The sequence below is a fragment of the Micromys minutus genome, assembly GCF_963924665.1.
Source record: "Micromys minutus genome assembly, chromosome: 19".
NCBI classification, from domain to species: domain Eukaryota; kingdom Metazoa; phylum Chordata; class Mammalia; order Rodentia; family Muridae; genus Micromys; species Micromys minutus.
Window position 1 is genome coordinate 29,224,940 of NC_137954.1, and position 72,089 is coordinate 29,297,028.

The 72,089-nt window shown below is 41.7% G+C and overlaps 1 protein-coding gene across 1 annotated transcript; it reads right to left on the bottom strand.

Annotated features, from left to right (window-relative positions):
• Positions 1-32,550: 32,550 nt before the first annotated feature.
• AP1S3 (adaptor related protein complex 1 subunit sigma 3) lies at positions 32,551-48,480 on the bottom strand (the record flags this gene model as incomplete). Its single annotated transcript, XM_080933248.1, has 5 exons — positions 32,551-32,586; positions 37,150-37,287; positions 46,687-46,795; positions 48,089-48,267; positions 48,457-48,480. The coding sequence occupies 5 exons, from the start codon at positions 48,478-48,480 to the stop codon at positions 32,551-32,553; spliced, it is 486 nt and encodes a 161-aa protein (XP_080789374.1).
• Between the last annotated feature and the right edge of the window lie 23,609 nt (positions 48,481-72,089).

Here is a 72,089-nt window from a genome sequence, read left to right on the forward strand (position 1 = left end):
TGCAGCTGCATCTCTTCCCTGCCAATTTCCAAGAACATCCTGCTTGATCAGGCCCCAGGCAAAAGGCCTTTCCACCTGCAGTCTCAAACCTCTTCTAAAACAACAGAACTGATCCCGGAATTAATACAGTTCTGTACAATAGTTAATCAACAGGCAGACTCTCAGCAGACCCCGTGGTTAACAGCATGACCCTTGCCCTACTTACTGAGGGCAGTATTTGTGCTAGGGATGACCCACGAGAACTATTGTCTCATAACCACTCTATGAAACAGGAACATTATGTTTGTTTGTTCATTTTTATTGTATATTTTTGTTATTTACATTTCAAATGTTATCCCCTTTCCTAGTTTTCCCTCTGGAAACCCCCTCTCACATCACCCCTCTCCCTGCCTCTATGAGAGTATTCCCCCACCCACCCACTCCCTTGAATCTCCCTGCCCTGGTATTCTCCTACACTGGGGTACTGAGCTTTTACAGGTCCTTGGATCTTTCCTCTCCTTGATGTTGATAAGGCCAACCTTTGCTACATGTGCAGCTAGAACCATGGGTCCCTCCATATGCACTCATTGGTTAGTGGTTTAGTCCCTGGGAGCTCTGGATGGTCTGGTTGGTTGATATTGTTGGTCTTCCTATAGGGTTGACAATCTTTTCATCTCCTTCAGCTTCTTTTGTAACTCCTCCATTGGGGACCCCATTCTCAGTCCAATGGTTGGTTGAAAGCATCTGACTCTGTATCTGTCAGGCTGTGGCAGAGCCTCTCGGGAGACAGCTATATCAAGTACCTAACAGCATGCACTTCTTGGCATCCACAATATCGTCTGAGTTTGGTGACTATGTATGGGATGAATCCTCAGGTGGGGCAGTCTCTGGATGGCCTTTCCTTTAGTCTCTACTCCACACTTTGTCTCTGTATTTTCTCCTATAATTATCTTGTTCCCCTTTTAAAGTAGTACTGAAGCATCTACTCTTTGATCTTCCAACTTCTTCAGCTTCATGTGATCTGTGGATTGTATATTGGGTATTCTGAGATTTTGGACTAATATCTATTTGTCAGTGAGTGCATTACATGTGTGTTCTTTTGTGACTGTGTTACCTCACTCAAGATGATATATTCTAGTTCCCTCCATTTGTGTAAGAATTTCATAGAGTTAAAGGAATCTGCAGATTCAATGCAATTCCCATCAAAATTCCAACTCAATTCTTCATAGAGTTTGAAAGAACAATTTGCAAATTCATCTGAAATAACAAAGAAACCTAGAATAGCGAAATCTATTCTCAACAATAAGAAAATTTCTGGGGGAATCATCATCCCTGAACTTATAGTACAGAGATAGGCAAGTAGAACAATGGAATAGAATTGAAGACCAAGAAATAAACCCACATACCTATGGTCACTTGATCTTTGAAAAAGGAGCTAAAAACATTCAATGAAAAAAGAACATCCTCTTCAATAAATGGTGTTGGTTCAACTGGCAGTCAGCGTGCAGAATACAAATCAATCCTTTGTTATCTCCTTGTAAAAAGCTCAAGTCCAAGTGGATCAAAGACCTCCACATAAAACCAGGTACACTGAAACTATTAGAAAGTGGAGAAGAACTTAGAACACATTGGCACAGGGGAAATTTTCCTGAACAGAACACCAATGGCCTATACTCTAAGATCAAGAATCAATAAATGGGACCTCATGAAATTGCAAAGCTTACCTCATGAATTTCAAAGGTTACAGACACTGTCAAGAAGACAAAATGGCAGCCAGAAGATTGGGAAAAGATCTTTACCAATCCTACATCTGATAGATGGCTAGTATCCAATATATACAAAGAACTCAAGAAGTTGAACTCTAGAGAATCAGATAATCCTATTTTTAAAATAGAGTTAAACAAAGATTTCTCAACTGAGAAATATCAAATGACTGAGAAACACCTAGAGAAATGCTCAACATCCCTAGTCATCAGAAAAATGCAAATCAAAACAATCCTGAGATTCCACCTCAAGCCAGTCAGAATGTCTAAGTTCAAAAATTCAGGTGACAGTAGATGCTGGCGAGGATGTGGAGAAAGAGGAACACTCCTCTACTTTGGTTGGGTTGTAAGCTGGTACAACCACTCTGGAAACCAGTTTGGCAGTTCCTCAAAAAATTGGACATAGTAGTACCTTAAAACCCAGCTATTCCACGCCTGGGTATATACCCCAAAGATGCTCCAACATGTAACAAGGATGCATGTTCCACCTTGCTTATAGCAGCCTTATTTATAACAGTCAGAAGCTGAAAAGAACCCAGATGTCCTTCAACAGAAGAATGGATACAGAAAGTGTGGTACATTTACACAATGGAATACTACTCGGCTATTAGAAACAAAGACTTCATGAAATTCTTAGGCAAATGGATGGAACTAGAGACTATCATCCTGAGTGAGGTAACCAAGTCACAAAAGAACACATATAGTATGTACTCACTGATAAGCAGATACTAGCCCCAGAAAGCTCTGAATACCCAAGAAACAATTCACAGACATAATGAAGCTCAAAAAGAAGGAAGTCCAAAATGGGGATGTCTCAGTCCTTCTTAGAAGGGAGAACAAAACACTCATAGGAAGAAATGCAAGGTCAAATAAAGGAAAAGGGATTGAAGAAAAGATTATTCAGAGGCTGCCTCACCCAGGGACCCACCACATATGCAGCCACCAAATCCAAGCACTATAGCTGATACCAAGAAGTACTTACTGGCAGAAACCAGATAGAGATGCCTCCTCAGGAACTATGTAAGAGTCATATAGATAGATACAGCTGAGCATGCTTGAAGCTAACCATCAAACTGAACACAAAGCCCCAATGAAGGTGCTAGAGAAAGGACTGAAGGAGACAAAAGGAGTTGCAACCTCTGGGAAGAGCAACATTATCAACCAACCAAACCCTCCAAAACTCCAATGGACTAAAACACCAACCTTTGAGCACACATTGAGAGACCTATTTATCCAGTTGCATATGTAGCTAAAGATACCAGTGTCTAGCATCAATGCGAGAAGAGGTTTTTGGTCCAAAGAGAGCAAGTTTTCCCAATGCAGGGGAATGCCAAGGCAATGGGGTGGAGAGGGTGAATAGGAGATGAGCACACCTTTGTGAAGACAAATGGAGTAGGAGGGGGAATGAGACTGGGGTGAGGGAAACAGATACCATCTCAAATTTAAATTCAGACTATCTAATAAAAAAATGAGAAAAATTATTTAAAAAGAAATTTCATGAAGTCATTGTTTTAATAGCTGAGTAGTATTCCATTATGTAAATGTACCACATTTTTTGTATCCATTCCTCTGTTGAAGGACATCTGGGTCCTTTCTAGCTTCTGGCTATTATAAGTAAGGCTGCTATGAACATAGCGGAGCATGTGTCCTTGTTATATGTTGGAGCACCTTTTAGGTATATGCTCAGGAGTGGTAAAGCTGGGTCCTCAGGTAGTAAGTACTATGTCCAATTTTCTGAGGAACCATTAGATTGATTCCCAGAGTGGTTGTGCCAGCTTGCAATCCCACCAACAGTGGAGGAGTGTTCCTTCTTCTCCACATCTTTGCCAGCATTTGCTGTCCCCTGGGTTTTTGAACTAAGCCATTCTCACTGGTGTGAGGTGGAATCTCAGGGTTCCCCCATTTTTAATAGGGTTATATGATTCTCTGGAGCCTAACTTCTTGAGTTCTTAAATGTATTGGACATTAGCCCTCTATCAGATGTAGGATTGGTACCTAAACACAAAGACCCCAACAAAGAAAGAGAACTTCAAACAATCTCCTTTATATACATCAATGCAAAAATACTCAATAAAATTCTTGCAAACTGAATCTAAGAACACATCAAAATGATCACCCATCATGATCAAGTAGGATCATGATCAAGTAAGCTTCATTCCAGGGATACAGGAATGGTTCAATATACAGAAACCCATCAATGTAATCCATTATATAAACAAACTCAAAGAAAAAAAAAACACACGATCATCTCATTAGATGCTGAGAAAGCATTTGATAAAATTCAAAACCCCTTCATGTTAAAAGTCTTGGAAAGATCAGTAATTCAAGGCCTATACCTAAACATAGTAAAAGCAATATACAGCAAACCAGTAACCAACATCAAACTAAATGGAGAAGAACTTGAAGCAATCTCATTAAAATCAGGGAGTAGACATGACTGCCCACTCTCTCCCTACCTGCTCAATATACTACCGGAAGTCATAAACAGAGCAATTAGACTACAAAATGAGGTCAAAGGGATACAAATAGAAAAGGAAGAAGTCAAAATACCACTGTTTGCAGATGATATGATAGTATACTTAAGTGACCCCAAAAATTACACCAGAGAACTCCTACAGCTGATAAACAACTTCAGCAAAATAGCTGGATAGAAAATTAACTCAAACAAACCAGTAGCCTTCCTCTACTCAAATGATAAACAGGATGACAAAGAAATTAGGAAGTCAACACCCTTTACAATAGTCACAAACAATAGAAAATACCTTGGTGTGACTCTAACCAACAAGTGACAAGAACTTCAAGTCTCTGAAGAAAAACAAGTGAAGACGATCTCAGAAGATGGAAAGATCTCCCATGCTCATGCATTGGCAAGATTAATATAGTAAAAATATCCATCTTGCAAAAAGCAATCTACACATTCAATGCAACCTCCATCAAAATTCCAACTCAATTCTTCTTAGAGTTAGAAAGAGCAGATGAATTTGAAAATTTATTTGGAATAACAAAAAAAAAAAAAAAAAAAAAGGAGAGCGGAAATTATTCTCAACAATAAAAGAGCTGCTGGGGGAATCACGATCCCCAACCTCAAACTGTATTAAAGAACAATCATTATAAAACTGTATGGTAGTGGTACAAAGACAGGAAGGTAAATCAGTCAAATAGAATTGTAAACCCAGAAATGAACCCACACACCTATGGTCACTTGATCTTTGACAAAGGAGCTAAAACTATCTAGTGGAGGAGAAAAAAGCATTTTCAACAAATGGTGCTGGTTCTGCTGGAGGTCATTATGTAGAAGAATGCAAATTGATCCATTTTTATCACCTTGTACAAAGCTCAAATCCAAGAAGATAAAGGACCTCCACATAAAACCCAATACACTGAAACTAATCGAAGAGGAAGTGGGGAAGAGCCTTGAACACATAGGCAAAGGAAATGTTTCTGCTTTAAGATCAAGAATTGACAAATGGGACCTCATAAAATTGCAAGCTTCTGTAAGGCAAAGGACACTGTCAATAGGACAAAACGGCAACCAAAAGATTGGGAGACAGGGACTTTTTTACTGCCATGGTTTTACCAGAGAACATAGAGATTAAACACATTCTCCATGGTTGCATACCTAGAATTTCCCAAAGCTGGGCTTTGAATAAAGAAGTCTATGCCTGCATGATTTGGTGCTCCTCTTGAAACAGACAAAGCCTTTGCTCACATAGAACTTACTTGGAATAAAGCAGGGAGATTTTTTTTTTAATAATTAACAAGAAAATGAATAAACTGGATAATTTCAGTATGTCACTAATTTTACAAAGGAATTAATTAGTGTTATTATACATAAGGATAGGGAGAAGGAGAGGGAGGCAGAAGGATCTTTGCTTTACAGAGGGTATCCAGAAATGGCTTCCCAGGGAAAGATCTCAGAGACGACGTCTAAAGATAGAAAAAAGACAGATCCATGGAAAAGAGGAAGAGGGAGACTGCCAACAGAGAAATGGCCACTGCAAAGATAGACGGGTTCTAAGGTCGGATGAGATGGGCAAGCATAGTGAAAGAACTGAAAGCAACATGACTTCAGATAGGTTTTCTAGTTCCATTTCTATTGCTGGGATAAAATTCTCTGATTTTAGGGAAGAAATCAACTTGGGGGAGAAAGGGTTTATTTTACCTTAAATTCTAGGTTAGAGTTCATCATTTCATGAAATCACAGTGACAAGAACTTGAGGCAACTAGCCACAGAGAAATGAATGCACATATTTCTTTGCTTATGCTCAGTTCACTGTCTCTACTCTTAATACAGTTTAGCTTCCGTACTTAGTGAATGGCACCACCCACAGTAGGCTGGGTCTTTCCATATTGATTAACTTAGAACAGTCTCCCTACAAACATGTCCATAGACCAACCCAAGGTAGACAATCTCTCATTGGGACTCTTCTCTGTGGATTTCAGGTTGTGTTATATAGACAGTTATAGTTAACAATCACAAAGGTAATGTTAAATTGGAGGCCAGACTGGTAAAGATCTGCATGTCAATGTGATATACTGGAAAACCAGGAGTCCCCCTCCTTACTATACACACATACACACACACACACACACACACACACACACACTGTTTTTTTTTTTTTTTTTTTGTTTCAGCAGTGTAAAAAGTTTGATTCGTATTGCCAGAAGTTTACCTAAATTTTTCAGGTTTGGAAATATACATTGTTCAATTAGACATGAAAGAAGATAGATCAAACCCCCTTCAGAATCCCATGAGAAACATTCGTGGTTTATACCAGGGTGTTTGCAGTGGGCCTAGAGAAGGAAATAGATCCAGACCTTAACCCTTCCTAATAAATGTGATTGGATGAGAAGACCAGAAGAATCCTGAATTACTCCTAGAACTTTTGGGCTTAGATAACTACAAATGGCGGTTGGTCCTAAAAGAGGAATAAAGTTTTTGTTTGTTTTGGTTTAGTTCTGTTTTGTTTGGGGTTTTGTTGTTGTTGTTGTTATTGTTGCAGGAATGATTATGAGGTTTGGTCTGAATATATTTGACCACCAAGTAAAGACATAAAATACAAGCTTGTCTATGTGAGGTTGTGCCTAGGGTTAGAGAGAGTAAACATGCATCATGAACTGAACGTGTAGATGAGATACAAAGCCAGGAAGATAGAGGGAGAAAACATGGAGGATCGCCAGACCTCAGTGGTTAAACTGTCCATGCCCAGGATGGAGCTCAGATTTCCTGTCCATCAGTAATCACATAGCATAATGAAAGCTGCACCTGTTGGAAGACCCTAAACCTAATTAGCATTCCTTGTTCCTCTTCATCTTGCTTGCTCTCTGCTGCTGACAGGTAGGGAGATATTTCCATTCTTTTGCCTAACAAGTTCTCAGCAGCTGTTAACTGAATCGGTGAGGTCTTCCTGAAGAAACATGGACAATAATTCTTAGATCATAGTTCGACTTTCCTCCCTTTGACTTTCAGATAAGTCTTTGCAGATAAAGGTCCTCAGTGATTTCCTTTCGAAGGTGCTAGATGGCCGGTGACCTGAGATGTGACTAACCTCTTTATCAGATCAGTCCGAGGTGACATTCTGTGGCAGCACGGAGGAGTAAACAGGCACAAAGCCGTCTCTACCAGCCACATAATCATTTTGGAAAATTCAGTTTCTGCACGGAGATTTACAAAAGCCCAGCGGACCCTTTTGTCATCTAACCTAAGTATTTGCCGGGTGCCCTTAGGGTGCCTAATACTGGATGCTACTGCTTTTGTGAGCAAGCCAGCAGGTCCTCAGCCATGAAAATAGAAATTTAATCACTTGCTCATCCAAGCATTTCCCTTCTGCTTTTGCAATATGCTTTTGTGTGTGTGTGTGTGTGTGTGTGTGTGTGTGTGTGTGTGTGTGTGTGTGTGTGTGAATGACTAACCAAATGCTACAAAGAGCTTTCAGGTCCAGGCTAAAGATGCAGGGAGGAGATATGACTCATCCCTTTGACGTCAGAGCCTCCTTCCTTTCAGAAGAGGAGGAGGGAAAGAGTGGCAAAGGCCCGACAGAATAGAGAATGACCCAGATGTCCTCCTGAGACGTCCTGTGGGTCAGAACTGCTTCCTCCTCCCCCGCCTGGCAAATATGATTACTACTCAAAGTTTAAGCTGTGAAACTTCGATTTCACTGTCGAGCTAACTGGAAAACTCGGAACAGAAGTCTTCCTTTCTATCAGGTAATATGCTGGGTCTTTGTTAGGAATTCATTTCCCTGGAAATTTTTGTGAAGTGTCTCACATTGTTTTGGGACTTGAGGCAGAGTCTGTTTGGGGTCCTGGATCATACACAGCACATGCTGGGAAGCCTCAGTAATGCTCACTTGTATCTTGCAGCTCTGAGGCTGGGAAAATCCAAAGTCAACCTGGCAGATAGATAGCTATCTTCTTCCACATCTGAAAAACAGAACAATCAAGCATCCTGGCCTCAGTCTTTTTCATCTCTCATTCACTTACTTATAGACCGGTTGAGTTTTGAAAGAATCTCATGTCACAAGGCTAGGCTCAAACTTTCTAGTAGAGAGTGACATTAAACTCCTGATCCTCCCACCTCCTCCTCCCAAGTGTTGGGATTACAGCACGGGCCACCAAGTTTTAACTCTTCCTTTTCTTATGAAAACACAGAGCATCTCACCCCATTCAAACTGAGCTTGTAACCTGGCCGACCGTCACACTGGAGGCAGGGTTTCAACACATGCATTTGAGGCAAGAAGGAAAGAACAGAAACATTCGTCCCATAGCAACTGGCATACAAAACCTCAACTATGACTGAAGGATTCATGACCTAAAAGCCTCAGGGAGAGTAAACGGGGAGACTTCAGACAAGTGATAACACCCCTGAGCTCTGTGGATCAAGGAGGCTTCTGCAAAGAGGATGAGAATACCAACTTCCGTTGGCATCTACCTACCTAGCACTTTGAGACTGCAGTGTCACTGACCTCCAGATGGAACCTTTCTTCCCAAAAGTCCCCTTCATCAACACTATAAAACCCTCAACCTTCCTGTGCCACAGGTCTCCTCTCTGCTCCCTCAGGGAGACTAGTGACCTTCATTTTTCTGATTAAAGACAGTCTGCTTCCAGAGGGGCTGGTTTCTTTTATTTCTGTGTTACCTCCATCCATCCCATCTAATAGTGACCCTTTTCAGTCTCTTTTTTTCATCCCAGGATTTCTTGGAGTCTTATCAAGTTACACATAAGCCATGTTCACTGTTCACTTTGGCATTATCATGTCGTAGAGGTTCAGATGTACCAAAGTAGTTCAGGATGACCCAACAATGCTCTAGCACAGCCACAAGTAAACAGTGAAACAGTATGTTCAAGGAAATATTTGATTAATCCTATTCTATGCCCCCTCTTCTTTCTAAGGAGACTAGATATCTAATGAACAGATGAAAGCTGAACTATTTTTGACTCCTAATGGAGTTCACCTCAGAAGTCTCAGTTCAAGTCATAAATCGAGCTACTTCAGTACCCAGCAGCCAATGAACTGACTTTATTGTCAATGAGTACTTATCACTCTTTGTGTGTGTGTGTGTGTGTGTGTGCATGTGTGTGTCTTTGTGTGTGCACTATTGAGAGCAACAAACTTTATCATTCCTTTAATATTTTGCTTTCCTTCTTTTACTTAGAAGTAAAGATAGATAGATGATAGATAGATAGATAGATAGATAGATAGATGATAGATAGATAGATAGATAGATAGATAGATAGATAGATAGATAGATAGATATAGATAGATAGATAGAAATAGAGATATTCCGTGACAACAGTTCTAAACTGATCTAATTTCAATACAAAATGCTCCCCACATACTCACTATTCAATGTTTGGTCCCCAGTTTGTAGAAACTTCAAGAGGTAATGCCTAGTTAGAGGAAGGAGGTCACTTAGGGGGACGTGTGTATCTTTAAAAGTATACCATATCCCTCTACACTTGCTTCCTGGTTGCCATAGGGGGATCAGTTTTCTCCTCCATGACCACTCATATCCTGCTTTGCCACAGCCAGAAACAGATAACTGTGCCCTGAAACTGTGGGTCAAAATGAAGTGTTTCTCTTTGAAAGTCTTGCCAGATATTTTGTGACAAGAACACAAAGCTTTGACCAACACAACTCGTCATTTATTCCGTGGTTCTTGAGACTAGTACGTGTTATTGGTCCTTTACTCTTGCCTTTCCTCCTTTCCTCAGAAGGCCATGACCATGCCCTGCTCTGAAGGATTACTACTAAGAGCATGTCAGCCTGGCTGAACTTGCATTACAGTTTCTGAACTGCAGATGAGTCTTACTTTATAGGGTTATAGTCCAGTAAACCAGCCATCGCCCAGAATATCATGAGTTGAACACGTATTAGTAAGGCTAACAGTTGTACTCTGTAGGGTGCTAATTGCTTATCCTCATTATCATGTGGCTGGGAGCTGAGGCACACTGCTCTTGTTCAACATAAGGCCAGTCTCCTGTGCCACATACTGCTAGCTCAGAAGAAGGTCTGTTTTTTAAAACGTTGCATCTACTGAATGTATCCTGTTTTCAAACAAGTTAAAAAACAATCACAAACTGAACCACTGTAAGTCAAGGAGTTTCTCTGTTAATTGTGTGAATAAATCAATTCCGGCACTGAGATAGGTAAGATAAGCTGCTTGTGTCTTTCAGATGCTCTTAACATATTACATACACACTACCTATGTCCTCATAGGTCTGATTAATCGGACGGTAACCCTGGCCCAAATTAGTCTTCAAAGTACCATATTCCCAACCAAGTGCACAGGCACCTTCCCAGTTCTTCTAGTTAAGATGAGAGGAGGGCTTGACCCACAAGCCATTACACCAGCCCAGGATGCTTCCTGCCTAGGATGTAAGTCTATAAGGAAAGCAAATCGGAATGAGAAACAGACAGAAAATGTCCAACAAATACTGAATAAGAGTAAAGTATATATGATTGGCTTTAGAAATGAGATCCTCTGGACCCATGGTTCCAGCTGCACATGTAGCAGAGGATGGCCTTGTTGGGTATCAGTGGGAGGAGAAGCCCTTGGTCCTGCAAAGTAGAGGAATGTCAGGGTGGGGAGGTGAGATAAGGTGGGTGGGTGGGTGAACACCTTCATAGAAGCAGGAGGAGGGGTGACAGGACAAGGGATATGGACGGGAATCTGGGAAAGGGGATAACATTTGCAATGTAAATAAAATATATCCAATAAAACCAGAAAAAAAGAAAAAAGGGGGAAAAAAGAAATGGGTTTCTCTTTTCCTAGTGGATAAATCTCTGAATACAGGATTTCTTTCTCTCTTCCTTTTTTTTTTTTTCTTGTTTGTTTTTTGTGCTTTTTCTTTGCTTGTATAGATTTTATGTGACTCTATATCTTCTCAGTTTCTTTTCCTTAAGTGGCAGTTCTTGCTGTCCTCTTACTGTTTGTTTGTCTTTTCCCTCTTCTGGAGACTCCTTCATGGACACTGCCTGTTTTCATCTTGAAGAAAATCTCCACTATCATCCTGATGCTGGGTCTCCCTCCAAATCTTCTAAATATTCAGCTTGGAATCTACTGAATCTGAGTGTGTTTAAATAAAAAAAAAAAAAAAAAAAAAAAAAAAAGAGGCAGGTCAGGCCTGGTGGTGAGGGCCTGCATTCAGAGGACTGAGGCAGGAGGACTGAAAGGCCTGTGTTAAGGAGTTCAAAGCCAACCTGAGCAACTAAGTGAAAGTCTGTAAAATGAAAAATGAAAAGTAAACATGAGTCACCACTACTCCTAAGTAGTAGAGGATTTGCTATGCAAGGCACAGGGGGTCTATGTGGCAGTTTCTGGAGTTTACACTAAAAACATTCAAACTCCTGGCATCTACTAGACAAAAAAAGTAAGAGTAAGCTCATAAACAATTACTCCAGATCAGGAATAGGCATGTTTATTGTAACAAAATATTATTAAACACAGATGAAGAGTTAGGGTTAATTTTAATTTTTTATTATATATCGATGAACTAATTAAATTACTTTGGCCCCTGGTCCAGTGTATAGTGGACCCCAAGTATCATGGCCTCTCAGCTCCAGTAATAACCAACAGAGTTTTTACCAGTCTACGGCTTGTATTTACTTCCCTATTCCATTCCCAAAATAAAGTCAAATGAGTTCCACAAGATAATGTGAACTTCCCGATGGCCTTTTGGCCTGGGATGAACCTTCATTAGCTACCCCCACCATGTGTCCAGTATTCTTTCTCCCTGCGGTCTTTTCTCTCATGCTTATCGTTTTAGGGTCTATAAACTCTCCCCCAATTCCTGGATCTCCTCAGAGGCCCAGGCCAACCTCTAAAAGATCACTGTTCTGCCTTCTGGAGCTCAACAAAGAAGAGCTCAGTCTCTTTTCTTTCTTCTTTTAGAGTGATTTGCTTCCTGCCTTTACAGCCTCTGTGACACATCTGTACCTCCCTAGCCCCTTTAGCCCTCTGTCCTGTTCACCTTTTATGTTAAATTCTGTCTGCTAGAACGCTGAACATCTGTGTGGTGGCCCCATCTTGACCGACAATGAGGTAGAATTCTCTCAGCCTCTGGCTCACCTGTAGTTTTGTTATCTAAGGCATGAGAAGTATTTGCCATTTCCTGCTCACCCAAGTCTGTGCAGCCACAATGTCATGAAAGCTGAGGGCTCATGTGTTGTTCTTCAGAATTCAGCAAAATCAAGAGTTCTGCCATTATATTGTGACAGAAAGCAGATGACACAGCCCTGAGCCTACACCTTGAAGGTATGCTCTTGGGCCCCTAAGGCAAAAAGCAAACTGCCTCTGGCTGTCCTTGCAGATTAGAATAGCAACAGCTGCTTTTGTGAGGCTGGCTACTTTATGCTAAGTGCTGAGAACTTGGGTAGCCAGAACCACATCTGGATAGGGGTTAATATAGTAGTCTTTATCTGATTACTCCTTTGATAATTCACAAGCAGGCTCTACCTGGACTTTTTTTTACCTCTCTACGAGGCCAATGGGCAAGATAGGTGTGGACTCCAAATTTCACTGTGATCTAAATCTTCTAAAAATTTGCTTTTAGAATTAGCTTGAATATAGTATTAAAATTATAACTCAAGCCTTTCTGGAGTGGGATTGACAGATAATGAAAAGTTCTTTTCCTGTAGTTGGCTTTGTTTTGTTTTGTTTCAATTTCGAACTCTATCCGATAAACTTTTGCTTGGTTTTCAGTTTGAATCAATCTCATTTTTAAATCCTTTTATACTTGAGTCTTTTCCACTTGATAGCTACTCAATAATTCTCCTTCTTAGGTATTTCCCAAAGCCAACTCCAAGTACCGGTGATTTAAGTGAGGATGATGATATTGTGGGAATTAATTGCATTTGCGTTACAACTCTGGCTGGAGAGATGGCTGGGTGGCTCAGAGCACTTCCTCCGCTCTCAGAGATGCCGAGTTTAGTTCCCAGCACCCACGCCAGACAGACCACAACTTCCTGTGACGTAAGCTCTAGTGGATCCAATGGCCTCTTTTGGTCTCCAAGGATGCCAATACGCATGGGACATACGCTCACATATACATCTAAATCAAAATAAGTCCTAAATGTTTTCAGGAGATACAAAGCAGCTATAATAGAGCAGTGAAAGAATTCAATAAATAGTAGCCATATTGATAATAACTGACAAAACATAGCTTCCACTAGCCTCTACTGAGTGGCGCTGTAAGCCAGACAGCGTGCTAATGACAGCAGTCATTACCAAGCAGTAAAATATAGCCCCTCCTCTCACCAGGTAGAGGTAACTAATGCGAGCGAGGTCCTAGTTTCAACTCCTTTAATTCCACGCACTCCCAGCCATGTACCAGGAGAATGGCAAGAGTGGGTAGTTATGGATGATGTATGAGTTCATTAGTTAACTCGTTCCTGCAGCGATTTCAGACTTTCCTACCCAGAAAACCACAGCGCAGATTACATCGTAACTCCGGGATCCCCATCTCTTCCTAAAACTGGACAAAAAAGCTTTAGACTTTTCCTGGGCAACCTAATCTTGCTTTTAATATTTGTCCAGCGGAGCAGGGACCGACTTCCGGTTTGACGCGGATGGTAATGTCACTCTCACATGATCTCATTACAGTCCAGAGGCTATTACCTTTGCTCATTGAAGTTTCAACTTCCAATTTATAAAAGGCAGGGGAAATAAAAGGAAGAAGGGGGGAAATAAAAAGCGAATAAGGAAAAGCACAAATCAAATCCCCCCCTAAACATGCTCTGCTGCGCAAGCGCAGGTAGAGGCACTTTGAGACTTTAAATCAAGATTTTTTTGTTAAGAAGCTGGTCCTTGCTCTGGTCTTCTGAATACAATGAGATCAAAGAAGCCAAATTAAACAGGATGGGCTGAAATGCGAGCTAGATAAGGAAGAATGAGATAAACGTCTGACCGAGGCTCCTATAAATTGCCTGGAGCTCTTGAAACTATATTTAGCCTTTCAAATTCAAGTTCACACCATAAACGCAGAAACTGCAAGGAGCCGGATATAACCTGTGAGCAGGCTGCTGGGGTACTAAGTCACATATCAACGTCAGTCCAGCTCACTTCTCTGCGTCAGTCCCTCTCCAGGGACAATTTTAAATCCTTTAAGAACAGACAGCCAGCTAACTAAATGTAAACATTTTGATTTACATAAAATAGAGCCTTATAAACAGAACAAATGAGCATATATTTATCTTATTCTCCACTTGGGAGTTTTTCTCTGTGTTTCCATCATTAGCGGGGGTTGGGGTGGGGGGGTGTCCATTCCAGAATGGACCAACTCTCCTGAATATGTGCTCACACCTTCAGAAACTGTCTAGTCACCTTGTACTAATCTGTGGGAATAAAACGATGCTCAAGACAAAGCCTCTGACTTAAAGTCTAGCCTGCACTATTGTGATGCTATGGTGTGCTTACAGACAGGACCCTAACATGGCGGTCCTCTGAGAGGCCCAACAAACAGCTGACTAATGAATGGTAAGATATCCGCACACTTCTGATTGGTTCATACCTCAAGGGAAAGAGAGTTGCCTTATAGGGACTTTTTCCTTATCTGTTGTAAGCTCCCAGCCAGATGTCAAGACAGTTACTGATTGGCTCTGCCATTTCTGCATTTTTTTCCCAAGAAGCCTGGGTTGTCCTTCTGGGAAATTGAAGCTTAAGGCCAACATGGCTGTTTGTTATAAAATGGAGTGAGTTAGGTCCTCTCAGTTCCTTAGGATTGCATGGGCTTAGCCCAAGTAGCTAGAAGCTCTGTCCTAACATACTTTCCAGTCTCAGCCCCATGTCCCCAGAGCAGTCCTGTGCAGGGCCATCCACTGGGTGTTGGCTGTTTCTGAATGCCACAGCTGTGTTCTTCTGTCCTCCTTCCCACATTCCAGCTTCCAGCCTAAGTACATTCTTGGCTAGACCAGGACTGTGCACATGTCCGTTTTTGCAAACATCATGAGCCAAGAATCCAGCCTTTTCCTTGGCTGCTTCTTTGGCAAGCTCCCCAACCCATTTGTCATGAACATCAGTCTCCTGGAGCCATTTGCTTCTCTGTCGCATAGACACCTCAGAAAAGGGTTTGCTGTCAATGTATCAGTTCAGTCACTTGAGAGCCAGTAAATGAGTGTATGTGTTTGGCTGACGCTTACTGGACACTTTCCATTTCTTATGTGGTGAACCAAGCTCATATGGGATTTTCTTATTTCAACTACCAGAAAAATATAACAGAAAAGAGATTTATTAATTACAAAAACCAATAAACTTTGAAATTGGCAAAACCCAAAGTCCTACACAGAATTCAGAGTTGGGAATTGTATCTTGGGCTTTGGCATGACAATGAGAAATCCCAGTTTAATTCCAATGCTGAACTAGGAATCAAGGTGTACGCACCAGTTACAACTTAATCATTTTCTCTCAGAAAGTCACTCACTGGGTTTGGGTGGGGGTTAGGTTGGTTGTGTGTGTGTGTGTGTGTGTGTGTGTGTGTGTGTGTGTGTGTGTGTGATTTTAAAATAAAGACATTGGAGTAGAGGCTTAGAAAATGAATATGTGTGTAAAGTACTTGAAGGCATGAAGACCTGAGTTCAATATTCTAAGCCCATGTAATAAGGCCAGACATGGTGTCACACCTTACAGTCCCAACCCTAGAGAAATGGGAATAGAAGTATTCCAGGGTTCACTGGCTGCCTGCTTAGTGTCCCTGGCCAATGAAAGACCTTCTTTAAAAGGAAATAGACAAGGTCTCTAAGGATAACACCCAAGTCTATCCCCTAGTTTCCAAATACACACATGCACATGCACACACTAGTATACACATACACACATAAAAATTAAAGCATTTGATTACTGCATGGTCTTACTTAAAATCTTTTCAACTAAAATACTCCCCAGTCTTTGTGTTTGTTTTTTAAACTCAGTGCAGATGAAGGACTCGCCCTTTTCAGAAGTGTTTCCAATGAAAGGATTCAGACTCTACCAGCATGGTTATCCTTTGGGTTAGCCTTGGGTGTTTGCATTCCCTGTTTTCAGGTCCAGCTTTCATCTCTCATCTTTCAAAGTACTCTAATCTCCCTGAGGACAGTTCCCACTCAGCCATGCAGATGACAGGGTAAAAGGTCTCACCTTGGTACCGATGTGAGATTCTGAAACATCTCTATACACTAAGAGGCACCTTCATCTACTTTCTCCCTGCAATGGCAAAGGATGACTAAGTAACTGCTACCAGAGTCATTCACACTGAATCTGGGAACTTCATGACACAAGACCTTAGGAATGAAATCTTGCAATGCCTTGGCCGACCTGGCAGTTGTACTTCTGAGGCAGTGGGAACCAGCATTGTATAACTCTGAACAGGCAGCAGTTTGGTGATGGTTTGTAAATGCCCATCCCAGGTAGTGACACTGTTAGAAAGTGTGGCCCTGTTGGAGTAGGTGTGTCACTGGCTTTAAGAACCTCATCCTAAATTGCCTAGAAGCCATTCTTCCACTAGCAACCTTCAGATAAAGATATAGATCTCTAAGCTCTCTGACTGCACCATGCCGGCCTAGATGCCGCCATGTTCCCACCTCGATGATAATGGACTGAACCTCTGATCCTGTAAATCAGCCGCAAGTAAATATTGTCCTTTATAAGATTTGCCTTGGTCGTGGTGTCTGTTCACAGCAGTAAGACCCTAACTAAGACAAGCTCTAAACCCAGCATTCAATGTAGAGTGAATTCTGCAAACTTGATGATAGATGCTCTGGAGATGCCCTGGCTCCAGCTTTTCCAGGGTACCGTTCTTCATTCTCACCAATGTGCTAAATGCTCAGTCTGTCCGATGTTTGTTTTTTTCTTAATCTTCTTTTGCCCTCGTTTCCTTTTCCTGCCTTTCCTTTTTCTCTTTCCTTTCTTTCTGTTGTCCTCTTAAAATAGGTGATGACCAACAAAAGGTGCTAAAAGGCAAATAAGTTTATGGCCCTTAACTTCTTGTCCATTGAAAATATGTCACGCATCCTCACCTGCCTCCTTTCTTTGTATTGTCTCAACAGCTTTATCTTGAAATGCCCGGTGAGGCCACAAAGATAGGAGGTCCCTATCACTGACGAAATCTAAAAGTACTAGGATTCAAGATGGCCACAGAGATGACAAGCAAAATCAACAAGCAATTGTTACTTAAAAAAAAACTTTTACAAGCCTCTACTTAAAAATTACCAGACTTCAAGGTCATATAGCTGAAAGCTATGTTATTGGCTTCTTACTAGTGTTAATAACCACTCTAATATGCAGGTTGCTATAACTGTGCAAATAGATTCACAGAAACTTAAAGACCATATTTGCTGGAAGCACTGACCCTACTGTAAGTTTTATAGATGTCTGCTGGAAGACGTCAGTGACATCGAAGGCACAGTGTCTCGATCTTCATACAGTGTTTGTTCCTGCCATAACCTGAGCCCCTCTCTGCTCAGCACTGTATGTAAGATATGGCTACCCCTTAGAAGGTGTTTTTTTTCTAAGACATTTGGGAAATCGGTGAACACTTGGTGTGAGTTAACACAATTCCATTGTGTTAACAAGGTGAGCTTGGCCTATTGTCTGTTAGAGCTCATAATGATTCTGCTGTTGTAGTCCATGCTCTCTCAGCATGTCAAGTATCCAAAGTCCTTCGGTAATACCATCAGGCCCAGGCACAAGGCTAAGAAGATTATGGAAGAGGGTGCCAATGACAGGATAGGTTCAGCTTCTGTCGACACAAGTAGTGAAAGTCCTTTTACAGGATGGGCAATGCCAACAGCAGATGAAATGCATCAGTCTCTAGGACCAGCAACTCCCCATCAACCCACCAAATCCAAATCCAGAGTACTTGCACATTAAGAAAGGCATCTCTCGAAACTAGGCCCATGGTCAACAACTAATTACCAAACTTACAATCAACTAAAAGCCTACTGCCTGCCTTGTTGAGCACATAATCCCCCCCCATCTCTCCTTCTCTCCCTCCATTTCTCTCTCTTTGTATTAAATTTGTGACTTGAAATCAATAAGCCTATATAGTAACTACTCTGGCTTGTATTACATGCCAAATATTCCTGGAGTCAGAAAATATTTTTTTCACTTATTCATCTGAACACTAATCTCTGGAATTGCTCTCAAATTCAGTTTCCAATTCACCTGTGGAAACTTTTCTCATGAAATTAATACCACCTTTACTTGAAAGCCTTTCAGTCAAGTGAACCATCTACCATATTTGGCAGGCTTGGCTTCAGGAGACTTTCAAATACCTGAGTACTTGCCAGGGATCTGAGGTCAGAAGGGTTTGGAAGAATTTTTTTCTCTTAATGCCTGTGGGACCTTAGTCCAGTCAGTCAATTGCTGGGCCTCCATTTCCCTAGTGGTAACATAGGGATGGCGCTTATTAGCTTATAGAGTGAGGTCTCCGATACAGCAGGCATTTCAGAGTGGAAGCTCAGATTTCATCCAATCATGACACGGCTGTATAGTGTGGTGTTCCTGAGGTATGTTGGGGATTTAGTTTAATGCATGCACTATGGGTTCCCAAAACTACATGAGAATCCCACATGTGAGGAAATGAGGAACCCCCAGCTGATTCTGACTGGTAAATATCATTGCTGGTGGCTAATGGCTGGGCAAAGCGACAGAGGCAGGACTTTAGGATTCATGGGCAAGAGTACTGAGGAGAAGGCAGGATCGCCATGCCTAAAAGAATAAGATCTGGGCTTGAGAGCTGCAGGAAGAGAGACATACCAAGCATGTAAGAGATGGGGAAGAGCGACCCCAGCGTGTCCTCCTAATTGGGTCTAGGATAGCAAAGATGGAATACAGATTTTAATAAGTAATAATTCGGGAGTATCAGAGGGGGGTGTTAGCAAAGTGGAAGTTTGGGAGTGGCCCAGCCATTGAGCTGATTAAGGCATATTAAATATGTGTGTGTGTGTGTGTGTGTGTGTGTGTGTGACTTTCATCAAGAATCAAGAGCATTGGGGCAGGTATTGAGGAACTCAAAACACCAATGATGGGGAGATTAGAGCGGATTAATCAACTACTGCTATAGAGACATGTCTGAAAAAGAAATTCTGGCATACGGCTGCACAACAGCAGCAGCACCAGTAAGCACAGATCTTTCCAGTACAAGACCACCACTTCATATGGAATCATGTTTGGCACAAAGTGGCTGCTTAGTTCTCCTCTGTTCAACCTCATCCAAGATCTAGTGTCTTTTTTCTTCTCACCATGCCTCATCATCCAGAAAGAGGTGAAGAGAACAATGACTTTATACTCATTTCTGCAGAACTAACTTTGACCTGAACTGTCCTGTCCTAAGCTCGTTGCTTTGTTAAAACTTCAGCGAGTCTTGTCAGGCAGTATGATTCATCCCCAGTGAGATCCTACTATAGGCGACATGCCTGAATAAGCAAAGAGATGAATGGATGGATGAATGAATGAATAAGTGAGTGAATAAATGAATGGTCTCTCCATCTTCCTTGGGCTTTCTACTCTGATTGTCTGAATATAGTACCACTTAGCCTTTAACTTATGGCAATTCTATCCAGCTATAATTCTAGTTAAGTTTAATTTCTCTGTTTAATTTCGATAATCTCATCTCCTATAATCATGAACTTGATTAACTTTTTGAAGCTGTTTTAAGAACTCCATTTTGCATATTGCCAGGTGTGCCACCAATAAAAAAGGAAAGGGGTAGGTTCAGCACTGTAATGACAGGGAGGTTTGTTCCCTGCACATGATTTCTAGAGGTTTTGTCCTTCTATTATTAGAGAAAAATAAGGAAGAGAAAGAAACAAAAAGGGAAAAGAGGAGGAGAGAGCAGAGGAGGAATTGGGTTGCATTAATACAAACCAAACCTTGTCTGAAAACCATAGATCTTCTAACTTGAAGAAAAAGACTTCCTGGAGAATTTTCATGCTTCCCCTTCAGTTTAAGAAAAGGATCCAAAATTGTAGATGTAAACCAATTCAGCATAATAAATATAAGTTTGTAACAACTATAGATTTACTCATTTATTCATGCATGCATTAAAAAAAATCTGCCTCTAGTCTGCAACCCCATGGGAAGAACAAAATTATCAACTAACCAACCACCACAGTTCCCAGGGACTAAAACACTAACCAATGAGTTCACATGGACAGACCCATGGCTCCAGGTGCATATACAGCAAAGACAGCATTCTCTGGCATCGATGGGAGGAGAGGCCTTTGGTCCAGCAAAGGCTTATTTTCCCAGTGTAGGCACTGAGGTGGGAGAGGGTGGTTGGGAGAAGGAGCAGCTTCACGGAGGCAATGGAGAGTGGAAGGGGGGATGGGATTGGGGGAAAGGGGATAACATCTGAAATATAAATACAGAGAATATCCAATGTAAGGGTAGCTAGCCTGACTTCAACAACATGTAAGGTATGCTTCTATAAAACATGTGACACGCTGCTAACGTGTGCAGCTTTTATGTTGCTGAGTACGTTCGAACTGGTGAATCTACGGAGTAAGGAAGTGAGTAGTTCATTCCACATCTACGCCAGGCATTTGGAGTTTGAACATGTCTGTGAGTCTGAGTGTCTGTAAGGCGTCAGGGAAGGGTGAGACACCGACTGAGATCCACAGGACTTTACCACAGTCTCCCCTGGGCATCACTTTATTGGTGGAGAAACAGCCTCTTGCATGACAAAGAGCACACAGCCAGTTGTCCTCCTAGATGGTTAGCTCGCTCTCACTTGTTAAATGATTATTACAGTGCTAGGAAGCTCACCCTTCGTCATGGCATCCTAAGGATTTCCCTCATCTGAGATCCTTCCCCTTAGGCAAAATCACAAGTCAGAGATTAACTGCACAAGGATGTAGAGAGTAGGAATTTCTTCCTCCTCCACTTTTGCACCCCATTCGTCTCTTTCCTCGTTTATTTGCCCTTTAAAAATGCACGAGTACTCTTACCTTCCAAGATAGCCATATAAAAACACCCCACAGGTTAGACTGGGCACTCGGGCCACAGTGGCTGGCCTGAGTTAAACTGTCAGCATCCCTGGCTAGCAGCCATGATCATTTTAATGTTTTCACATATACCAGCATGCTCTTCTTCAGCAGCACATGCTGTTTACCTGCCACCCCATAATAACTATTAGCTCTTGTTTTTACCTAATTGCTCTTTTAATTTTGTTAATGGCATGCATACATATATGCATATGTATATACACACAGATATGTGTTACTGTCAGTCAGGCATACGTTACATTCACATAATCTTGAAAACATGGAGGTAACTTTGGGTCAACACACACACACACACACACACACACACACACACACACACAACCTGAAGTATACTAATTCAAATGTTGGCTGATAGTCTTTATCTCAGCCCAGTCGTTTCTAGCTCCCCACATGGTCCCTGTGTGTTCGAAGCTATTGCACTCAAATTTCAGAGCATCTTCCCAGACTCTCCCATAAATCCTTCTCCTCTTGGTCTCCCTAGTTATTTGCATTCATATACCATAGTGCTGAACAATAGTGTCTGACTATGGTTGGGTGAGGGAGCACCCAAGGCAACCTTGAGTCTCTGGAATTCACAAAGGAGCTCAGAAGACACTGAAGCTGTGGGAGTGAGCGCCAAACACTGCAACGGAAGGGTAGAGCTCAGAATCAGTAAAGGGCACCAGAGTGGAGGGCGGAGTCCTGGAGAAACCAGTCCCAGGGTTCTAAACATCACTGTTCTGTCAACAGCATCCTATGATGGTGCGTCTAATACACCAACGATGACACACTAACCCGAATGTTCTATTGCCTTTGACTCTAAAACTCAATCATGAAACAGTGTCCTGCAGGAGCTCACAACGACTGGTCAGCACTCACACCTCCTTCACAAGTGTCACTCTAAATTGTTGTTTTCCAGGAACAAACAAGACGACGAAATGGAGGATCAAGTAAACGGAATTTTTACATTTACTGATATGAAACTTTATCTCTTTTACTATTGTCCATATTTCCTCAATTGCTCAACTGCTATAAATGTGAAACAGGGAAAACAAAGAAAAAGACCACACCTTTCTTGTCCCTTATGAACGATGGCTTAGCTCCATCTAGTGTAATCAGGAAGTCCCATCATTCCCATGGCAACCACCACGCTGAGCTACACTCAAGCTTCCTGTTTACAAACGTGCTTCCCCAGGCTTTGCAGGCTTCTCACTTGCATTTGTACAGATCACACAGGGGGTCCAAAGAGAAAGCCAACACTTTGGTGTAACAGAAAGCCCAAGGAAGACTGGTGAGGAAGAGCAATTACACACCACCACTGCCCACTCTGTGAAGCAGAAAACAATAATACAAAACGAGGCCCCATTTTAAACCAACGCTATCCCTGTAACAATTGTGTTAAACTCGTAATCTATGGAAAAAGCTAAAAACACAGAAAGTGCTTTGATAGATGTGTGTTGTGGATTTTTAAGAGTTTATTCTTCCACATATAACCAGACAGCATCAGGGTCTCAACCATCTTGAGAACAAACGTTAACAATGGGTTTGCCACCAGCATGAATGGATTTCTATAAACAGCACTGAATTAAAGCTGACCTGAAAATGTGAGATTCTAGAGTCAATATGCTTCCTTTTGTTCACAAGATAAACAAATAAATAAAATAAAAATCCTTAAGGTTCACTTTTAGTTTTGATCACGTCACAAAATAAACAAATAAAATAAAAATTAAAGGTCTTAAGGTGTCACCATTGTGTTCCATGTAGTTTTGATCACTTCATCATGGGGCACTCAACATTCCCCTGTCACTCAGTGCTCGCTTATTAACCCTTACTGTGCCAGGACCTGCCAGAGGTAGTACAGTTCTTTTGCAATAGGCAAGGGGGGGAGACAGAGAGACATGAGAGAGACAGAGACAGACAGAGAGAGAGAGAGAGAGAGAGAGAGAGAGAGAGAGAGATAGACAGACAGACAGAAAGAGAGAGAGACAAAGAGAGAGAAAGGAGAGATCCTGTACAACAGAGGCAAAGCATCTCCTGAAGTTGTGAGATCCTATCAGGCTTTGGAAATACAATACTGTTTTACTGTTTCAAAGCTAAGATTAAAAGATAATGTGAAGCCTCTTGACCAAAACTGAACAAGACCTTGTTTGCTGTCTTCACAATCATGCTGTGCTTCTTTAAAGATGGCCAAGCCTGCGGCCAGGCAGTGGTAGTGCATGCCCTTAACCCCAGCACTTGGTAGGCAGAGGCAAACAGATCTTAGTGCTCAAGGGCAACCTAGTCTACAAAGTGAGTATCAGGACATCCAGGGCTACACAGAGAAACCTGTCTCAAAAAATAAATAAGTAAAAATAAAAACTAAAAAAGTTCAAACCTGAGAGTGCTAAGGAAAACTTACTTGCTATTCACAGACCATTTGTCAAAGATCACTCTTCATTTCTCATCCCCTTTCTTCTATACTGATACACACACACAATCAAAACCATCTTGATCACGGTGCATGCTCTGTCTTGTCAACAATACATAAGATAAACAGTAAAGCCAAAGCCATTAAAGGAGACATATAGTTAAAAGGACTTTTAGAAGGAGCAGCAAGAACAGACCGAGGAGATTAATGAAGACAGTGGCATTTAAGTTGTTTATTTAAGAATCTGGATATAGAAGGGCTGGCAAGATGTCTCCGTGTAGAAGGGTGCTTGCTGATAAACCTCATAACCTAGTTTTGATACCAGGAATGCAAATGGTAGAAAGAACCAACTCCCACAAGTTGTTCTCTGATCTTCACACATGTCCTGTGGCATCTATAAGAGGACACACAGAAATAAATAATGTGTGTGTGTGTGTGTAAAAGAGGAATATATACCCCAGGCAGAGGAGGGAAAGATTGTGTGTGTGTGTGTGTGTGTGTGTGTGTGTGTGTGTAAAAGAGGAATACATACCCCAGGCAGAGGAGGAAAAGATTATGTGTGTGTGTGTGTGTGTGTGTGTGTGTGTGTGTTTGTATGTGAGGAAAAGTGGAATACATACCCCAGGCAGAGGAGGGAAAGATTGTGTGTGTGTGTGTGTGTGTATGTGTGTGTATGTGTGTGTGTGTATGTGTGTGTGTATGTGTGTGTGTGTGTGTGTGTGTGTGTGTGTGTGAGGAAAAGTGGAATACATACCCCAGGCAGAGGAGGGAAAGATTTAGAACCCATGTGACTAGAAGTAGTCAGACCGAGGACACTGCAGGAAGGCAGAGGTCCCGGGCTGTGCACGCAAACTGTGGACACAGGCAGGCACAGCACTGGGAACACAGGACACAGCCCCATGGTCTCTCAGTTCCACCATCTCAAAATTGCCAATCGTTACCATTTTCCAAACGTCATAAAGTTACATCTAATTTTTATGAGAAACAACACAATCTTTACATAATCATAAACAAACAAAGAACACTGTACGCAGGCTCAGGGTGTCCCTAGAATGCAAATTTTATCTCAATAAGACATTCGTAGTATACAAATGACACCATAATTCTGTTTTTGCTAATACACAATGCTATCTTTATCTTAGAAGCTGTCTTGGTTCTGTCTGGATTGCTGCTGCCAAAATCCTGACAGAAACAACTTGATACAGGAAAGAACTTGGCTCATGGTTTCAGTCCATCACGACAGGAAAAGACCAGCAGCTTGTGAGGATCACCTTGACTGGGACGTGTTATAAGGATCCTCATGGACATGATCTGCTATGCAGAGAGAACAGGACCAGAAGCAAGCAGTAGGTTATAACCTTTAGAGGCCAACTCCTAAGTTCCTGTGTTACCCCCAGTTCACGGGAGCCCCAGAAGACCACCAGAAATTATGGCCCCGGTGTAATATACAAAGAAAGTTTTTATTATGCAAGCCCCAACCTGGTTCGCTGTCCTCGCTGCGCAGGTTAGGAGAGCGAGCCTCAAGTTGAGGGGTTTGAGGTATTTATAGGAAGATACATAGACTGGTCCTCTGGACCCCTGGCGTTACATGATTGGGTAGGGGAAAGGAAGTGGGGTCCTTCAAACCCGATAGCGTTTGTTCAGTCAGGGAGGCAGAATTGTGCAGCTGGATAAATACCTTTCTGACCTGGGAAGAAAGAACTTATTGGAGCTATCGGAGACCAACGTGTTTTTAAAACGCAATCACAGCTGTCTGGAATACAATTAATTGTCTCTTTCCCATGGCTCAAGAGTGGGCTTTATCACACAACGATACCAACTCTTGCCTCCTTCAAAGGTCGGCGCCATCTGTACCTGGAGAGTGACGAAAGGATCACAATATCCTGGCACCAGATTGGGCTCTCTTTGGCCGAAAGCATTGCTCTGGCTCTGCTCAGGGGCCACAAAGTGCTGGATTTGATGCACAGACTTGGGGGGCAGGTTTCCTGTGTTTCTTCACCTGCAGCTAGGCCCTACCTCTTCAAGAATCCAGGGTCCCAAACAGTGCGGATCATTTTACATTCCAACCTTAACCGTGACTGCCTCTGCAATCATGAGATAAACAGTTGGGTGTGTTCACTGTAACAGGTCTTACAATGTCTATGTCCTAAGAAGGCGCTTGACATCCCAGTCCTGATAACTCTGCTGGTAACAGCATTCGTGCGTTTAGGGCAGGCTTAGAGTCAAAGTAGCTGGAGTTCAGAGAGTTCAATGGCTTCAGATAGTTGAAGTCGCCTCTTGAGTCCCTTTCTATTGCTTAAGATAGATCAATTGACCGGCTTTTCTGACAACATAGTTTTAAGCTCTTGACATGGCTCTGCTTTCTCTATATCATGGACTCTTTTGTTTTTGTTTTTAAGATTTATTTATTATATAAATACTCTGTAGCTGTCTTCAAAGAGGACGTCAGTTGTGAGACACCATGTGGTTGCTGGGATTTGAACTCAGGACCTCTGAAAGAGCAGTCATTGCTGTAAACCACTAAGTCATCTCTCTAGCCCCCAGTCATGGACCATTTTTCCTTCAGCTATAACAGGGGGAAACTGAATACAAAAGGCCTCATATCAGAGTTTTAGGACCAGGCCAGCACCGGGAACATTACTTTGACCTACATTCTTTTGGTCATTGTTATACCCACAAATAAGAGCATCAGGAAGTGATCTTGCACATGAGCACCAGTCTCTCCATCATTTTCAAGCTTTGCTGTTAGCATCCAATACTGACTCCTCAGCTCAAAACCAAATGTGAAGTTTTCAGCCATGGTTAGCTCTAAACAAAGCTAAACCGACACCTTAGCTAAGTGTGGTAAGCAGTCAGACTGTTATTTCAGACTCTCTTCCGGTCCCAGGAAAAACACATTTCCTTCCCAAACCATTGCAAACTTCCACCTGCAGAATTCAGAACACAAGAACAAGGCAGCGCACTTCGTGCCTGTATTCCAGGAGTGGCTTCTCTGCTCCTGTACCGATGCCAGTCATTCAGAGGCCACTCAATATACTTGACCGGGATCAGTCAAAAGAATGGAAATCATGCTCGGAAAGCCATTAGCTTGTATTGCACACCCGGAAAAACAGACTTACCAAATACCTTCTTATGGTAATGTCTTTGATCAAAAGGAGGGTTAATTAAACAAATGGTTAGCACCTGGCAACCCCATCAAAGCCTGAATACTCCTGTTCTCATTTCCTTTCCTCTGGTGCATAATGAGTACTTAGTCTGGCTCACCTTGTCATCCCATCACACTCCCATAATCCACCTCTCTAAAGAGCAAGTACGTGCGTCCCCGTCAGTGACAGGACTAACTCTACTCTATAGAGAACTTCTACATTCATACAAACAGGGCTCAGAATCTTACTGATCACACAGCCTAGCCTGGGTGCTATAGCTTACTTGCTTTCAGAGATGGGTTTTGGGGAACCATTTGTGTATCCACAGAGTTAAAAATTTAAGCTTTATTTCCTATTGTATGAAAATTCATAAAACTTAAAATTATATTTAATGGTGTTTGGATGGTGTCCTCAGAAATATTCTTACCATCTGCACTTATACATTCTGACTCAGTGAGAAGAAGGCTAGGCTGACTCCAGGACAGGCTTCAAATGGGCAGTTTAGGATATTAGGCCTAAGAACTGGACAAGTCCAGGCAAGTCAGCTATTAGAAAAAAATCCCAGGCTTCTGGCAGCTCGTCAGAAACTGCCCTGCCCTCAGAAGCTGCCTGGCCACCTGACTTGAGGCAAAAACAATAGGTCAGCAAGAATTTTCAGACCTCCCCAGCAACAGTTTCCAGACCTCAACGTCCAACCCCCAAGATCAGGTAATGGAATGTCCCTAGAGATGGAGGAAGATAATAGGTCACCTATCCTGGAATCCCCTAGTGTGCTTTAAATCAGGCCTGCTAGTTCACGTGGTTGTCTCTCTATCTTGGTAATGGGAGACCCCAGCATGCTGGGCTTCTGCCGAATAAAACACTCTTTGCATTCAAATACTATTTGAGTCTGGGTGTCACTCCTAGGAGAGTCATGGATTCTTACAACAGAATTTTAAATACATACTTGAGGAATACAGTGTCTCATTTCTATTGCTGTAATAAAACACAATGACTAAAAGCAATTTAGGGAGAAAACAGCATAGTCAGGGCAGAAGTTCAAGGCAGGAACCTAGAAGCAGGAACTGGAGCAGGGACCATAGAGAGACACTGCCTACTGACTTACTCATACCACCAAAGGACACCTGCCCAAGGTAGCACCGCCCTTAGTGGGCTGGGCCTTCCTTTAGCAATTGAAAAGTAAGAAAAGCTCTCATAGACTTTACTTACAGATGATCTGATAGAGGCATTTTCTCAGCTCAAGTTCCTCTTCATAGATTGTGTCATAGCTTGTGTAAAGCTGACAAGACACCAACCAGGACAATGGATGATGAGGACTAAGTGTCTCGCAGGAAGCATCCCCTGAAGTCACCAACTAACCAGGTCTTTACTTTATGATTTATTGTGCTTTGGTTTGCTGCATGAGTAAAAGATTTCTGCTTCCTTCAAACTATGCTTTTATTACTTCAGTAATTTTTTCAATTAATAATCTAAAATTGTTTTCTTTGTTGGTATTATTATTACCTGTGATTACTGCTCCAAGTTGAACATGCAACTGGTTTTAGTCCTTTTTTTCTCATTAATTTTCCTCAGCTTGTTCATTTTTCCATCATCTTGATCTCAGCCTTTAATCTTACAATTACTCAAAAATCAACTAAATGATACTGAGCATCGTTTCTTCAAAATGCCTATTTGTAATAATATAAAAATGTAATTTCATTAAGTCAATTCATTTCAAAAGATAAATTCTCCCAAAATGTATTTAATCCCACATAATTAAAACTAACATTTATAGTTTAAGACCTTTATGGAAGCTCATTTCCTTTAACCAAAATTAATATTTCAAGCATTCAAATTTAAGCTGCATTAATTGAAAATTTATCACACTTTCAATTCTCAGTTTATTTGATTCCACTCTAATGAATGCAAATGATCTAACTTTTGCTTTAATTTTTTCCTTTTAAATAATTTATTATTTGATGATTTTGGTGTATTTATCATATTCTATCTCATGCCCCAGCTCCTCCCAGATCTTTCCTCCTCTCTACTCATCCGATTTTATGTTCTTTCCCTCTCTTAAAAAAATAAAGGAAGAAAAGAAAAAGAAAAAAATAAAAACCCCACTGAAAAATGTGGATTCTGATTTGTTCTGGACAACTATTCCTAAGCATGGGTCTGCCCTGGGCTGTGGCTGATATATCCAATGTCACTGCCTTGAAGAACACGATGGAGTCATAAATATTTGTCAAATTAATTGACTTCTTACTTAAGAAAGACAGATGCTCCCAGAACATTTAAAAATTATCTAGTAATGTTACAAAACACACTAGAAAGAAAATCAGTAAATGGACACCTAGAACTGATGTCAGGGTGGGAATAGCATATGCTATAGACAGACACCCCAGATCCAAGAGGACCCCAATTCTCTGTGAATTCATTCCTAGAGAACTTACGAAAAGTCCTGCTGCATACCAAATAGTTTATCAAAACCTGACTCTCAGGTAGGTGTCCTATTTTAGGCTTATAATCTCAACAGTTTGGCAGCAGCAGCAGGAGGGTCACAAGCTGGAAGCCACCTTGGACTACACAGTGAGATCCTGTGTCAGAAAAAAAAAAAAACGAGAGTGAATATGCTGGCTAGTTTCTTGTCATGGAGACAGAAATTTGAATCACCTTGGGAGAGGGGATCTCAGTTGAGAAATTGCATGAGAATGACCTGGCAACCAATCTGCGGGGCGCTGACTGATGACTGTCGTGGGTGGTGTCACCCTGGACAGGCAGTCGAGACTTAAAGAAGCAAGAATAGCAAGCACTGGGAGCAGCTAGTGAGCAGCATCTGGTATGGTCCCTGTTTTAGCTCCTGCCTCCAGTTTCCTGCCGTGAGTTCCTGCCATGAGTCTTCATGGTGAACGACATCATACGCTGAAATAAACCCTTTCTTCCCCAAAGTGCTTTTGGTCATGGTGTATCATCACAGCAATAGGAAGCTAATTAAGTCAGAGAGTGGGGAGGAGAGGAAAAGAGGGGGAAGGAAGGAGATAGGAGAAGGCACTGAGTGAGGGAGGGGAGGGAAGAAGGGAAATAGGAAAGGTGTTAGAAGGGAGAAAAGAATGCGAAGGGAGGAGGAGAGAGTGAATGGGGAAAGGGAGAAAGAGGCCACTTTAATAAAACCCTAGATGTTATTAGATGCTTCTGGTTTTAACTGTGACAAAACAGATTGCTGTTGTTCAATATGAAGGCACATTGTCTATGTGCCATTTTATCAAACCTTTGTAATAAGTCAAGAAAGGGTTGAAACAAAGTAATGGCCATCCATTCAGAAATTGTTGGAAGCTTGTCATTGGCTCCCGTTCCATACCCCAGAACATCTGAATGTATTGTATTAAAAACTGCAGGAACCACGTGGAGAAATACAACAGCATCTATCAATATGTTTATTGATGAAGCCTTGGAGAGGTGAAATTCAATGCCATTCATCAGTGATATTTTATAGGATTGGTAACAAGCATCTCGGAAAAATTTTCAGGTTTTAAAGCATGGCGTATTTGCTGAAAGCTCTACTACTATGTTAAGAGACATCAGGATGAGACGATTCCCTCGCTTTATCATTTCAAATATTTACATTTGTTAATGAAAATTGTGAAAGACTGATTGCTTTCTCAGCACCTGGTAAAGAAATCCAGTTTTCACACTGGGAGGGGATGGGATGGGTGGACCGTCAGGAAGGGGGACAAGGAAAGAGATACTGCTCCTAGGTGCTGCCACCTTGTGAGTAGCAAGAAATTCTAAAGGGATTTTACCAGAAACCAAGGTTGGAACTGCAAGAATCAAAAGGTTATTTTAAAAATATATATTACATACACAGCCATAAAAGCACACTCAAGTTCATCATTAACATATTTTTAGTCTTTTATTTGGATGTTTTATACAAATTCAGTATTATTTTTTTACCTTTCATTTGGTACTTTTTCTTAGAATCTTATAATAATAAAGAAAATATATGATTTTTCACTAAAGCTCAGGAGAGCTGTTCCCCAAATCCTCTGCATTTACTTCAGTGTATCATATAAATATGATCACTTTCTATGAATTCACCGACAGGAAGAATCCTTGTGCAAGCTAGAAAAGACCATTTAATGAAGCTCAAAAGATACTTTCCTCCAAAACAAATGGGAAAGAACTGGAAAACCTCTGAAGTTACAGAAAGTTCAGTTTTACAAAAATGTTTGAAAAACAAAGACTTTTTTAATCCTACTTCTTAAAAAAAGTTAATGCACAAAACTGGACTGCTCAAACAAAGATGTTCAGAAAGAACAAACGCCACCAAAATTATACTAATTTGAAGATAAACCAGCGATTAGAAGCTTAGTAATTAGCTTATTTGCACTCTGAATCATTGCTTTTAAATAAATGGTCATGCTAAGGAATGGTCAGTTTGTCTGTCTGTTCTTCTGCTCTGGTTTTGCCATTTTCCCATAAATATGCCTGATGAGATAGATGAACCAAAGACAACAGCCACATTCCCCAAGGGTCTGCTGTATGAGAGCTCTCTCAGAATACAAAATCAAGTACAGTATTGTCTTAGGAAATCCACAAGAGTTCTCAGCACTCAGATGCGAAGCACACCAAACCTCAACTCTAACACTGAGAACTCATATACAAAACCACAGACAGAGACACCATGAACAAATGCTCCAAGCAGCTTCCTACTTCATGTCAGATTGCTCAGTACCTGGATCTGCAGAACTTTTGTTTTGGAGCCAAGAAAGTGACATGGTCACAGTAATTATGGTCAGCAGAAAATGTTTTTTCTGGGTAAGAGGGGAAAAAAAAAAGAAAGAAAGAAATAGTCACCTACCATCAAGGGTACAGTGAAAATACATATGACCTAAAGAAGCCTTAAACATTCACCTCACATTAAAAATATTTCTTTAAGTCTCACAAAGAATGAGATATCTGAAAATAAAATATCTAAAAAAAAAAAATCACAAGGAGAAATTGGAGCATGAGATATAAAATAGTAGTAGAGATCACAATTATTGCTATGTAAATATTGCTGTAGCTCTTGCTTAGTATTATGGTAATAACAGGAGACGCTGTAACATTTCATCTCCAGATCTCTAAAAACCTTAATAAATAGTTTGTAGAAACCACAACCTTACTGAAATGTCCCTTATATTCAATTGAAAACAAAGTAAAAACCTTGATCTAGCACCTTCTAAGTCATCAAAATCTTTTATGAACTTTTATCCAATTCTTTAAAAAAAAAGTTGAATTCAAGACATTAAAGTCATATACATTGTATCTGACCTGAAATTACAGTAGCATTGAACATATTAAAAATATCTAGCATCATGTATGAAATCTGAGCTACTAACATAAACTTAATTTATGTACAGCTTTAAACATTTAGGAAAGGCATTTATTACATAAAATATACTTTACATTCAAAATTGTGTGTTATTCCAAAGCAGTTGTCGGTCTACAGGTAGAAGATCAACTGGCAACAAAAATTATCATATTGCAACTAATATTTAAAATTACCTTAAAAATATCACAAGGACTTAAAACATAGCAAGCAGCTATTCAGTTGAAACACTCAGAGCCACAGTGAGTATTAATACATAGTACAATACAGACACGTAGCCACCATAGGGACAGGATGCTAACAACTTTAAGTACTGCCAGCTAGGACAGAATCCCTTTAAGTCATTTTTGGTGTGGTGCCAGGGGCCGTGTGGAGACTGGATGCAAAGACTTGCTTGTTTGTAGGTTCACAGCATGGAGCCCTTAGAATCTTCAAGCAGACTGTGCACTTAAAACGTGGGCTTGTTCATGTATTCTTCCATTGTCTGAAAGAGAACGGTGACTGAGAGCAATATTCCCTTCGGGTCACATGCATTTTGTTTTGTTTTGCAATGTTGAAATCGAAAAGCGCACACGGACATAAACGCTTACACTCCGATAAAGGCAACTGCAAGTTTGAATATCATTTGTCTACATGTACGTGTGGTTGTGAACACAGCACTTTTAATAGAGAAAGAGCTAATCTTGATCGGGAAGTGGATGATTGAAAACAGAGATGTTAAAGCAACAACTGTGGAGAAACCACTGCTGATTAAAATTCATGTGTCTAAAATGGTTGTGAGGATCGCATGCAGGCTTGTGTGTGCTACAGAAGCCCCAAGCATACAATAGAACATATACATTGTTTTCTACACTGTGCAGAACCTCTTCATTAAACCTACAACCCAATCAGAGGGGATAAACAACTCATGATTCTGGAGGATTTCTGACATGCTGTTTGGAAGAGTTTCTCTAAAGCATCCAGACCCTCTTCCAGTTACCAAAGTTTTTACTTTCCTGAATCATCTTTTAAGTGTTTGAGTTTGTAACTTTTGGTTACAAGTAGAATTCCACAGTGGTACTGCAAACTCCCTCCTACTGAACAGATACACATGTGTGAAAAACCATAGCCCAGGTTATATCAAGAAGAGAGAAAGAAGAAGCAGCAAATAATCCTTAGACAATGCCTTAAGTCACTGTGAGTCCCTGTCAATTTGCGTAGCAATCAATGCTTAAATATCCACCCCAAAATGTGTGCCACCTTTGAACATCCCAGGAAAGAATGACAGTGTGGGCCAAAGAGATCAAGGCTAGTGGACTTGATTGTCTAGAGCAGCTCAACCTGTGGGCCATGACCCTCACAAGAAGCACATGACAGATATCCTGTATATCATATATTTATATTATGAGTCCTAACAGTAGCAAAATTATAGTGGGGAAGTAACAAGGACAACATTAGGAACCATGTTAAGGAGTCACAGCATTAGAAAGCTTCAGAACCACTGAACCAGAGGATCCCCAAATCCGAAATCAGGATTTCTAACTGCTTCCTGTGTCTCTTTAGAGTTCCATGCTGAAATTACTTATGCTTAGTCAACCACACTTGCTCCAAACTTGTCAGCCTCCTAACTGAGCACTGGCCAAAAAAGGCCCATACCCCAAGGCATCCGCTTTGAATCTCCTCCTAAATATTCCATCCTTCTCTTTAAATTTGACTGGGGTATCAAAATTGGCCACAGCCCATGTGGGGTTTGTAGGGTTTATTGGATGTATCCCCATTTAGAAAGATCCAAAACAAATCAAGTCTAAAATTTATTTAGAATAAGAGATGATACCACATTATCAACGTTAAAAAGATGACAAAAATATAGAATAACATGCTCTGTTTGTTTGATATTCTAATCTTGCATGCAGTTAAAACGTCTTCCTTTTGCAAATTTAACTAAACTAAAATGACCGTAGGGACACATGGCCTGGCCCTTTCGGAATGTTTGTCCTATGATGAGACGGACAGTGGGCATGAAGTGGACACCTCACAGACTCTAGGGTCCACTAGGCCCTGCATCAGCATGAGGTGACTTGGGGCCTGGACTCTGCCCTACCAGTCCTGTCTGAGTCTTGCTGTCACCACAGGAGTATGAGGAAGCCATGTGAGGATTTGTTGCTTTCTTGAACTTGCCACTAAAAAGGGCTGGAACGGAGTTAAAACTGAACAGTGTCAAGTCTTTGTCCTCCCATGCCTTGAAGAAAGTCTGCCTTAGAGTCAGGTCTCGGGACCCACACCATGGTGGTATGTATTGGCACCACATACACAGCCCCTTTCTCCTGATCTGTAGTTTTGGTTTATGCTTTGAAGGTTGAAGTGTTGCGGTTCACTAAGCAGTACCTCATACATCCACATGTATGTGTGAGATGGCCTACTGCTTGAACTTCTTTTGACTTTTCCCTCTTGACAGGGTATTGTCTGTAAAGATTATCCACTAATGGCTGCCCCCATCTGGTAACCTTGAAAATGACAACGTCTACTCTTTCTAACTAATCACCTCATTGCAGCTACTCCCTCCTATACAAACCCTCAAGCACTGAGACTTTCTGGATTATTAACATCTAACCTGAGTATACTCAGACTAAGCTTTGAGACTATTGGGTCTTCTTAGTAAATATGTGAAAATAACTGGTTTTCACCCCCTGCCCTGAGAAAACTTTACTAAGTATACTTGGGGTGGGGGTTGAGGTTTCTAATTGCTACTTCAGGGTTTTTTTCTTGTTCTAAACCAATGTTTCTCAACTGTGGGTCTCAACCCCTTGAGAGGTCGAATATCAGATATCCAGTATATCAAATATTTAAATTAGGATGCATAGGGTTAACAAAAGTATAGTTATGAAGTACCAACAAAATAATGTTTTTGTGGCTGGGGGGTAGGAGTCTGATACCATAATATGAGGAACTGTATTTAAAGGTCAAGATAAAGGGGCAATCTTTCTCCTTTACACAATCTAACATTTTCTACTATACATTTCATACTTCCTGAAGCAAAACAAGACAGGCAAAGTCAACTTCTTCTCAACAACCCCCCCCACACACACACACAGTTCCTTGACATTACTGGAGGGTACCAGAGCCCATGAGGACACGATTAATACTCATTTGGCCAGCTCTGTTTATCCGACAAGTGACATTTAAGGACAGCCACAACATTGCCTGCTCATGGGGACACAATGTTTAACCCAAGGTCTCTGAGGAAACCTTTCACATTGTCCATTCAACCGCCAGGGACAGGAACCAACCAATTAGTGCCTTACTCTAAAATGCCTGGTCCTAAGATTCAAACACAACTAGAAACTCATAAAAAAAAAAAAAAAAAAAGCTCATAAAAACCTGTTTCCTGCAGTTAGGGAACTTTGAGATAATCTAGGTGTGCCGTAGCCTCAATTCATGAAGCTTTAATTACTGAAGTGCCAAAGACCCTGTGGAAAATCTGCCTCTTCTACAAGGTGCTTCCATCTTAAAGACCAAAAGAAGAGTCTTAAGAACAATCCCCCCTTCCTACTCCCTGCTTCTCCGCCCCAGCATATTTTAATAAATGCTCTTATGTGGAATTTCCAAACCACTGATTTCTTCCGTACATCATAAAATTCCACTTCTTATGGCATTTGAAAAAGTCAAGTAAGACTCAGAGAGGTTCAATATATTTCTTTGAGGGGGACAACACCTCTAGCAATAAATGCATTGGCCTAACAGACACAGAGCTGTTTTTGAGAGCCCACCCTTAGCTTCCTTCATTTCTACTCACCTGAGGATGGAGTCCCTCCATGGGCAGAAGTAAGTAATCAGCTCACAGTACTGCCAAGACAGTTGCTGGGAAATCATATGCCTAATGTCTTATTAACTTAACCAGTCTCTTAGTTCCAAATAGCAGGAAGAATGCCTTTAGCACCAATTTTAAAAAGGTACTTTATAATTCTTGAAATCCTCTTGACTCTTGACCTGTTATGAAAACAGGAAGACGGAAAACCCACTGAGGCCAGGGGTGGTACATGCCTGTCATCCCAGCAAATTGGGAGGTAGGCAGGAGGATTGTGAGTTCAAACCCATCCTGGGTTACACAGTAAAACTCTGTCTGAGAGAGAGAGAAAGAGAGAGAGAGAGAGAGAGAGAGAGAGAGAGAGAGAACAAAACAACAACAAAAACAGTAGAGTGGAAGAGACAGGGAAAAGGAAATGTCTCTTTTTTCACTGACATTGTTGGAGAGGTGGGACAGAATCTAGGCACTAGGAAACACGCCTGCTTTAGAACTAGTCAGAAGTACTTCATTTTAGAAGGCAAGGGTTGGTGGAACATAGTGCTTTTGGACTGTCCTTGTAGGAGCTGATGTAGGTTATGTTCCCCTGTTAGGTCTGATTCAAGTCTGGGATGCTTCCAAAAAGAAAAGTCCCAGGATATTTTATGAACAATCACAGAGTCAGGAAGAGCATCAAGCAGGGGGCTTCAAGACCCATTTATACCCCTGCAACCCAGCTCCCGATTTGTTTACGCAAACAAGAGCGCATAGACCTAAGGCCTTCCCAAGAGAGGTAGGAAATTTCAATTAAAATGACAAACTCCATCTTCGAAAACACTGCTATAATATCCCCAGTACATGGAATAACTACGTGCTGCTGTTCGGCCTTCCCAGGGCAGAGCGGGTATCTTAATGAAAGTCTTTCTATACATCTCATATATTTACATTTGCAAGGAATAGCACCAAGCATTTCATACACTTCAGAGGGTAAGATATTTTCAGAACCCCAAAGTTCAGCCAAACAGGACAGGCAAAGATTCAGGACCAAACTGTGACCAAGCTCGGTCTCATATGTATCAACTACCAAATGAGAAAGACATTTCAACGCAAGTCTCTATTCACTCACTATAACCTAGTTAGAATTTGCTGGAAGAATTAAGTAAACTAATATATGCAAATTATTTAAAGTCAAAGCTATGCTCAGAATAAGCTGTGGGTACAGTCCTCAGTGTTATCTATAGTGTAATTAGTGCAGGGATCACCCCAGACACAGAAAACCATACTGACCTCTTGTAGCATATCAGAGTCTTCAATGGCCTTGACTGCCGTTTTCTTGGATGTTTCCTGAATTTCTCCACCTATTATAAACTCATCAAGGATAAAATATGCCTTTTCAAAATTGAAGATAATATCCAGCTCACAGACCTGGTAAGAAAAAAAAAATCTTTTGATAAATTTGCAGTAGAATCAGGAAGGCATCTGCCACCATCTCCAGCTTTTCCAACACTGCCATTCAACTCAGGTGATATCCAAACACAAAACACCACATGGCATTTCAAGAACATAAAGATAGAAGCAGAGAAATCTAGACCCTAGCAGAGGTAAAACCAATTGTCTTAAAGTGGCGCATGTCTTTAGATAATAACATTAGTGGTGGTTCGAAAGAGAAATGTCCTTCATAGTCTCAAGTGTTTGAACACTTGGCCACCAGCAGGTGGCGCTTGAGGGTGGTTGTGGAACATTTGGGGATCCAGCCTTGCTAAAGGAACCAGGTCAGTGGGAGATTTCTTCTTCTTTGTTCACCTAAGCTTAGCTATGTCATTTAATGGTCCTCCTCTGACACTGTTGATTTCCTTCTCAGAACTTCTGAATGGTTCTGTTTTACTCCTTTCCAACTATCCTGTGTTTGATGATGGGTAAGTACTGGTGGGTCAGGTAAGGTAGCTCAAGGGATAATTGTACTTGCTGCCAATCCTGGGATTTGAGTTTGATCACCAAGACCCACAAGATGGAAAAAGAGAACTTATCTCCACAAGCTGTCCTCTGACCTCTACACACATGCCCTAGCAGACATGTAATCCCCCACCGAAATAAATGAATGCATGTGATTGTTTTTTTAAAAAATACTTGTTAAAATAATTATTTATGGAGTGCTTGGGACATAGCAACTTGCTGATGGCATGTGTCCTCCCCATGAGGTTTTCTTACTTGGCCATCCATCTTCTTCAATCCTAGTGTTCTTCTGAACAGGCCCTTCTCTTTACAACACATGTCATCCTCTGGACAACCTCAGTGGGTCTCACGATGAGAGCTCCCTTTTCTCATTCCCCTCCATCCATTGGTTCTACCCTCTTGATTGGGTCATTATACCCTATTGATTCTAACATCCAAATAGAATGCTTCACATTCCTCCACATCACAGCTGCTCGGGCCAGTAAATGGTGCAACAAACACAGCATCATTTTCTATCCACCCATCTTGACCTGCTGACTACATGTCTACTTGGGCATTCTACGTCACTGAGTCCTGGATGGATCTCAAGATTATGCTTTCTTCCTCTACTCTTAATTTTGCTGATTATTTCATTTAATTCAGGTGAGAGCTCATTAGTTTTCCCTCTCCACTCATTCTTCTCATCCTGACTAGTTTTATGTCATCTTGACACAAGCTAGAGTCATAAGGAAGGAGGAATCTTCAATTGAGAAAATGCCTCAAGATTGGGCAAGCCTGTAAGGCATGTTCTTACTTACTGATTGATAGGTATGCATCAGCCCATTGTGGGTGGGGCCATCCCGAAACTGATGGTGCTGAGTTCTATAAGAGAGCAGGCTGAGCAAGCCGCTAGAAGCAAGCCAGTAAGCAGCATTCCTCCATGGCCTCTGCATCAGTTTCTGCTTCCAGGTCCCTGCCCAGCTTCAGTTTCTGTCCTGACTTCCTTTGATGATGTATTATGATGTGGAAGCCTAAGACTAACAAATCCTTTCCTCCCCAACCTTTTTTGGTCATTGTGTTTCATTTAAGTAATAGTAACCCTAAGCAAGGCACCTTTTCTTCCCTTGGTCCTGACCTTTGCCTTGGTTACCAATCCTATTGATTCAACCATCCAATTAAAACCCTAGGCTCCCATCCCTCTACTTCATGCTGCAACCCCTCCCATCAGGTTTACCATAATGATCTTTTAGGTAAACTCATTGTCCTTTCAAGACCACAATCGGTCACCCTTTGCTAAAATGCTTCTCTCATCTCCTTGTATAAGGTCTAGGCTTCAAGATACATCTTAATTTTCCCATGTGACAGTGGATTTTGCCATGCCAACTGCATCTCTCTGCTTTCTTATGCCTGTCTTTATCACCTGCCAGTCACACAAGCTACCTGCCACCATGTTTGATCATGATGCCCTTACCCTGGCACATGCCAGCGAGAGTTGAGCCATCCCTCCAAATCCCGTTCTTTTATTCTCCTACTGACAAAACCATATAAATTCCTCAATGCAGAAAGAATTTTTACAGATTCCTACCTATGATAAAATTAATGTAAAAATAAATTATAAAACCAAGTGTGGTGGCACACTCCTTTACCCCAGCACTCAGGAGGCTGAGGCAGGTGGATTTCTGTGAGTTCAAGGCCAGCCTGTTCTATATAGTGAGTTCCAGAACAGCAAGAGTTCAAAAAAACCAAAGCAGGCAAAATAATAAACAATTCATAGACAAGGCAAGATGGGGGAGGGTAATGCATGTTGATAATAAGGATAACTTCAAAAAGTCAAGAGAAAGGCAAACTGAACCCATATTCACCAGGAAATTCAGTGAAAATATCCATTGCTGGTAATGGTATAAGTCCATACACTCACTGTCAGTGGAATTTATAAATCTTATATGGCTTTTTTTTTTTTTTTTTTGGTTACTGGTCAAATTGTAGAGTCTGTTAATTTTGAATGCAGAAATGCTTGCACCCACATTTGGTAAAATTGGTCAATTGGTAAAGGCACTTGCCACAGAAGCCTGACTATAGCAGGACCCCAGACATTTGCACACTGACATTACAAGATAGAAGTACCATTGAGGCCATAAACCACAGCATATAGACGGTACCACCTGCCAAAATAAAAACAAAGACCTAATCCATCACAGCCCATAGTTCTGGGAAAACCTTCCTTTTTGGCATTTCTGTCATTCTGCTTCTGGATAACTCTTCTTCTTAACCGAGGTATGTCAACCCATAATATGGTGTTTGTGCTTAAAAGTTCACCCTGAAAAAGCCTAGTAATACAGTGGGATCCCAAACTCCCAGCGTAGTCACTGACCAGCTAATAAAGGCTCTTTATTTGCATAAATTTCTGTCTGGGCAGTCTTTTCCGGTACATACCCCACAAGAATGACAGCCTGAGTTCTAAGCCCAGAGCCCATGTAAAGATAAAAGGACTTCCAAAATTTTCCTCTGATTTCTACATGTGCAATGGACCTAGCAGGCACTGGTATACATACATACAAACACACACACACACACACACACACACACACACACACACACACCAGAGGCATATACATATACCTAAATAATAATAATAATAATAATAATAATAATAATAATAATAATAATTACCTCAAAATATTTTTTTAAATTCCTGGACCCAACAGTCTCATAAGAAGCTTAGCCCCATGATATACTAAAATCAATGCCCAATAAGACATAAAAGCAACAGTGGTTATAGGAGCTTCATTTATAAGAATAATTGGGAACCATCCAAAGTCTACTCATTAAGAACTGTTTAAGTCATGCACGTACATCCCTACAAAGATATAGGTATTGTATGTATCTATCTATGTGCATACATATATAGGGTAGTTTTACATTGAAAAATATAGAAAAATTCCTACCAGACCTGTAAGGAGAATAATAAAGTTATAGAAAGAGATGCACACTGCAACCCATTTGTTTAAATTTAAATGATTATATGTTTAGAAGGGTATGAAAATGCATTTTTTTATAATTTTAAACAATGCCAACAGAAAGAAATTACAGTAACTTAGACATCACGTACAAGAAAGTACCAAAAGAAATCAGTTACCAGAGGCCAGAAGAGGCAGAAGTCGGGGCTTAGAGTAGCGACAGCAGAGAAAGCTCAGCATTGGACGCAGGTACAGACTAGAAATCCAAGAAGACAGAAGCCTTGTTAAGATGAACCATCAACAAAGCCCTGCCAGGTAACCTGACAAACATTCCTACAAATCCACTAGCACTTCCCATGGCCCACTCAGAGCACAGTCACCTGTCCCCAGACCTGAAGCCTTCTTCAACAGGCATGGGACAATCAGTTCACTACATCTAATTTCAGGGAATAAGGTAAGGAGGTATGCAGAGTTGGATATACACAACACACACCCCTTTATAGCAAATGTTGTGAGCGACCAAGTACTTCATATATGGCAACTCCAAAGTGCTACTCTACAGCCCAACTCCATCTAAGTATAAGAAGAGCTGAGCTGGGCAAAATCCGAGTTCTTTCAGCTATTACTGAAATACTTCCAAATTCTACCATAAGGGCCTGTATACAAGTATATGCAGAACTTTGTGTGTGTGTGTGTGTGTGTGTGTGTGTGTATGTGTGTGTGTGTACATCCATTGAGTGATATACATTACATCCTCCTTCACCATCTATGAAATAACCAAGAAGCCTTTCTTTGCCATTTCCCCCACGTATGTAGATTCTGGCATATAACTTACAAACGGCAAAAAATGACCATTTCATTTTATTTTGTGCTTCCTAATTATTGTTTGCTTTGTTTTACTATGGTATAGCTTAAAGCTTTTCTCTTACAGTAGAATATAGATTACTATGGTACTGCATCTGACACTTCATCAACTAAATCCTTTTGAGGAAAGTCTAAGAAGCATCTGCCCTTGAACTCCTCTTTAATAGACGAAGTTTCAAGTCACACAAAGGAAATGATGATAAGAAATACTACAGTTAGACATGAAAACCAGTTGCAATGCAACATAAGACTAACAATAGTTTATATGCTTTTTCTAACCACTGCCTTTACCTTCACAGTAGCCATGTATTTAGCAAAGCAAATGTTTTTTATCAGCATTTTTAGTGTCAGATCCTCATCAGTAAGAAGGAGATGGATGAAGGTCTGAAATCTTGGGTCTGGTTACAAAGTAAGCAGACACCAGGGTCAAGACACTTAACGCCCCTCCTCTCACAATAGAAATTTTTCCTGGGTCAGATTTAAAAGCTTCCTGGAATAGAAGCATCCACACACTCAAAATATATCAATCAGAATTCATGCTGCAATGCAGAATGGAAATATGGTAAATGTCTAAATCCCTTTATCTACTTCGAGACCCCGAGGCATTTCTTCTTAGCATCTGTAAATTGGGGTTAATGCTACTTACTGAAGATTGAAAGATTAACTGCTCAATCCTTGATAATCTCCTTAGAATTGAAAGGCACTAAAAAAATACATCACCCAAATTAGGAACCAGAGATTTTGATTTATATGTCTTCAAAATACAGTATTTTCAAGGTGTAAGTTTCCCCATGCAAACGATAAGGGCAGAATTCAAAGAAAGCGTTGGTATTAGCATGAGATGAAAATAAATCTAAAGAAAAATATCTTATTTCTGAGATGATGTCAATGAGGATCAGTCCCATAAGCCTTTGGTCATCACTGTTAATTAATAAGAATTGAACACCTATTGGGCATAGGGCCCTGAAGTGCTCTTAGCTTAATGAAAAATTCATCGAATGTTTTAGTGAGTTAAAATCTTGATTAATGACAAAGATAGAACTTCTAGAGGCATACCAGAATTGGATGCGAGAATCAATGCTTGCGATAGATACAGGAAGTTATACTGAACCTCTTTATGCTCTCTCTGGGTCTACTTACAGTGGAGATGTAACTGGAATTCTTTTAAGATGATCTTGAAACTCTTTTAAGAAATGAGGTGGTCTGAAATATGTGGTTGAATTTCAGTTAAGCACAGAGAGATCAAAATTCAGCCTCGAGTCACATGATTGTAGTTGGTATAAACCATAGAAACAGGTCAAACCAGAGTTCAGAAATGAGGAAGAGAAAGGAGAGTACACAAAAGCTCAGACTCCAAGAAACACCCTGAGGCCCTTTGCAAAGGGCCCCCATTTGCAGTTCATCTCAAAGGGAAGCACCAAAAATGTCAAAATTCATTAGAATAAAAGAAAGCATGAAGTTAAATGATCCCATGTTTTAAAACATGCTACTATATTTGCACTGCTTTGAAAAAAGAAACTTATTGAGGCAGAAAAATATGATATGTTTTCTTATTATTCCTGAGTATTGACAATAACTGAAATCTCCCAAGCAACATGTTATGACATCAATTACGCAGAAAAGAAGAGGGACAAAATTCATTTAGAAGCCTGACCAATACTTGTTATTGTGAAGCCTGTGAGAAAAAAAAGGGAAAAGCTGGGTGTGGTAGCACATGCCTTTAATCCCACAAGAGGCAAAAAGATCTCTGAGTTCAAAGACAGCCTAATCTACAAATTTATTTCTAGGACTGTCAAGGCTATATACAGAGAGACCCTGTCTTGGAAACCACCTTCCATTTCCCTCCCCCTACAAAGAAAATAAAAGGAAACAAAAAAAATTAATTAAGAACCAACCAACAATTCAATAATAAAAGTGTCACCTGTTCAGCTTCAAAGAAAGAATACGACTCAGCTACTAAAAATAAGGACATCATGAATTTTTCAGACAAATAGATGGAACTGAATGAGGGTTACCCAGACCCAAGATGACATACACTCACTGTATGTACTCGCTGATAAGTGGATATTAGCCTTAAAGTACAGAATACCCCCAGTACACCCCACAGACTCAAAGAGGTTAAACGAAGGAAGGCCCAGTCAGGATGCTTGAATCCCACGTAGAAGGGGGAATAAAATAGGAGGGAGAGGGAGACAGAGACTTGGGCAGGAGAGAGGTAAGGAGGGGGCCAGGGGGGCTGCATCAGGAAAGAGACAGGGGAGCCCCAGAGGGCCAGGAGAAGGAATGAAAATCTGCAGCTCGAAGGGGTGGGGAGTTGGGAGGCATCTCTAGAACATGCTAGAGACCTAGGATGAGGGAGGCTCTGAGGAGTCAATGCAGGTGACCTTAGTTGAGACACATAGCAGTGGAGATATAGAACCTGAACATGCTACCTCCCGTAGCTAGGTAGGACCCATGGTGTTGGCATAAAGACACCAACCCACCCAGAAAAACCTTTGACCCAAAATGTGTCTGTCTACAAGAAATACAGGGACAAAGATGAAACAGAGACTGAGAGAACGGCCAACCAATAACTGGCCCAACTTGAGACCCATCCATGGGCAAGCACCAATCTGTAACACTCTGAATGATACTCTGTTATGCTTGCAGACAGGAGCATGATGTCTTGTGAGAGGCTCCACCCAACAGCTGACTCACACAGATACAGAGACCCACAGCCAAAAATTGGACTGAGGACAGAGACTCTCATGGAAGAGTTGGGGGGAGGGGGGACCGAAGGCCCTGACGGGTATAGGAACTCCACAGGAAGACCAACAATGTCAAGTAACCTGGATTCATTTGGGAGTTCTCAGAGACTGAGCCACCAACCAAAAACCATACACAGTCTAGACAGAGGTCCCTACACATTAGTAGCAGGGGGCTACCTTCTCCTGCTGCAGCAGGAGAAGATGCACCCAGTCCTACAGAGACATGATGTATCAGGATAGGGGAATGTCCAAGGGAACCCCACCCTCTCAGAAGCAAAAGGGAGGGGCATTGGGAGAAGGACTCTGTGGAGGAGGACTGGGAGGGAGGGACAGATTTGGCATATATACAAACAAACAAACAAACAAATAATAAACTCCCAATCAAAAGAAAAAAATCTTCTGGAAGCAACTTCTCCCAACATCACTTAAGAAGAGTCAATGACCACAGGAATGTGCTGAGAACACTGCTGGAGGAACCTTTTCCAGCTCTGACTGCTTTCTTCCTGCAACAGAGTATTTTATTGGTGTCAAAACGGCAATCTGGCCCAGAGGTATTTATGAGTGGTGAGGTGTGGGCAGGGGCCAAAGGTCATGACCTCAGGGAAGGGCCAGATTTGTATTGTACCAGCTGTTGCACCAGGTGGGATGCTCTAAGCTACTGCATGACCTGGAGTGTTTGTGAGGGCAGGTGTAGAGGAAAGAACACAGCAAGGGTGGGGTAGTGGTCTCTTATCACTGTTATGAAAGCTTGCCTTAGAGCCCAGGAGGTGTGGAGTTTTTTGGTGATGAGTAATGTCCTACCTAGGTCTGTGTTTTATTAAAACAAAACAAACCGATTAAAAAAAAAAAAAAAAAGGTATTTACCAACAAGCCAAGCAGAGAAGCCAAGAAGGTCATAGAGGTAGAAATGGTCAAATAAGAAGCTACAAATAAAACCTCAAGTACATCAACTACATTAGCTGCTGGTTTTGTGTCAGCTTGACACAAGAGTCATCAGAGACAAAGGAGCCTCAGTTGAGGACATTCCTTTGTCTCTGATGACTCTTCAATTTAAACTCTCCAATTGTAAGGCATGTATTTCCAATTAGTGATCAATGGGGAAGGGCCCAGCCCATTGTGAGTGGTGCTATCCCTGGGCTGGTGCTCCTGAGTTGTAGAGGAAAGTAATCTAAGCAAGCCAGAGCATCAGCCTGCCTCCAGGGTCCTGTCCTGTGTGAGTTCCTGCCCTGACTTTCTTCAATAATTAATACATACGTGTAAGCCTAATAAACCCTTTTCTCCCCAATTTGGTTTTAGCTCATGGTGTTTTGTTGCAGCAATAGAAACCCTAAGACAGCTGTAAGAAAGAAATGAAGGAGATGAGCTTTCATTTTAAATTGAAGAATCAGGTAGGTTCAAGTAATAGGCAAATAAAGTCAAAAGAACCCCATTGAATGATTCTAGGAAATAGCAAATTCCAATCACCAGACACAGCTGATTTGCAAAGAATGGGCAATAGCACTTGGCCATAAGAAGGTCAGTAAAGATCATCTCCGGGTAAGTACGGGAGAGTCACTAGGCAATAGATTCTTAGAAAGAATCCAGACACACTAGGCAGGTGGGAAAAGAGGCACAAGCATTTAGAAGATGGGAAGGGGGAAGTCAGAGGAAGAAGAAAATAAAGGTGGGGCCTCCTAATACTGCAGAAAGCAATGTCACAGCCAAAAACAGGGGGAAGGGATTTATAGGATAAATAAAAATTCATTGCTGCAGAGAGGGCAAAGCAGGTTAAGACTTAAGAACTGTGAGGGGCCATAGCTGCGTGAGAACTGAGTGGTAACTATGTGACCCCCCTCGGAATGGTGAGATGGGGCCCTGCTGCAAGCTGGCCCGGAGTGAGTCTGAAGATGGGCGCACCTGTGAGAGACCCCTGCATCTGTTAGAGATAAAGGCAAGTGAGGTTTATCGGTTGTTGCTGTTGTTCCTTGTGTGCTGATAATACTGTAACCTTACACAATGCCAGGGAAGAAACAAAATGTCAAACAGAAAAGAAATGGCGAAGCCAATAAGGACTAGAGATCATTCGCCATAAGCCATTAAGTTCTCTGAAACAAGGTCTTTTGCAAGGTGAAGGTAAAGATACACCCACATTTTTTGATGTGGTTCTTACAGTAAGAAATACGGGTAGGGAGGAATCCTGTAATTCCGAACCAAGGCCAGCCAGCGCCACCCCCATACAACGCAACCGGCAGTTTGGACTTGAGAGAGAGAGAAAAGGAATGGAAGAGATGAGCAGAAGCAAGACCAGGGATGGATGCTGACTAACGGGCCAGAAGGACACTTACGTTTCCAAAGTATTTATCCAGCAACTCCACATAACGATGAACAATCTCTAGTGTCAAGAGCTCATTGTCTTGATTTTCTATTGCACAGCAAAAATATAAACTAGCATACCTTGGGGAAAAAAAATAAGGAAAAGCAAAATTGAATGAGACAATAAACAAGCCAAAGTGGGTTTCCCTATGGGTGTGCGTCCTCATGCTCTCTCTAGAGAGTCTCCCCACACAAGAATAAAAATCACTACCCATGGCTCACACTACACTCCTCACAAAGAAACCAGGGTATATAAAAACACTGCAGCGCCTAGGTGATGTCTGTTATTGCGTCCACAGATGCTTTACCTTGAAGAGCTGCAATCAGAGGCACGGTCCTCTGGTCCATGGTAACCAGGGTGTGTGTTCAAGCTCCTCTCCAGTTTGTAAGTTGTCTCTAATATACGATCCCTCAGTGATGCTCTGGGGTGGGGGATGGTCCCACACCTGTCTTCACACAGTGATTCGCTCTCTGTCTCTCACCCTCAGCTACAGAAGCTGTAGAAGCTAAAACCACTCCCCGGAAGTGGACTCCACTAAATATCAGCCCATCCACATTACCACTCTTCTCCCACTGGGTTGTAAAACTCTCTGAATTCCCATTGTGCATTTCCCATTTGGGGAACTGTAGTTTGATGTAGGACATGGGGTCAGGCTGGCTATGTCCATGTCCTGACTTTGGCCTCCATTACCTGAGTCTGAAAAGCTGGCTTTATCTTACACGCCTCAGATTTCTCATTTATAAAGTAGGAATCCTCGCTGGTAGGTTTGACCACTTCAAACAGGCACATCAAAAGAAATCTAGGCACTAAAGGAAGACAGAGCTGGACTTGAGTCCTGGCTCTACTGACTATCATTCTACAGTGAGTAGGTAGTAATTACTTACACTGTGGGTTCTCAGTCCACCCATCTACAAATATAAACAACTGTAGCAAGAGCAATCCATTGGAAATGGTTCTCATTTCTCTATCCCATTCCCTTTCCCCATAGCATTTGTTACCAGGTGAATATATGTGGCCTGCTTAAAAAACGTGCCTCATGAGAATGTGAACATAATCCGTCTCGTTCATTTGCCGCTGCATCTACAGTCACTGGAACGAAGCTGGGAATGTTGCCGGTGCTCACGAAACCTTACCGAGCACCTTGCATGCAAATTCAGCACACAGCGCAAGCATCCAGAATCCACCTAACACTCGGAAGCTGACACGTGTCGATGGGAGGTCTTCACTAGCGCTCACTCTTTGTTGCAAATATTTAGGCTCTACTCAGGAAAGATGTGAGAAAGCGTGGAGATGGCACTGCAATCTAAAATATTCAGAACTAAAACGGAGCAAAGCAATAATGGAGAGTTTGGTTCTCGTAAAGTTACTCACACCTTTTATATACAAGCTTCAGCTCCTTCCAGTCAATGAAGCTGCTGGTCCTGTGCCCACGAGACAGGATGGTCTGGATGATCTCCCGGGTGATCTTCTTTCTCTCTTTGTCAAGGAGCGTGGTGTACCATTTCTGCAGCCGCAGCTTCCCTTGTCGGCTGAAGAGCAAGATGAAATGTATCTAGAACAAAAAGGCACAGAGAAGCCCCAGGGTTCACTCAGCCAAGTCACTGCACAGCATGGGGTGTTCTGGGACTCCATGGAGCCAAGAATGTATGCTGGGAAGGTATTTACCAGCCTGAGAATGATCCCATCTGAGAAATTACATGTAGCCACCAGAGGAGCCAAGCATGGACCGTCACACACAAACTTTACTTCTGTTCAACAAGGCCATGTTGGAAAAAAAAATGTTTTTAATTCCAGTCATCCATGTTCGGAACCATAACTGTGAGGCACAGGAATGGAGAGAGGACAGAGAAAAGGAATAGTAATTTTAAAAAAAAATAGAGAAGAAGAGGAAGAAGAGGAGGAAGAGGAGAAAGCAAGTGAAAGAAAGTAAAAAAAGAGTCTTAACCTCTGAGCCATCTCTCCAGCCCCAATTTTAAGAACTTTAAATAAAGGACAATCTAAGTTCAGTACCTTAAGCATAAAGTAGTCCTCATTTACAAAGACTGTCAAGTAGCCCAGTCTCTTATTTTACAAAGGATCACATCTTCTCCGCCCACCATATTAGAACATAAGAATTAAAGCCATAACTGGTTTATTTATTGTTTACTGATTAAAAAGTAAAAAGGTGGAGCTGGAGAGATGACCCAGTGATCAGGAGCGCTTGCTGTTCTTGCAGAAGACCTGAAGTTGGTTTCCAAGCATCTGAATAGTGGCTCACAACCAATCATCCATGACTCTGGTTCCAGAAATGCCCTCTTCTGGACTTCTGAAGGCATTGGGCATTCATGTAATACACATACATACGTACAGGCAAAACACACCTACATATAAAATAAAACTGACAAATCTAAAAATAAATTATAAATAAAATGCATTACAGTTAATACTTTTGAGAGTGTTCCAAATGCATACGCTCCAAACCAAGAATGACAGTTTAAAAATAAAACACACACCAAACAAGTAAACAAACAAACAAGAACCAGTCTGCTCTTTTGCTGAAGAGGTCTCTCTGCTAATGACTCGGCACAGACCTAGCAGCTCACTAAGCGGTGATGTCTGAAATCAATGGACACCAGGATCTTCCTTTGGAACTTCCTCTAACTTTCAGAATTTGTGAGCTCCTTTTTGTAACTATCAATTTTATCTACTATGAGTGTGTATCCTCGCCTCTTTCTCTTTGTCTGTCTGTGAATGTGTGTGTGTGTGTGTGTGTGTGTGTGTTGGAGGGGGGAATGGAGGAAGTTAGCTCCCACAGCATGCTTATGGAAGACAAACAACTTTTTGGAGGTGACTCTCTCCTTCTACCTTTATTTGGGCTCCAGGGATGGAGCTTGGGTGATGGCCACCAGACGTTTTTCTTTTCCCTTTCTTTCCTTTTTTCTTGGTTTTTATGTAAAGCAAATGTGGTTTGGTTTGGTTTTTTAAAGTGATAACAAGCTCCTGATCTTTAGAGCATGAAAACAACTTAAAACTACTGCTCAGTAAGCACTGCCCTAAACCCAGGATGTTCTTAGAGCATTTCATTTTGAGAGCCAGGGAGAAGTCTCAATGAGCAATGTCACTTCCCAGTAACCTCAGCCATCTGGGTTCTATCCTCAGGACCCACACAGTAGAAGAAGATAACAAGTTCTGACAGCTATTCTCTGAAACAGAAATAAATACTGCACTGCCTTAAACACTATATTCTGTTACATAGGTATAAGTAATTCAGAAATGGACCCAGTTAGTCATTCTTAGGAATCATACTTGGATGGGTATGTTTGCCTCCCATCCTGGTTAGTTTTCATGATCAACTTGACACAACCTAGTGTCAACTGGGAGGAGGGAACCTCATTTAAAGATCTGTCTGGTCTATGAAATTGTTTTGACTGATGACTGTGGAGAGCCCAGTCTTCTGTGGGTGGCACCAGTCCTAGAAAGTGGGCCTGCAGGGTATAAGAAAGCCAGGTGAGCCAATGAATGAACTGGTAAGCAGCATCTTTCTATGGTTCCTGCCATGTACTCCTGCCCAGACATCCCTCAATGGTGAGTTATGTACTGGAAGTGTAAGGCAGAACAAACTTGTTCCTCCCTGAAGTTGGTCTTGGTCGAAGTATTTTCTCACAGTGACAGAGACAGTGTAGAATACCAATCTAACAATATAAAATTGGATGTCTCAGAAATGTAAAATAATAAATTTATTTATTTACTTAGACAGCATACAACTTAGGATGTAAGAAACAAGGCTCAGTTGGGGATTACCACCAGATGAGGCTGTTCCATCCAAAGTCTAGCAAGTGATCATACTTCTGCCAGAGAGCAAATCTACAAATTCAGAGGGTGTTTGCTCTCATTTCCTATGAGAAATACTATTTTCTTCCCTTCTAACCTAAATCTCTTCTGCCTCAACATAAACAGTGTCTCCTGATTTTATCACAGAGCGCATACACACAAAGACTGGCCTGAGTGTAATAACAAACTGCTCACATAGTTAAGACAGCCCTGCAAGCTTCCCTCAACCATTTCCTTCCAGAAGAAACACCCTGGGTTTCCTGTCCACTCATTATCTAGTTGCTGGTCTCATAAGTCTTACTCTAGAGAGGCCCTTGGGATCCTCCATAGACTGAGTGTTACTGTCAACTCAAATTAGTTCTGAGTTTTCTACGAGGCTGTAGCTATTGGGGTAGTGTCTTCCCTTTCGCCCTTTCCTGGTTGGATGGATGAACTGTCCATGTTAACATGGATCAATAATCTAGAACAATGAACAAGGAGTATTTAAAAAAAAAAAAAACAGCAATGAATTCAAGTGAAAGGATGAAAAGAACATGTACATACACAAAGTTCATGTGAGACACAAAACTTTGTTCCCTGTCTACAAAAAAACAATGGATCGATTCAAGCACACCCACAGTGCATGCACAGCTGCGATGCAGAAGTCATGGGTAGAAGACTCAGTCCTGGCTAGTTCTGTGATTTGTGTTGGGGAATCAGTTTCCTCCTTAGATCTAACCTCAGAGCTTGGGCAAGCTGGCAGCATGAATTGCGGTGATTTTGCAAGCTTATTGCCTCCCTACAATTAATTGTATCTAATTTATTGATGCAGTCATTCAGGGCACATTTGGCTAACTCACTTCAAGAGGTTAATCAAATAGAGTCTTGTATTAGCATTATCTTCACCCAAAATTTAAATAAAATAAAATAGGAAATAAAGAAGGCAAATGAAGGGTTTTTGTTTTTCAGTATTTGTAGAGTTAACCTGGACTTGATGCCCAAAAGAAACTTTGGCTGACTTCAGAAAGCAAAACCTAACCACACCACCACCATTGTCACTGAGAGGAAAGGGAAAAGAGAGACTAGTAACACTCTCCCTACATAAAATACAATAAAGGGTTGCGATCAGGGGTATGGTCTTATACATCTGACACAGTGCTTAGCCTGGGTCATCACTTGGTAATCCAGAACTGTCACCTCTTCTCAAGAGGGGCCACTTTATTGGTGGTGACTGGGGAGGGGAAGGGAAGGTGGAATTAAAATGTTTGAGGGGAAAGAGAGAAGGGACAGAGGGGGTCGACGGAAGAAGAGGAAGTGGGAGGAAGATGGAGTTGGAACCTAGAAAACTGAAAGTTTTAAGGGATCTTATAGCTGGGGAATAGAGTAGTGTAGTGGTAGATCTGCCCAATCTAGGTGCACTGCTTGTATTCATATTAATTGAGTTGTGCTTCTTTGCACAGGCTTATTTAGGTTGGAGAGGTAACTGCAAAATAGCATTCTATCGAAGGCCTAACACTGAGTGAGTGCCGAGGTTCTCTCTGGCTCACAGCAGGCACCCTATGCAGAGCAGCATGCCACAGTACTGAGTTGCCAGTTAACAGAGGATGGGAGACGCAGATACGATCTTTTGGGATAATGAAAAGTGCTTGGCGTGGTATTATGGCAGAAACACGTCATTATGTATTTGTGAACACGGATACAATGCTCAACACCAACATGGACCTTACTATAAACTGTGGATTTAAGTCACAATTAAATATCAATAGGGGGCATGGGTGAGCTGGCCCCACCACCTGGAGCTGGCTCCAAGGTCATGAGAACGGGAGTGTTAATCCTGTCCTCATCAGCCGCAGCAGCACTCGGGAGAGCAGGCCCTGCATCTTGCCTGGCCATCACAGTGGTACTGGCTCTGGTGTGGGTACAGGTGAGTTGGCCCTGAGGGTATAAAAGCAAGAGAGCTGCCCCTGTCCCCTGCCACTGGTGGCAGTAAGTAGGCTAGCTGGGGCAGTACTGGGGAGCTCACTCTGGTGACACAGATAAGAGAATGCCAGAGGGCTGATCAGCTCAGTTAGCACCCAGGCCCAGATCCAGGGCTTTGAGCTGGCCCACGGCAGAATCGTTGCAGTACATGAAAGGGCTGTTCCCACTGGTCAAAGGCTGCAGGATCTCCAGGACACAGGGCAACAACAGGATAACTGAGAATAAATCCAGTGAGGATCCAATATTGATGGTGTGGCGGAAACCAGAGCAACGACTCACTGAAGTGAACATTTGCAAGTGCAGATGTGTGGACAGAGGGGTGTACTGTAAGACACGGTGTGAACCTACAACAGCTTCCACAGTGAGATGTTTTATGGGCTTCGTTTATTGTTGTTTGTTTTGTTTGGGGGGGAAGGTCGCATGGAAGATGAGTGGGAATGGGGTGCAGGATGTGAAACTCACAAAGAACCAATGAAAAGATGAAAGAAAAAGAATCAACACAGTTCATCAATTGTAACAGGTGTGCCATTTGGCACAGACGGCTAAGAACAAGGGAATCGGTGTCTACTGGAGGATGCCTTTATACGGTCTGCTCACCTGTGCTATGAAGCTAAAAACGCTGTATAATAACGTATTTTTTACACAATACATAGTAGTGTATGTTTTAAAAGAGTGAACTGTATAACAACACTGACTGTCTCTTAACCACATGGCTAAGATGGAAGCTGGACAAAGACAGCAGCTCAGGGAGGGCTGTGGGTGTGGAGGGAGTTCTACAAAACCCACCATTATTGCCTTATTGCATTATTATTCGAAGGAGAGAGCCCTAATAATCATTTGTTTCTGTTTCAAGCCAATGCTGCGGTATCGCAGCAATGACTGAAGCTGAAGAAGTGAGGGAAAATGTCGGACGTGCCTAAAAGCAGTTTTTTTACAACAGACGACGGTGTGGTGAAAGAAGAGATGCGTTCCCGTCACCAGGGTTTCGCAAAGCAGAGCGCTGTATCTCGCTGACGGTAAGGATGAAAACACTGCCCAGCTGCATAGATTTGTGCAAGTCGTGGCATAGAGGAATTCCTCGACATTCGCTGTGGCTTGAGAAGGGAGCTAAGGAATGAGGAATGGTACTGAACCAGAAGGAGGAGGCAGATGGGAGCCCCGAGTTCATTGGTGAGGTCATTCATGCGGTGCAAAAGCGACCCAAATGTTTAAACACGAGGCTGATCAGTAAGGAAATATTAACAGAAAAGCAACTCTTCACTTACTGCTAATATTTAACTCTTAGCAAATAGAGAGTAACAGGAAGGCTACATATACAATTTTTTTCTCAGTGTATTGGAAGCAGTTGTTTAAGGTAAGACTCCGCAGGTCGAACCACCGCACTTAGAGGAGGGCGGTACAGATGGTCATGGCCCCTTGTGAAAAACAGAGTGACTTCCTTTGAATGAGAAAAGATGCCCAATTCTTTCATAATACTGACAAATTAAATAAGCAAGCAACCTGGAGAGAAAAAAAGAAATGCATCCTTCTGGTATCGGTTCAAAAACCCCCTACCTGGCAGCCAGCCCTCTTCCCTCATTTCAAGACTAAGCAGAGACATCAATAACTAAAGTAATAGTGCTTCAGAAGGACCTGTCAGCACAGATCATTAATTCATTTGGCTAGACCCGCGCCTATGATGTGTAAAACTAAACACACAGATAGACATTGTCTCCCGTACCTTGGGGAGCTTATAACGGTGAAAAGGAATCCAAAGAAACACCGGGGCAAACACTGAATTAGGCACCGACTTTATTGCTTCTCCCTCCCAATGAGCCACTAAAATGACAGTAGCGGAAGTTTCAGAAATGTCTCAAGCCCCAAAGACTAAAAGACAGATGAGGGTATGATAGCAGCCTAGGGATCTCAACCAATCTGTGAAATATGGAAAGGAGACAGAAATGTGACCTGTGGGGCATATTTAGCAAAATGGAGAAGGCCAGATACAAAGCAAGGCTCTGAAACACAGTGAGGATGGCTGAAAGTCTTCCTGTGGCGGGGTCTCATCAACCACCTGCAGCATTTCCAGGGACTTCAGCTAAGAGAACACACACACACACACACACACACACACACACACACAAACTATACACCCCACACCATATTCCCCGTGTTATTTAAAGATACAGAAATTTAGCAAAGGCCATCCCATTGGAGTAGCTGTTCATACAGCCTCACCACATAGCCATAGCTATGACATCATGAGGCAAGAGCAGTATTTTAGCTTCACTGTGGTCTTATGGCAGGCAGCACTGTCCACTGTTAACTGAAACACTATTATACAGGATACTGGGGAGGGGTCACAGTACCACTGAGGAGGCCTGCACACAGCCTTGAGGCTCTTAGATATTTATAGACCCCTACAACTCTCCTGGAACCTAAATGAAAGTCAGAGCCAGCAAATCTGGGGTCTTCATGTAAGAGAGGAGAGGGTATTTCTAGCCTCCGCCCGTATCTCTGCACTGTGAATGAGCCCGTCTCTTCATTCAGGAGCTCGACTGATTCTCACCTCTGTCCTCTGAACTGCCTATGAACACTTTCAACTTTCACCTCAAGCTCACTAGACGGTCAAGAAACCTAAAAAGAAACAGACGAGGCCTAGAGAGATGTCTTCCCAGTTAAAAGGGCTTGTTTTTCTTCCAGAGGACCCAGGTTCAATTCCCAGCACCCACGTAGCAGTTCACAACTCTATGGCCCCAACTCCAGGAGATCTAATGCTGTCTTCTGGTCTCTGCTTGCAATAGGCACACACAGGTAAACCACTCACATACCATGCTCAGAGTTACAAGAAGATAAACTTCCTGTGCTAAGAGAACAAGAACAGGGGTCTACGCTTTAACAGAAGAGATAAGAACATCAAGGAACTGTTTAGTTCCCCTGAACTAAAGGAATGAGATTCAGATTACGGAAGATAGCCATGTGTACTGTAAGTCAGATTTTAAAAGCACGACAGCAGGGAACTTCAGCGCACCAGGACAAAGCAGGTAAACTAACGATTCCAGGAAGACAAGGTTTCCACGAACAGGACCAGAAATCACAGTAATCCTCAAACTCTTTCTCAGTGCTAAAGCTGGAAGACTGGCCGTGTGCACACCCCACAAACTGTCAGTCAAGTTAGGGAAGGAGCTGAAGACTCTGTTCACACTTGTGAATAGGCAAAGACTGAACATTCAAAGTAAAAGTAGAAGAGAGACAAGGCTGTCTAGGGAGACATGGGAGACCAAAGAGAAGTGGGGTGGGGAGGGAAGAGTAAAAGAGGGCGAAGAAGAATGAGGAGGAATGTGCTTCATATGTAATATATACATGTCTGAAAGCTTAAAATGAGACTGACTGGGCTATGTCTTAGAAACTTCTGGAAGATGGGCCTCAGGAAATAGGGGCGCTGATACAGTTAACTGTTCTCCAGAACACAGAGAAGGGGTCAAAAAGTAATGAGGCCAGCATGATGTGACACAACTGGCCACTGTATATGAGGGGGGCAGAGGAGGGTGGGGGGAGCAGAGGAGGGGTGTCCGTTGTTGGGGGATGGGTTTATAAGTCATTTTATTTTATTTATTGGTAGAGTGTGGGAAATGATTGGTTGACATCTAAAATATCTGCCTGGTGACACAATGGAAGAAAACCTATGGCTTCCAAAATAACAGGTCAGGGGCGAAATTATACGTCCTAGAGAAAAGGGAAAAATGTAAGAAAAAAAATCGTAATCATGGTTTTAAGCGTGTCTTGAGAACAGGAAAGGAAGAGGAGAATGGCAAAAGAAGGAAGACAGGCCTGCATATGTCCATAAAATGTGATGTTGTTATATTGCAAAATGTCACCCAAACCAGTGTGTGTCTGTAAAGAGCAGTTGTGATCTACCCACTTAGCTGTTTTCAAGCATGTAGTGCATGGTTATTAACTGCTATGACCATGGATCTCAACATCTACCCATCCCAACTGAAACCTTACACATCCTCTGACCAGGACCCCTACCCCCGTCCCTCCTATCATATACAATCTTAAGGAGAAAAGACTGAAGACAGAAGAGAGGTTTGTTGATGCTGACAAACCTTTATTTTTAAATCTCTATGTTTTAAGTCACTTTTTATTAAGTCACTACAGATCCTCCTGAAACCCCTTAGCCGGAACTAATCTCCTCACACCTCTTATTCATCTTTTCCAATCACAAATTTCTTAATCCCCCTGTCATTTTACACACTTCTTCTTGAATGATGTCTAACTCCACCCCTAGTTCAAAATGGACTCACATACTGTCCAATATAAGAAATGCCAGCTAGGCCTGTGTCCATATTCATGGCTGAAAATTCCTTTATGATCCAGCATGACTTATGACAGTCCATCTTCAGAAACTAGATCAAAAGGCCAGATGTGGTGACAGGCACCTTTACACAGCACCCCACGATGAGGTGGGAAGGAGAAACTGAGTCACTGGGAAGCACACACATCAGTTATCCTGAAGTACACATCGTGGCAGAGTGAGAGCCTCCGCCCCCAAGGGTGAAGGAGAGAAGCAACGCCCAAAAGTTATCATCTGACCTCTACACACGTGCAATAACACACACATACCCACTCACAAACAAAACACTGACCCCTCCCTCACTCACACATTAATAATGATAATGACGATAATAATGTAAAACTATTTAAGGATAAAATGACTTTGGGTTTTCTCTGAGGACAGTATGGTTTGGATTGGGCAGTAGTTTTCTGGGTTTTCCATTTGTTTTTGTCTTTCTTTTCTCCTGCACCTGCTCTCCTATAAATCATAAACTCGTGGCTGGGATGAATTTTTCTCCAGGTGCAATGAAGTCAACTCACACGTGTTTGCCAGCTCTCCCTATACCTTGCCAGAACTGGTGTGACAGTTCTCTGGCCGGAAATGTAAGAGCTCCTGCAAACCCACAGATCTGGCCTTTCTCTTCCTGCTACATCAATCGGAAAGATGCACACAGAACTAGCCAGAACACTTAATGCTCTTGGGCTTTGTCTTAGGTTTCAATTCCTGCGCAAAACATCATGACCAAGAAGCAAGTTGAGGAGTAAAGAGTTTATTCACCCTACACTTCCAAATTGCCGTTCAATGCCAAAGGAAGTCAGGACTGGAACTTGCACAGAATAGGAACTTGAAGGCAGGAGCTGATGCAGAAGCCATGGAGGAGTACTGCTTACTGGCTTGCTTCCCCTGGCTTGCTCAGCTTGCTTTCTTACAGAACCCAGGTCTACCAGTCCAGGGATGGCACCACCCACAATGGGCTGGGCACTCCCCCCTAGATCACTAGTTGAGAAAATACCTTACAGCTGGATCTCATGGAGGCATTTCCTCAAGGGAGGTTCCTTTCTCTGTGATAACTCCAGCTTGTGTCAAGTTGACACAAAACCAGCCAGTACTGGCTTCCAGTTAGCATCACATGCAGGAGCAAGCCCTTTAACAATAATCCCCACGTTCTTCAGTCCAATCTGAGAACCATGTCTATCAAGATGACTAGCTTATCTATCACTATAAATAATCATCTTTGCTTGTATCTTTTCCAGCCTGACACACTCAGTTTATCAAATGGTTCCAGCCACCTTCCCTCCCCTAAGAGTCATTTGATATGTTTCACATGGCCTGTCCTTATTAAAGATTTTACCAGCATGCTCTGGATGCAAATCAGACTCAGACTGGTTTCGCAGGTATCATTCATATATATCCATAAAGTGGAAGTTTACTGACAATCTACCAGGCTTCTCACTCATTTGACTTCTGAAATAAAGCATGCTATTTTCCACAACTCAGTGTCTCAGTTCTTGTAGATTTGTTACATGCCGTCCAAGCAAGGTTGCATGACTCAACTGCATTTCCTGGTTTGGTCCAAGATATGCTATGTATTTATGAACAGGCTAAACTAGAGTTGGTTCAGGCACTTATCAAAAGGCCAGGTTAACTTGGGCTCAGGCCACGATAGGCATTTATCAACAGGCAGAGCCACATCCTTGGCCAGGGTGGGGCAGCAGGCAAAGAAAGCAGGTGGCTGACCCAATGAAAAGATATTTTGAATCTGTAGCTTGAGAGTTTGCATCTGATCTTGATTCTGTCGTGGACAAGGTTAAGTAAACTCGGAAAACTCCCAGAATTGTATGGACCTTCGTCTCCTGAACTATACAATTAATGATGCTGAGAAGACCACAGGACGCATGCCTGTCAGCTGCTTAGTGCAGAGGCACACACAGAAGTTCAGCACAGGTTTGCCGTATCTGATGACTCACCTAGGGGTTGGTTCCTGTCATTAACATTCCCTGTGGTGAACGTGGTGAACAAGAATATTCTCTTCTTCCCTCCTCCAGATCTCTCCATCACCATTCCGTGTCTTTTTCACTAAGGTTTCCATGTTCTGACCCAAAGTATCCCTCGGATACTGAAGCCCTAATCCCCAGTGTATACTATACTTGGACACGGGGTGTTTAAGGGGATGATTAAGTTAAATGAAGCCAACAGTGTTGTGATGAGTTATGACTGGTGTCTTCATGAGAAGAGAAGTCACTAGAACTATCCTTGGTCTAGCTTCTCCACTCCAACACATGCGCCCAGAGGGAAAACTGCAGTGAAGCCAAGTAGACAGATACCGTCCAGCCTTCACTTTCACCTTGACCCTCTGACCTGCAGAACTTACGTTGTCTATTCAGAAAGGGGGAGAGGAAAACCCTAGCACATCCCTTCCTCGGGTACCCAGAAAGCTACTGTGCTGATTCTTTAGGTCAGAGCACACCACTATGTAGCTGACATGAGGGCATGTCCCCTCTATCACCTCAATTTAAGAGTCACCTTTCCAAGGCTTAACTAGTAAGTCTACTGGCCTGCAGACCCGCCATTCTGAGCTCCTTTTTTCATTAGCCTGTTGATCAGTGGCCTTCTGACTATGAGTTCAGTCATTTTCTCCCAGTCCCTACAAGGTGTCAACTGTTCCCTTTGGTTTGCTTCTCTGGGGTGTGTTTCTCATATCTTTTATCTACAGTAAGAGCAGTTGTTTCTGGGTCGTAGTTTCTATTTTCTCTGCTGATTCTTTCCTGGAACTGCACCCCTTGTTGATGGTGAATCATTTACTCTCTCCCACCAACACAGGGTTAGAAGGAACCAGAAGACAACAGGTGAGGCATTCAGAGGAGTGCCAGCCCCCAACACCAACCTCTAGTCATCGAAATACCTTCCAGGGGCTGGGCAGAGGCTAGCACTGTATCAAATGTGAGCAAAGGTTCAGTGTCATAAAACAGAAGGAGGAAAATACAGTAGTCAGCTCTAAATCACAAGCCCCAGAGAAAAGAGGCAGCCGTTTCAGGAGCTGCAACCACATGTTATCAAGAAAAATGTGCTATTACTATTGCCCAAGTCTTTGAGAAACCTGACATCTAGACAATTAGAGAACTGTTTTAATGTTGGTGACTAATTGCAATCAAAACAAAAAGACACTGATCGTGCTAAATAGAACTCATTGTGCAGAAACATGATCTCTGCGCAGTCTCCCTTTAAGAGACTGAATAAAAATGATGGCTGACAGCTGGTGAGATAGCTTAGATGCTAAAGCACTTGCCAAGCCAACAAGAGGACATAAGTTCAAATCCCCATAACCCATGTAATGTTGGATGCAGTAGTGCCTCCTAACATAAGACTAGACGGAGATACAGGTGAATCCTCCAGAAGTCTACCAACCAACTAGCCTGACCTGCAGCCTGACCTACAGCCTGACTACAACCTGACCTGCAGCCTGACTACAACCTGACCTGCAGCCTGACCTACAGCCTGACCTACAGAGTGGCAAACAAGAGACCTTGTGTCAAACGGCGGGAAGTGAGACCTGAGACCGGAGGCTGTCCTCCACATGCATGCAGAGCACATGAACTCCCACACATACATGCAAACATTTTTTAAGTGCTGGCTGCAGGTTCTCACTGCCATAATATAGCTTCATTCAGATGAAAAGATTTGCCTTTTGTGATTTTAAAGTTACTCATTTGAAGATGGGCTTCCCCCTCTCAACTTAATATTATTATCCAATCAATTCTGGGGCTGAGTTCTCTGGTTAATATTTATTCAAGAAACTTTATAGATTATTTCCTGAAGATTGTGAACCAAGGTCCTGTTTTAATGTAAAAAGAAAAAATGCGCAAGAATGCACTAAATCTCGGAATCTCATTTTCCCCTCTTCACGCCAGCCTTTTTGTCTCGAAGATGTAGACAGACGACCACACGGGCTTTCCCAGACCTTGCACACCATCTGGTGGCAGAGCTGTGTGCTTTGAACATGAGAAATGCTCGGGGAAGGAGGCAAGTTAGGCTTGAGGAGGGAAAAGACTGAAAATAGAAGAGGCATGCACGGTGGGTAGAGGATGACACAGAGGTCATTAATATGTGGTGGGTGGGTGTCAGATATGAGCAATAGGCAAATTGAAAGGCTCACCACCAAGGCCACCAAGAATAACCTACTGGTCATTTGTGTAAAACTTTAAAGGTCTCTTCACAAAGAAATTTTCTCATAAAAGTGTTAATCATCCACCTATATGGCACAATAACACTTATTGAAAGGGAGGGAAAATGGAAAAAAGAAAGTTAGGATAGGTAAGCTCTTTCTCCAATGAGTAGCTTCAAAAGCACACCACACACTCACAAGATAGAAAAGTTAGATGATAGATAGATAGGCAGGCAGACATACAGACAGAGAGATAGTTGGCCAAGCACAATAGAAGATATCTATGGTCCTAGCACTTCAGAGGCCAGTATGAGCTCTATAAGACCCTGTCTCAGTTGAGCTGGAAAGGCAACTCATCAGTTAAGAGCCACTGACTTCTCTTCCAGAGGTCCTGAGTTCAATTCCCAGCAACTACATGGTGGCTCTAAACCATTTGTAATGAAATCTGATAGCCCTTTGTGGCATTTCTGGAGATAGCTACAGTGTGCCCATATGCATAAAATAAATAAATAATTTTAAAAATCTTTTTACTACAGTAACCTTTACAGTGTTAATAAAGTAAAAGTCATTAGCCAACAAGGAAATGAAAGAAAGGGAGGGAGGGAGGTAGTCATACCAAGAGACAGGACAAGAAGCCTACAGTGTCACTCAAAAATCCATGTTGATGTTCTAAACTAGAGAGCCTCAGAATTTTGTCTTATATAGAAACGTATCTTCTGCTAAGAAAAGTCAGTTAAAATAAAGTCAAACTGATAAGAGTGTGGACTACCACCACCCAGTAAGACCGGACTGGTAGACTCATGAATTCGAACATTTTGGACCCAGATACTTGCACATTGTCATGTTAAGACAAATGCAGAGGCTGTGACAATACAGAAGGCTGCTGGCAAACCATAAAGACTGGGCCAAGAGCTCAGCACGATTCATATCAGTTCCCAGAAGAAGCCAGCCCTGACTGACCATTCCTTATCTCCACCCTGCAACACGTGAGTCCGTATTTCTATTGCTCCTGTCACCTGGCTCATGCTTCTTGGCTACAGCAGCCTAGCAGACTAATCAAAGTCTGTCTCTCACTTTGAATTTTATACCTTTTATTTTTTTGTTTTAAAACTATCTATCAGAGGACACTGGTAGATCCCAGAACTCAGGAAGCAGAGGTAGGTGGATCTCTTGAGTTCTAGGTCAGCCTGGTCTGCAGAGCAAATTCCCAGACAGGCAGATAACATATCACTAATTTCTAGGTTGTTATAAGTCAACATCATAAGAGCAAATTAACCTCATTTCTGAAATAAAATCAACAGACTCCATTCAACTTAGCAAATATTTATCATCTACCAGACTGACATATTTTTAAATGGAATAATCACTCATTTTCTAGACTCATAAAATGAAAAGAACATTTATCAGAAAGGATAAAACACTTGATTTGATACAAACCATTGCATCTTAAAATTTAAGAAGTTCTCTATGAACATGAGTGTAAAAAGAGTCAACAATATATTAGCAAATCAAATCTAATACAAGTGGGATTATAACCCATGAATAAGATAGATTGATTCCAAGGACACAAGTTTAGCTTAACAATTTTTAAATCAATTCATCCATCACATGAATTAAAAAAAAAAAAAAAAGCATGATCATCAGTAGACACAGTAAACTCACTTGGCAAAAATCCAGCACCCACACATATGAATGCTTAGCACATTGAGAATAGGAGATCATGTTTTCAACCTAATAAAGACCTTGTGCAGAAAAGCCAACAGCTAACAGTGTACTTCAGCCATAACTAGCTGTTTGCTCTTGATAAGGGACCATGGCAAGAATGGCCTCTCTCACCACTACCGATCTCTATTTAATGCATTAGCTAAAACGCCTACCTAATGCAACAGGACAATAATGGGAACTGGAAGGAACACATGCTAGAAACGAAGTAGAGAAATGAAGAGCCAGAAAACTTGGGACCATTCCCGAGATGGTTCAGCAACAAGCAGTAAAGTTAGAAAGATCTGTGTATTCAAGAGTCCAGGGCTCCTTGTGCCCAGTGCATTAGACCACCATTTCTTGTTCCAAAAAGGTAAAAATATTATTATTATTGCATCTTATGGATGCAAATAATTATAGGTATGTCTTTTGTTAAGACCAGAGACCTGCATATAGTATTTAATGACTAACCTGTCTGGAGTATATGCCAGACACTGTTAAGCATTTCCATATAGAATCTCATTTAATGACTCAAACTTGAAAGATGGGGGTGTCATTACCCAATTCAATTGAAAAGAAACCTGGAACCTTCAAAAACTGGGTATGTTAATGTTATTTCAATTGACTACCTATAACTCTAAGACTCTGAAGATGACCTTTCCCCCAGAATTCATTTTCTAAGCAGCTCTGCATGGATCCCTGAGGCATGAGCAAAAATACATGCACTGACGCCCATCAGACAATTCTTGCCCATTTTTAATGTCGATGTTTGATAAGGCCAATCTTTGTAAGATGGAAACAGCTCTCAAGCCTCCCTCTACCCAATACCAGAGATTTCTAGGTTGATTATGGAAGCAAGCAGGGGAGGCAACAGACCTCAAAGGGGTTCTAGAGATTATAGAGATTCGAAGAACTGAAGACACAGTGACACTGGCCCTGATCATCCCAAGTCACAGTTACAGCACACACCTCCGAAGACACAATGAGACAGGCAAGGACACACCACACAGAATTTTTTTGAACAACCAACGTTTTGCTAGCAGAAAAAGTGTGAGGTCATCTATAATTAGCTAGATCTAACACAGTCCTTATTTCTTCTCACACAGACAAGAGGAGCTTCAACTTGGAGAAGAAAAATCAAGTGAACCTCTCTCCCAAAGTCCTGTAAGTTACTGAGAAGAGAAGTCGTCATTTCCTTTGTGATTTAAAGATACCGAAGAAGGCTTTATCAGAGGGGCAGTCCCTTTCGCTAATGGAATTGGGGGCTGGGAGACTGCAGCCAGAGAGGAAGTGTGATTCTTAGTTCTCACTTTTAGCTTTCCTTGCTTTCATCTTTCCTTCCCACTTTCTTTCAAGTATTTACTGGATGTGTCTATACCGTGTGGACCATACCATGAGATGAGAATACTATTTAAAAAAAAAAAAAAAAAACAGTGTTCTGCTCCCAGCAAAGATTCTCATGCTAAGAGGTAAATCGTTCAGTGGTCTGAACCACACCCACGCATAATATGTCAAAGCAGCAGGGCAAGGGGTGATTGCAAGAGGATGTGGCCATGTCTGGAAAATGAGGTAATCCTGTAATCCTACTTTAGGCAAGAGAAGAGTAATTTCAAGCCCAGCCTGGGACACACAGGAAGTAAATGACTTTCCATCTAAGACCTGAGAGATGAAAAAGTTTAGCCAGGCAGAAAGAATGTGGGTATTTAGATTAAGTAAAAAGAATCACAGGCAAGTGTACAACAGAAACAGGAGAGGAGGAGGTACACAGCACGGGGCTTCAAAGAACCGGGCCGAGCACATGACAGGCAGAGCAGAGGACAGAGGCTGACCCCACAGGGTCTTCTTAGTAAAGGGTTTAGACTAAATCACAATGACAGTCAAGTTCAGGAATGGAGACAGTGAGGACAGCTTCTATCAGCAGGCAAGGAGGCATCTCAGGGATTCTAAGCTATGGAAGTAGCTGAAGAATGAGACTTGCTTGGAGAAAAGACAAGAGCAAATATCAAGAGTCCCAAGCATCGGAGCAATTTTCCTGAGTCAGGAAACCAGGAAAGAGAATGACAAATCAAAGTCATGGTGACAAGCTTAGAGAATGGAGCAGGTGATATCTCAAAATCCTTTGGGATGTAAAAATTGACTTCCAACAAACACGAGCCCCCTCTGAAGTCATTCCCTCTAAAGTCCATACTTTATAACTGTGAAAACAGAGATACATAGAAGGGATACATACATAATTAGATGTAAGGTCTAGGCGTTAACTGCCACATACCACCACTCAAAGGAGAGAATTGAACTTCTCATCTTCCCTACCATGTTACTAGAGCAAACCTGCCCAAACTGGTAATAACCAGACCACGCTGCAGTTTGTACATGCCTTTAACATTCCAAATTTTCCAAGAAAGAGGCATGTCAAAATTGCAAAGAAAAAAAAAACAAACACAGTATTAGATTAAGAGTTCCTCAGTCTTTAAAAAAAAAAAAAATCTAATTGGAAAGGTTTAAATCAGAAGGATCCTAACTAGTTCCCTAAACTGTGTGGGAAAGTTAATATTATGTGCCAGGTGTATTTCAACCACTTGCATTGTATTTGAGTCATTTCTGCTCCCTTATCCATCCTCCCAATAACTCATTTCGGGTCCTAGAAGTAACCCCAGTAAAACTCATTTGTTCACAAAAAAAAAAAAAGTTTTATAACATATAAATGTGTTTTCTGTAAAGTATACTGTAAAAATAATCAATAGTTTTCATTTTCTTAAGATTTATTTATTTGTTATATATAAGTGTATATATATATATATATCTGTCTTCAGACATACCAGAAGAGGGCATCAGATCTCATTACAGATAGTTGTGAGCCACCATGTGGTTGCTGGGATTTGAACTCAGGACCTCTGAAAGAGCAGTCAGTGCTCTTAACCACTGAGTAACTATCCAGCCCCAATCTTAATTTTTTTAAACTACTAGTAACAGATTTCACCTTTAAAACTTATTATAGCTGCAATATCTATTATTAGGTAGGATGGGGTACTGGATGAAAGAAACAATGTTTTAGTGTTAAAAACTTCAATGTAGCAAAGCTTAAATGTAGCAAAGGCTGATTTTTATCTAGAACTTTCCCTCTATCTCCTCTCAGACATGCATGTTCAAACACAATTTAAAACTGTCAACAGTTCATTCATTATCTCTGGAAGGACCATTTGTTCTTAGCTTTTGCTTTATTACTTTGATTTTGGGTTTTTGAAGATAGTCTCTCAGGGACAGTCCTCGACTTGCATCCATATCCCCTGGGCTAGAATAAGTGTGTGTCACTGCATCCGATGCTTCTGAAATTTCTATTAAATTCCACCATTTACAGTTCTCAAGAGAGTCATCTGGTCCAAGCCCACTGGTTAAAAAGGCAGAATCAGGAAGATCATAACAAGCTAAAACCAGGCCTAGGGGGTACAAGTCTGTAATCTTAGCTAATAAGAAAGCTGAGGCAGGAGGTTGCCCAGTTCAAGGCCAGTCTGGATTCAGCAGAAGCAGTAATTTTTCCCCCCATAGACCTAAAAGATGAGGGTGTTTAGTCAAAGGTAAATGTAAGAATGATCAAAGTTCCAGAATAGCCGGCATAAATAGGGAGACATTGTCTCAAAACAAAAGCAAACAAAAAGAAGCAACATTCTAGAATATAGTCCAGGAATAGTCTCCAGATAACCAAACATTCTTTGTACATGCAACTGAAATAAATCTACATCTCTAGCTACATTATATTTTATTATATTTTATTATATTATATTATATTATGTTGTTAGGAGCCATTTATATTATATTAAGGAACAAAGTAATATGACATCCCTGTTACTATAGCCTACTTACCTGTGATGAAATTATAATATTTTCATAACATAAATTTGCATATCAGCTGATAGCACAGACCCAATGGTGCAGAGACTGTCTATGCCCACTTAGAAAAAATTCAGACTGCTATGATGTTACCAAAGGCAAGTAATCATATCAATGTCAGCCAGTAAGAAATACATATTCTCTTATGACTGATTCTCATTGAAGACAACCTACACCAACCTCAAGATCGCTCACACTCAACCACGTCACTATTTATTTATAACTCTGATTTTTAGAAAGTTAAAGCTCAGTTTAAAATCAAATGCAGCCAAATAACTTTTTATTTATATCCAAGGTGCATCAACAGCATCTAGCTAAAATGGCACACAAAATTAGATGCTATCAGCATGGTTTCTTACACTGGGAATCAATGTTGTGATTTCAATGTTACATTCTCAGGTGTCACCGCATGTAACAATTAATGGTTTATTTCTCAACTAGGATGGTTGTCAGCATGACGTGGTTTAAAAAGAGTTATTCAAAATCCCAAGATTACAGATTATCTTTGGGATGGCAATTGTATGTATAAGTTTAGAAACCACTGTGGGGTCTTTCGGCCACAGCAGCCATCTTCCAGTTACCATGCCAACATGACAAACACAAAGGGAAAGAGGAGAGGCACTCGCTATACGTTCTCTAGACCTTTTAAAAAACATGGAGTTGTTCCTTTGGTCACATACATGCGAATCTACAGGAAGGAATATTGTAGACATCAAGGGAATGGGCACTGTTCAGAAAGGAATGCCCCGGAAGTGTCACCACGGCAAAACCGGAAAAGTCTACAGTGTCACCCAGCATGCTGTGGGCATCATTGTAAACAAGCAAGTTAAGGGCAAGATTCTGGCTGAGAGGATCAATGTTTGGATCAAGCACTTCAAGCACTCGAAGAGCAGAGACGGCTTCCTGAAGCGGGTGAAGGAGAACGATCAGCAGAAAAAGGAAGCCAAGGAGAAGGGCACCCGGGTTCGGCTGAAGCACCAGCCTGGGCCACCCAGAGAAGCGTACTTTGTGAGGACTAAGGGAAAAGAGCCTGAGCTGCTTAAGCCCACTCCCTGTGAATTCAAAAAAAAGAAATAAAAGGACTGCAAAATGGGAAGAAAGAAGGAAGGAAGGAAGGAAGGAAGGAAGGAAGGAAGGAAGGAAGGAAGAGAAACCACTGTGGGAAAAGAACACCAAGGGTGGACGTATGAACCACAGCATCCTTACCAATGAACAGTGATCACTGAGAACATGCATAGCACAAAGGGGAGATGATGGGATGTCTTCAATTATATGAAACAAAACGTTAGACCATCCCTACCACAGGTTTTCATTCGAGCGGGACAATGGTATAGTGAGGATCAGTGAGGAAAAGCACATGGCTCTCCCAGGGTTGGCAGCTAAGTAGTTGAGTGGTCCACTAGCATGCATGAGGCCCTGAGTTCAGTCCCCAATAGTCTTGGGAAAGGAGAAGATAGCTAAACCCATGATCCCACTTTTACATTTAGGTCTGTCCCTGACTCCATCTTGGAAGAGGAACAGCTTTGCATGGTGATTGTGTTATACCCAAACCCTCCAAACCAGAGGCTGCAGACCTGGGCTACAAGCAAGCAGGGAGAACCACTAATTCGCTTCTCAATTGACCGTTCTCAGGTCAGGAACCCCGCCTGGTGCATCACTATGGGAGGAGAGAGAGGAGAGTAGTTATTGGATCGACTGAAAGAAAAGGCATTTTTAGAAAGAGAGTAAAGGAAAAAACCTGAAAACTGTTCAGATGTCCATCTCAAGTATCTATACTTTGGGAAAGATTCGATTTCTAAGCAGTACTGCCCAGAACAGCCAAGTCAGTAAGATGAAATGAGACAAAACTAACAGCTGTTAGCAGGTTTAATATTCATACACATACCGCAAAGCCATGAGATGAACCGGTAAGAAAGAATTCCTGAGTGAACCACAGCAACTCTGTGTGTGCACAAATGCGATTGATGTTGGCATCACCTTGATCACTCTGCCATCATCATCATTCACTGAGGCAGGGCTCTCAGTCAAACCCAGAGCTCATGATGGGACAAGTCTCTCCAGTCAATTTGTGTTGAGGATCCGTTGCTTTCTCTTTCTGAGTCTGGAATAATAGGTGGGCTTCCATGTAGAAGCCTATCATGCATTCACAAGGGTTCTGGGCATCCAAACTTTCCTTCTCTTCTCTGAATGGCAAGTATCCTAACCATGGAGCCTTCTCCCCAGCCTGGCTTTCAGTACTTCTGCAGATGAATGGTTTTCGCCTTCATGTTTCTAACATCCACTGCTGCACTGCTGATCCTAATACAAAAGCAATTAGTCTCCGACTTTACTCTTCTGGGTAAATAATCCATCAGTGAATCTAGATGTTTATCCAGCATCATTATAAATGACTCTAACCAAAATACGTAAATGCCACATTGTAGTTCCGAATATAACCTAACGTCTTATTTTTTTTTTAATGAATTTTGAAAATAGCTGGCATTTCTCAAAGGCCAACTGATTTAACTTAAAGTTAAAAATTTCAAGTTTGCGGGAATTGCGTTTTGGCTTTGTTTTTATTGTAACTGTGTTTTTATTATATGTAATTTATTTATCTTCCTCAGAATTTCGCAAATGACAGTGATGCGGGGGTTGAATGTGAACACTTGGTGCCCGAAGTACTGAGCATGAGAGAAACCGCCATCTCTAATGCCAGCTGGCCTCAGAAAGCAGCAAACGCCATTCAGAAGAGTTGGCATTCTTTCTTACTGAACAGAGATTTTACCAAATTACAGAGAAATAAAGAACTCCAGCCAGAATGATCATCCAAACTGTAAACTCCAGTAAAAAGGAAATTAGAGCCTGTCATGAGGGCTCACACTTGTAATCCCAGCATGGAGGCTGTTAGAGAGCCAAAGCAAACCTGCTACTCAGCGGATCCTAAACTCACCCTACCTACACAGTACAAAACCCTGTTCAGAGAAGGGATAATCATTTTTAGTTGGTAGTGTGGCTCCTAGCCGGTTGTTCCACTGGAGGATCCAACCACATATATGGACAGTAATAATTGGTCACATTGGTGGGAGGGAGGGGCGCAATAGGACATGAAATTGGGAAGGACCTGCTGGGGCAAGCAACAGGGAGTGGATACATTGTAGACATGTGTGACTTTCTCAAAGAATATGATGATGACAATGACAACAGTCATTGATAAATTTTGCTCACAACTGGGAGGGGTGATTAAAAAGACTAGATTTGCCCGGGTAGTGGTGGCTCACGCCTTTAATCCTAGCACTTGGGAGGCAGAGGCAGGAGGATCCTTATGAGCCAGACGCTAGGGTGGTCTCCAGAGACTTCCAGAACAGCCAGAGCTGTCTCAAAAACAAAGCAATCAAAAGACTAGCTTTGGATACATATTAAGTTTTAGGCCAGCCTGGGCTTCCTTTTGAGGTCCATCTCAAAACAAGAACAAAATATCAAGTCAGATTTGGCTGGAACCTTAAAGCCACACACAGTCCACAAGCAGGTACTTCTGCCAAGAGAAAAAGAAAGCAGGCAGGTTCCAACTGAAAACGGACCACTGCCTCCAGAAACTCTAGCCTAACTGCCCCGCCCAGAATTTATAGAAGATGCTAAGTTCATGCTTTATTTTCTTATTATCTAAACATGTTATTTTGTAGCGTTTTAGCTGTATACAAGCTATATTCTCCCCTATACAACTTTTTTGCTTGAAGTCTTGTTATCTAAGACAGGCTGATGTAGAGTTTGCTATGTAGTGGATGGCTTTGAACTCCTGATCCTCCTGCCTCCACCTCCTGAGTGCCAGCATTACATACGTGCACCCCCACACTTACAATACTGCTCCCTCGAAGCTGTATACATTCCTTATCCATTCTGCTGAGTGGCTTCCACCCTTCGGTTATTATAAGATATGTTGCTACGGATATGGGTGTGTAAATGCTTCTACCAGGCCCTTCTCAAAATTTCTGGGAGCATGTACCCAGAAATGACATAGGAAATCACATGGTCACTCTGTATTCAATTTCTGAGGACCTTCCATACTGTTTTTCACAAGTGGCTTCACTATTTTACATGCTGCTCACACTGCCCTTCATATGCTCACTGATATGTCTTACGTTTTGCTTTGATATGACAATCCATCTTAACGCCTGTGCCACACCATCTAATGATGACTTTAACCACATTTCCTTAATGACTGATGATGCCGGACATCTTTTGAGTCTTCCAGTCCTTTCTACACAGTTTCTGGAGAAACAGTTACTTAAGCCCTTTGCTTTTCTTCAGGGAACACAAACCAAGGAACAGATCAACATTCCATCTAAATACAACTGTAGACTTGGAGACATTACGAGTGTCAATGGTTATTTTGGATATAAACCTTGGCTTATTGTGTCTTATGGCCCCTTAGACATATGGTATTCTTTAAGTGGTGACACCTGCTTATTTTCTGCCCATTGTAACTGAGTCACAACAATAACACAAGAGTTACACAAGTTGACTGACATCTCTCTGGAGGAGCAACCCTGAGATGACTCCACAGCAAAGGTAGTTCCTGGGTCAGAATCACCAGCCACAAGCTTTATATCCCCTCAGAAACCAAGTATCACGGACCAGCATGACTACAGCATAAGCTGACCCAGTGTTTCCCATATTTACATAAATGTGTGTGAGCCTTGGTAAAGAAGGGGCTTTAGATGTGGGTCCCCTTTATTCCTCCTTCAGCTTAAAGAGGCTGCTTCACCGTTTGTTTGTTTTTTAACACAGACAACTCTAGATCTAAATTACAATTACAAATTTTAATCTCAGAGCAGCTGTGGTTAGAGGCTGCTTTTTTTTTTTTTTTTTTTTTTTTTTTTTTGTGGAACACCTGGGATTCCCGAAGAGCCTGACATCTCTGAGAGCCCACTTCCCTCAAGTGGCTTCCTTGTCTGTATAGCCAAGGAGAGCAACAGTAAATGGTGTAGAAGGTTGACTGACACAGCAAACATACTGTTTCCGTGCACGATCTGAAACATAACTTAGTCATAACTTAGTTATAGCTTAGACTTTGTGTTACTTTTTTTTAACTCCTTAATTTCCAATACAAACACAAGGTAATTATTCCCCATCTTTTTAGATGGAGTAACTGGGTTAGGGATAATGGATGGACATCAATGGTAAATTACTTGCCTACGAGGCACAAAGCCCTGCTTTTGATCACCAATGCTAAAATAAAAATCAGGTAACAGGCCATAACACTCAGCATGTAGACAGCACCACCATCCAAAATGAAAACAAAGGCCCCGTCTATCAAAGTCCATAGTCCTGGGAAAGGCTCTAAGTGTACTAACCTCGTTTTTGCCTTCTGAAGTTCTGCTTCTGACTGACTGTTCTTGTTAACCGAAGTATGTCGACCCAGAACATTGTTTTTGTGCTTAAAGACTCACACTGAGAAAGGCTTGGTGTTAAGACTTTCTATTGTCTAAGCAGTCCTTCCACACATGAAGTGATCTAGCCAAGGTCATCCAACTATTAACAGTAAAACTAGAGCCAGGGAGAT